We start from the raw sequence: 69,858 nt of genomic DNA, 5'->3' as shown, positions 1-69,858 counted from the left end.
GAAATGTTTCCAACGTCCTTCTCTACAATTAGACAAAGTGCTGGAGTAACTCAGTGGGTCGGACATTCCCGGGTGAGAAGATTCTAGTCCTCAAGGTAAAAACACTTAGACATGTGGACAATGCCTGGAGATGTATCTAGAACCATTGTGTCTCTGCAGTCAGGACTCCCGCAGGTTGGACCAATATTAAGGTAGTCCAATATATTTAGACTACCTTAAGAGATTAAGGTCTGAAGAGTCCCAACCCAGAATCTTACCAATCCATGTTCCCCAGCGATGTTGCTGCACCCATCGAGTTACTCCAGCACTGACACAATCTACAAGGACAGCAACACCCCAGTTACATCAAATGCCCATTATATTTCCCAAGTGTTCTCCCAACCTTGTTGCCCGGTGTCTTACTCTTCACTTGGACATTTAAACGATAGATATAAACAAACATTCAATGGTGTCCAGATGGCTAAAAATACCTGGAAAACCCCAACCCCCCCAGAGCTTCAGTCAAAAATATTAAACTCTACTTTCCCTGTAACAGGAGCCAACTACAACCGGGGAACATGGCTCTGTTCAAAGACAAAGTGCTGGAGGCATTCAGCAGTTCAGGTACAATCTGCCTGACTGCAAGTGGAATGGACAGATGACACCTCAGGTCAGCAACCTTCCTCAGACTGATGAAAGAGAGTGAAAAGAGGCAGAGGCATGCAGGACAAAGCAAGCAAGGAAATAGGTGGTACATGCGAGGCGTGATGACCATATGGATGGAGTGAGTGCCAAAGGCTCAAGGTGAAAGGGACAAAATGCCAAATAAGGAGAGAACGGAAATATGAAACTAGGAGAGATGGGTGGAAGGGATAGAGGGAATATGGAACTCCTGTTTGAAAGATGAGCATACAAGGACTAGTTAGTTATTACTTAGTTATTCCTATTTGGTGGTATTTAGTTATGGTTAGTTAGTTATGGTTAGTTAGTTATGGTTAGTTAGTTATGGTTAGTTAGTTAATGAGGGGAAGTATGCTCATCTCTCAAATCCTTGTCCATATTTCCCTTTTACCTTCCAACCCCACCTCACCCTAGTTTTACATTTTAGTTCTTGTCCTTATCCAACATGTTTTATCACTTTCACCTTCAGCCTTTGGCACTTACTCCATCCATTTGCCCATCACCCACTCACCTGTAATCCACCCATCACCTGTCAGGCAGTGCCCAACCCCCACCTCATTTCCAGCTCTCCCCCGTATTTCAGGCTGAGAGCTCCCGACTCGTTTAGTCATCTGTCCAATCCTTCAGGGGTTGTCAAACCCACCAAGTTCCTCCAGCACTGTATATATACACACTCACGATTTAAACATGGGGTGGATCGTGTAAAAAAAAGTATGCTTTGCAACACGAGGAATTTCATTTACCAGACACTCATACCCATAAAAAGCAACAGAACACAAAGTTCAAACTCTTCCCTTCTTTGGCCTCTTGCGGTCTGGGGCCTTGAGCCTTCCGTTGATGGGACGATCTTGACTCCCGTAGCCGGCGGTCGGGCCGTCCGTGTCGGGGGTCCTGCATCGGGGGGTTGAATCCCAGCTCACTCGGGGTCTAGTCGAACCTTTTGCGTTCTTTGGAGCTTCCCGACATCGGTCTCTACCAGAGACTGCGAGCTCCTCGATGTTGAAGAAACAAATTTGGAAAGGCCATCAATAATTGAACACATTTATCTCATTCAACTGAAGAGGGTTAGAAAATCGTACCTTATCTCCTATGACATCCATAAAGACCAAATCCAGGTAGACTTGATGCTGAAAAATCAATTTAACATTTTAATGTTTGAAATGTTCCAACGTCCTTCTCTACAATTAGACAAAGTGCTGGAGTAACTAAGTGGGTCGGACAGTCGCGGGTGAGAAGATTCTAGTCCTCAAGGTAAAAGCACTTGGACATGTGGACAATGCCTGGACATGCATCTCCAACCAGGACCATTGTGTCTCTGCAGTCAGGACTCCTACAGGTTGGACCAATATTAAGGTAGTCCAATATATTTAGACTACCTCAAGAGAATAAGGTCTGAAGAGTCCCAACCCAGAATTACCAATCCATGTTCTCCAGCAAAGTTGCTGCACCCATCGAGTTGCTCCAGCACTGACACAATCTACAAGCACAGCAACACCCCAGTTACATCAAATACCCATTATATTTCACAAGTGTTCTCCCAACCTTGTTGCCCGATGTCTTACTCTCCACGTGGACATTTAAACGTTAGATATAAACAAACATTCAATGGTGTCCAGATGGTTAAAAAAATACCTGGAAAACCCTCACCCTCCAGAGCTTCAGTCAAAAATATTAAACTCTACTTTCCCTGTAACAGGAGCCAACTACAACCGGGGAACATGGCTCTGTTCAAAGACAAAGTGCTGGAGGCATTCAGCAGTTCAGGCACAATCTGCCTGACTGCAAGTGAAATGGACAGACGACACCTCAGGTCAGCAACCTTCCTCAGACTGATGAAAGAGAGTGAAAAGAGGCAGAGGCATGCAGGACAAAGCAAGCAAGGAAATAGGTGGTACATGCGAGGCGTGATGACCATATGGATGGAGTGAGTGCCAAAGGCTCAAGGTGAAAGGGACAAAATGCCAAATAAGGAGAGAACGGAAATATGAAACTAGGAGAGATGGGTGGAAGGGATAGAGGGAATATGGAACTCCTGTTTGAAAGATGAGCATACAAGGACTAGTTAGTTATTATTACTTAGTTATTCCTATTTGGGTGGTATTTAGTTATGGTTAGTTAGTTATGGTTAGTTAGTTATGGTTAGTTAGTTATGGTTAGTTAGTTAATGAGGGGAAGTATGCTCATCTCTCAAATCCTTGTCCATATTTCCCTTTTACCTTCCAACCCCACCTCACCCTAGTTTTACATTTTAGTTCTTGTCCTTATCCAACATGTTTTATCACTTTCACCTTCAGCCTTTGGCACTTACTCCATCCATTTGCCCATCACCCACTCACCTGTAATCCACCCATCACCTGTCAGGCAGTGCCCAACCCCCACCTCATTTCCAGCTCTCCCCCGTATTTCAGGCTGAGAGCTCCCGACTCGTTTAGTCATCTGTCCAATCCTTCAGGGGTTGTCAAACCCACCAAGTTCCTCCAGCACTGTATATATACACACTCACGATTTAAACATGGGGTGGATCGTGTAAAAAAAAGTATGCTTTGCAACACGAGGAATTTCATTTACCAGACACTCATACCCATAAAAAGCAACAGAACACAAAGTTCAAACTCTTCCCTTCTTTGGCCTCTTGCGGTCTGGGGCCTTGAGCCTTCCGTTGATGGGACGATCTTGACTCCCGTAGCCGGCGGTCGGGCCGTCCGTGTCGGGGGTCCTGCATCGGGGGGTTGAATCCCAGCTCACTCGGGGTCTGGTCGAACCTTTTGCGTTCTTTGGAGCTTCCCGACATCGGTCTCTACCAGAGACTGCGAGCTCCTCGATGTTGAAGAAACAAATTTGGAAAAGCCATCAATAATTGAACACATTTATCTCATTCAACTGAAGAGGGTTAGAAATACGTACCTTATCTCCTATGGCATCCATAAAGACCAAATCCAGGTAGACTTGATGCTGAAAAATCAATTTGACATTTTAATGTTTGAAATGTTCCAACGTCCTTCTCTACAATTAGACAAAGTGCTGGAGTAACTCAGTGGGTCGGACAGTCCCGGGTGAGAAGATTCTAGTCCTCAAGGTAAAAGCACTTGGACATGTGGACAATGCCTGGAGATGCATCTCCAACCAGGACCATTGTGTCTCTGCAGTCAGGACTCCTACAGGTTGGACCAATATTAAGGTAGTCCAATATATTTAGACTACCTCAAGAGAATAAGGTCTGAAGAGTCCCAACCCAGAATTACCAATCCATGTTCTCCAGCAAAGTTGCTGCACCCATCGAGTTGCTCCAGCACTGACACAATCTACAAGCACAGCAACACCCCAGTTACATCAAATACCCATTATATTTCACAAGTGTTCTCCCAACCTTGTTGCCCGATGTCTTACTCTCCACGTGGACATTTAAACGTTAGATATAAACAAACATTCAATGGTGTCCAGATGGTTAAAAAATACCTGGAAAACCCTCACCCTCCAGAGCTTCAGTCAAAAATATTAAACTCTACTTTCCCTGTAACAGGAGCCAACTACAACCGGGGAACATGGCTCTGTTCAAAGACAAAGTGCTGGAGGCATTCAGCAGTTCAGGCACAATCTGCCTGACTGCAAGTGAAATGGACAGACGACACCTCAGGTCAGCAACCTTCCTCAGACTGATGAAAGAGAGTGAAAAGAGGCAGAGGCATGCAGGACAAAGCAAGCAAGGAAATAGGTGGTACATGCGAGGCGTGATGACCATATGGATGGAGTGAGTGCCAAAGGCTCAAGGTGAAAGGGACAAAATGCCAAATAAGGAGAGAACGGAAATATGAAACTAGGAGAGATGGGTGGAAGGGATAGAGGGAATATGGAACTCCTGTTTGAAAGATGAGCATACAAGGACTAGTTAGTTATTACTTAGTTATTCCTATTTGGTGGTATTTAGTTATGGTTAGTTAGTTATGGTTAGTTAGTTATGGTTAGTTAGTTAATGAGGGGAAGTATGCTCATCTCTCAAATCCTTGTCCATATTTCCCTTTTACCTTCCAACCCCACCTCACCCTAGTTTTACATTTTAGTTCTTGTCCTTATCCAACATGTTTTATCACTTTCACCTTCAGCCTTTGGCACTTACTCCATCCATTTGCCCATCACCCACTCACCTGTAATCCACCCATCACCTGTCAGGCAGTGCCCAACCCCCACCTCATTTCCAGCTCTCCCCCGTATTTCAGGCTGAGAGCTCCCGACTCGTTTAGTCATCTGTCCAATCCTTCAGGGGTTGTCAAACCCACCAAGTTCCTCCAGCACTGTATATATACACACTCACGATTTAAACATGGGGTGGATCGTGTAAAAAAAAGTATGCTTTGCAACACGAGGAATTTCATTTACCAGACACTCATACCCATAAAAAGCAACAGAACACAAAGTTCAAACTCTTCCCTTCTTTGGCCTCTTGCGGTCTGGGGCCTTGAGCCTTCCGTTGATGGGACGATCTTGACTCCCGTAGCCGGCGGTCGGGCCGTCCGTGTCGGGGGTCCTGCATCGGGGGGTTGAATCCCAGCTCACTCGGGGTCTAGTCGAACCTTTTGCGTTCTTTGGAGCTTCCCGACATCGGTCTCTACCAGAGACTGCGAGCTCCTCGATGTTGAAGAAACAAATTTGGAAAAGCCATCAATAATTGAACACATTTATCTCATTCAACTGAAGAGGGTTAGAAATACGTACCTTATCTCCTATGGCATCCATAAAGACCAAATCCAGGTAGACTTGATGCTGAAAAATCAATTTGACATTTTAATGTTTGAAATGTTCCAACGTCCTTCTCTACAATTAGACAAAGTGCTGGAGTAACTCAGTGGGTCGGACAGTCCCGGGTGAGAAGATTCTAGTCCTCAAGGTAAAAGCACTTGGACATGTGGACAATGCCTGGAGATGCATCTCCAACCAGGACCATTGTGTCTCTGCAGTCAGGACTCCTACAGGTTGGACCAATATTAAGGTAGTCCAATATATTTAGACTACCTCAAGAGAATAAGGTCTGAAGAGTCCCAACCCAGAATTACCAATCCATGTTCTCCAGCAAAGTTGCTGCACCCATCGAGTTGCTCCAGCACTGACACAATCTACAAGCACAGCAACACCCCAGTTACATCAAATACCCATTATATTTCACAAGTGTTCTCCCAACCTTGTTGCCCGATGTCTTACTCTCCACGTGGACATTTAAACGTTAGATATAAACAAACATTCAATGGTGTCCAGATGGTTAAAAAATACCTGGAAAACCCTCACCCTCCAGAGCTTCAGTCAAAAATATTAAACTCTACTTTCCCTGTAACAGGAGCCAACTACAACCGGGGAACATGGCTCTGTTCAAAGACAAAGTGCTGGAGGCATTCAGCAGTTCAGGCACAATCTGCCTGACTGCAAGTGAAATGGACAGACGACACCTCAGGTCAGCAACCTTCCTCAGACTGATGAAAGAGAGTGAAAAGAGGCAGAGGCATGCAGGACAAAGCAAGCAAGGAAATAGGTGGTACATGCGAGGCGTGATGACCATATGGATGGAGTGAGTGCCAAAGGCTCAAGGTGAAAGGGACAAAATGCCAAATAAGGAGAGAACGGAAATATGAAACTAGGAGAGATGGGTGGAAGGGATAGAGGGAATATGGAACTCCTGTTTGAAAGATGAGCATACAAGGACTAGTTAGTTATTACTTAGTTATTCCTATTTGGTGGTATTTAGGTATGGTTAGTTAGTTATGGTTAGTTAGTTATGGTTAGTTAGTTATGGTTAGTTAGTTAATGAGGGGAAGTATGCTCATCTCTCAAATCCTTGTCCATATTTCCCTTTTACCTTCCAACCCCACCTCGCCCTAGTTTTACATTTTAGTTCTTGTCCTTATCCAACATGTTTTATCACTTTCACCTTCAGCCTTTGGCACTTACTCCATCCATTTGCCCATCACCCACTCACCTGTAATCCACCCATCACCTGTCAGGCAGTGCCCAACCCCCACCTCATTTCCAGCTCTCCCCCGTATTTCAGGCTGAGAGCTCCCGACTCGTTTAGTCATCTGTCCAATCCTTCAGGGGTTGTCAAACCCACCAAGTTCCTCCAGCACTGTATATATACACACTCACGATTTAAACATGGGGTGGATCGTGTAAAAAAAAGTATGCTTTGCAACACGAGGAATTTCATTTACCAGACACTCATACCCATAAAAAGCAACAGAACACAAAGTTCAAACTCTTCCCTTCTTTGGCCTCTTGCGGTCTGGGGCCTTGAGCCTTCCGTTGATGGGACGATCTTGACTCCCGTAGCCGGCGGTCGGGCCGTCCGTGTCGGGGGTCCTGCATCGGGGGGTTGAATCCCAGCTCACTCGGGGTCTAGTCGAACCTTTTGCGTTCTTTGGAGCTTCCCGACATCGGTCTCTACCAGAGACTGCGAGCTCCTCGATGTTGAAGAAACAAATTTGGAAAAGCCATCAATAATTGAACACATTTATCTCATTCAACTGAAGAGGGTTAGAAATACGTACCTTATCTCCTATGGCATCCATAAAGACCAAATCCAGGTAGACTTGATGCTGAAAAATCAATTTGACATTTTAATGTTTGAAATGTTCCAACGTCCTTCTCTACAATTAGACAAAGTGCTGGAGTAACTCAGTGGGTCGGACAGTCCCGGGTGAGAAGATTCTAGTCCTCAAGGTAAAAGCACTTGGACATGTGGACAATGCCTGGACATGCATCTCCAACCAGGACCATTGTGTCTCTGCAGTCAGGACTCCTACAGGTTGGACCAATATTAAGGTAGTCCAATATATTTAGACTACCTCAAGAGAATAAGGTCTGAAGAGTCCCAACCCAGAATTACCAATCCATGTTCTCCAGCAAAGTTGCTGCACCCATCGAGTTGCTCCAGCACTGACACAATCTACAAGCACAGCAACACCCCAGTTACATCAAATACCCATTATATTTCACAAGTGTTCTCCCAACCTTGTTGCCCGATGTCTTACTCTCCACGTGGACATTTAAACGTTAGATATAAACAAACATTCAATGGTGTCCAGATGGTTAAAAAATACCTGGAAAACCCTCACCCTCCAGAGCTTCAGTCAAAAATATTAAACTCTACTTTCCCTGTAACAGGAGCCAACTACAACCGGGGAACATGGCTCTGTTCAAAGACAAAGTGCTGGAGGCATTCAGCAGTTCAGGCACAATCTGCCTGACTGCAAGTGAAATGGACAGACGACACCTCAGGTCAGCAACCTTCCTCAGACTGATGAAAGAGAGTGAAAAGAGGCAGAGGCATGCAGGACAAAGCAAGCAAGGAAATAGGTGGTACATGCGAGGCGTGATGACCATATGGATGGAGTGAGTGCCAAAGGCTCAAGGTGAAAGGGACAAAATGCCAAATAAGGAGAGAACGGAAATATGAAACTAGGAGAGATGGGTGGAAGGGATAGAGGGAATATGGAACTCCTGTTTGAAAGATGAGCATACAAGGACTAGTTAGTTATTACTTAGTTATTCCTATTTGGTGGTATTTAGTTATGGTTAGTTAGTTATGGTTAGTTAGTTAGTTATGGTTAGTTAGTTAATGAGGGGAAGTATGCTCATCTCTCAAATCCTTGTCCATATTTCCCTTTTACCTTCCAACCCCACCTCGCCCTAGTTTTACATTTTAGTTCTTGTCCTTATCCAACATGTTTTATCACTTTCACCTTCAGCCTTTGGCACTTACTCCATCCATTTGCCCATCACCCACTCACCTGTAATCCACCCATCACTTGTCAGGCAGTGCCCAACCCCCACCTCATTTCCAGCTCTCCCCCGTATTTCAGGCTGAGAGCTCCCGACTCGTTTAGTCATCTGTCCAATCCTTCAGGGGTTGTCAAACCCACCAAGTTCCTCCAGCACTGTATATATACACACACTCACGATTTAAACATGGGGTGGATCGTGTAAAAAAAAGTATGCTTTGCAACACGAGGAATTTCATTTACCAGACACTCATACCCATAAAAAGCAACAGAACACAAAGTTCAAACTCTTCCCTTCTTTGGCCTCTTGCGGTCTGGGGCCTTGAGCCTTCCGTTGATGGGACGATCTTGACTCCCGTAGCCGGCGGTCGGGCCGTCCGTGTCGGGGGTCCTGCATCGGGGGGTTGAATCCCAGCTCACTCGGGGTCTAGTCGAACCTTTTGCGTTCTTTGGAGCTTCCCGACATCGGTCTCTACCAGAGACTGCGAGCTCCTCGATGTTGAAGAAACAAATTTGGAAAAGCCATCAATAATTGAACACATTTATCTCATTCAACTGAAGAGGGTTAGAAATACGTACCTTATCTCCTATGGCATCCATAAAGACCAAATCCAGGTAGACTTGATGCTGAAAAATCAATTTGACATTTTAATGTTTGAAATGTTCCAACGTCCTTCTCTACAATTAGACAAAGTGCTGGAGTAACTCAGTGGGTCGGACAGTCCCGGGTGAGAAGATTCTAGTCCTCAAGGTAAAAGCACTTGGACATGTGGACAATGCCTGGACATGCATCTCCAACCAGGACCATTGTGTCTCTGCAGTCAGGACTCCTACAGGTTGGACCAATATTAAGGTAGTCCAATATATTTAGACTACCTCAAGAGAATAAGGTCTGAAGAGTCCCAACCCAGAATTACCAATCCATGTTCTCCAGCAAAGTTGCTGCACCCATCGAGTTGCTCCAGCACTGACACAATCTACAAGCACAGCAACACCCCAGTTACATCAAATACCCATTATATTTCACAAGTGTTCTCCCAACCTTGTTGCCCGATGTCTTACTCTCCACGTGGACATTTAAACGTTAGATATAAACAAACATTCAATGGTGTCCAGATGGTTAAAAAATACCTGGAAAACCCTCACCCTCCAGAGCTTCAGTCAAAAATATTAAACTCTACTTTCCCTGTAACAGGAGCCAACTACAACCGGGGAACATGGCTCTGTTCAAAGACAAAGTGCTGGAGGCATTCAGCAGTTCAGGCACAATCTGCCTGACTGCAAGTGAAATGGACAGACGACACCTCAGGTCAGCAACCTTCCTCAGACTGATGAAAGAGAGTGAAAAGAGGCAGAGGCATGCAGGACAAAGCAAGCAAGGAAATAGGTGGTACATGCGAGGCGTGATGACCATATGGATGGAGTGAGTGCCAAAGGCTCAAGGTGAAAGGGACAAAATGCCAAATAAGGAGAGAACGGAAATATGAAACTAGGAGAGATGGGTGGAAGGGATAGAGGGAATATGGAACTCCTGTTTGAAAGATGAGCATACAAGGACTAGTTAGTTATTACTTAGTTATTCCTATTTGGTGGTATTTAGTTATGGTTAGTTAGTTATGGTTAGTTAGTTATGGTTAGTTAGTTAGTTATGGTTAGTTAGTTAGTTATGGTTAGTTAGTTAGTTATGGTTAGTTAGTTAATGAGGGGAAGTATGCTCATCTCTCAAATCCTTGTCCATATTTCCCTTTTACCTTCCAACCCCACCTCACCCTAGTTTTACATTTTAGTTCTTGTCCTTATCCAACATGTTTTATCACTTTCACCTTCAGCCTTTGGCACTTACTCCATCCATTTGCCCATCACCCACTCACCTGTAATCCACCCATCACTTGTCAGGCAGTGCCCAACCCCCACCTCATTTCCAGCTCTCCCCCGTATTTCAGGCTGAGAGCTCCTGACTCGTTTAGTCATCTGTCCAATCCTTCAGGGGTTGTCAAACCCACCAAGTTCCTCCAGCACTGTATATATACACACACTCACGATTTAAACATGGGGTGGATCGTGTAAAAAAAAGTATGCTTTGCAACACGAGGAATTTCATTTACCAGACACCCATACCCATAAAAAGCAACAGAACACAAAGTTCAAACTCTTCCCTTCTTTGGCCTCTTGCGGTCTGGGGCCTTGAGCCTTCCGTTGATGGGACGATCTTGACTCCCGTAGCCGGCGGTCGGGCCGTCCGTGTCGGGGGTCCTGCATCGGGGGGTTGAATCCCAGCTCACTCGGGGTCTAGTCGAACCTTTTGCGTTCTTTGGAGCTTCCCGACATCGGCTCCTCGATGTTGAAGAAACAAATTTGGAAAAGCCATCAATAATTGAACACATTTATCTCATTCAACTGAAGAGGGTTAGAAATACGTACCTTATCTCCTATGGCATCCATAAAGACCAAATCCAGGTAGACTTGATGCTGAAAAATCAATTTGACATTTTAATGTTTGAAATGTTCCAACGTCCTTCTCTACAATTAGACAAAGTGCTGGAGTAACTCAGTGGGTCGGACAGTCCCGGGTGAGAAGATTCTAGTCCTCAAGGTAAAAGCACTTGGACATGTGGACAATGCCTGGAGATGCATCTCCAACCAGGACCATTGTGTCTCTGCAGTCAGGACTCCTACAGGTTGGACCAATATTAAGGTAGTCCAATATATTTAGACTACCTCAAGAGAATAAGGTCTGAAGAGTCCCAACCCAGAATTACCAATCCATGTTCTCCAGCAAAGTTGCTGCACCCATCGAGTTGCTCCAGCACTGACACAATCTACAAGCACAGCAACACCCCAGTTACATCAAATACCCATTATATTTCACAAGTGTTCTCCCAACCTTGTTGCCCGATGTCTTACTCTCCACGTGGACATTTAAACGTTAGATATAAACAAACATTCAATGGTGTCCAGATGGTTAAAAAATACCTGGAAAACCCTCACCCTCCAGAGCTTCAGTCAAAAATATTAAACTCTACTTTCCCTGTAACAGGAGCCAACTACAACCGGGGAACATGGCTCTGTTCAAAGACAAAGGGCTGGAGGCATTCAGCAGTTCAGGCACAATCTGCCTGACTGCAAGTGAAATGGACAGACGACACCTCAGGTCAGCAACCTTCCTCAGACTGATGAAAGAGAGTGAAAAGAGGCAGAGGCATGCAGGACAAAGCAAGCAAGGAAATAGGTGGTACATGCGAGGCATGATGAGCATATGGATGGAGTGAGTGCCAAAGGCTCAAGGTGAAAGGGACAAAATGCCAAATGAGGAGGGAACGGAAATATGAAACTAGGAGAGATGGGTGGAAGGGATAGAGGGAATATGGAACTCCTGTTTGAAAGATGAGCGTACAAGGACTAGTTAGTTGGTATTACTTAGTTATTCCTATTTGGTGATATTTATTTAGTATTTAGTTTTAGTATTTAGTTATTAGTATTTAGTTATTAGTATTTAGTTATTAGTATTTAGTTATTAGTATTTAGTTATTAGTTATTAGTATTTAGTTATTAGTATTTAGTTATTAGTATTTAGTTATTAGTATTTAGTTATTAGTATTTAGTTAATGAGGGGAAGTATGCTCATCTCTCAACTCCTTGTCCATATTGCCCTTTTACCTTCCAACCCCACCTCACCCTAGTTTTACATTTCGCAGTTCTTGTCCTTATCTAACATGTTTTTAATCACTTTCACCTTCAGCCTTTGGCACTTACTCCATCCATTTGCCCATCGCCCACTCACCTGTAATCCACCCATCATCCGTCAGGCAGTGCCCAACCCACACCTCATTTCCAGCTCTCCCCCGTATTTCAGACAGAGCTCCCGACCCGATTAGTCATCTGTCCAATCCTTCAGGGGTTGTCAAACCCACCAAGTTCCTCCAGCACTGTATATATACACTCACGATTCGAGCATGGGCTGGCTCGTGTTGCAAAAAAAGTATGTTTTCAACACGAGGCATTTCATTTACCAGACACTCATACCAATAGAAAGCAACAGAACACTAAGTTCAAACTCTTCCCTTCTTTGGTCTCCCGCAGTCTGGGGCCTCGAGCCTTCCGTTGACAGCACGATCTTGACTCCCGTAGCCGGGGGTCGGGCCATCCGTGTCGGGGGTGCTGCATCAGGGGGTTGAATCCCAGCTCACTCGGGGTCTAGTCCAACCTTTTGCGTTCTTTGGAGCTTCCTGACATTGACATAGACTGCGAGCTCCTCGATGTTGAAGAATCAAATTTGGAAAAGCCATCAATAATTGAACACATTTATCCCATTAAACTGAAGATGGTTAGAAATACGTACCTGATCTTCCTATGACATCCATAAAGATCAAATCCAGGAAGACTTGATGCTGAAAAATCAAATCAAATGAACATTTTAATGTTTGAAATGTTCCAACATCCTTCTCTACAATTAGACAAAGTGCTGGAGTAACTCAGTGGGTTGGACAGTCCTGGGTGAGAAGATTCTAGTCCTCAAGGTAAAAACACTTGGACATGTGGACAATGCCTGGAGATGCATCTCCAAACAGGACCGTTGTGTCTCTGCAGTCAGGACTCCTACAGGTTGGACCAATATTAAGGTAGTCCAATATATTTAGACTAAAACTCTTAAGGGTAGGAAGAGCCCCAATCCAGAATTACCAATCCATATTCTCCAATGATGTTGCTGCACCCATCGAGTTGCTCCAGCACTGACACAATTTACAAGCACAGCAACACCCTAGTTACATCAAATACCCATTATATTTCACAAATGTTCGCCCAATCTTGTTGCCTGGTGCAGTACTCTACACGTGGACATTGAAACGTTATATATAAACAAACATTCAGTGGTGCCCAGGTGGTTAAAAATACCTGGAAAAACTCAACCCCCCCCCCCCCCCCCCCCCCCCCAGATCTCCAGTCAAAATTTGCAGTCAGGGTGGCAAGGCCAAGAGCAGAGCCAAGGAGTGGCAAGGATGAGAGTAGAACCGAGAGTACTTAAGAAATGGATTGTAACAATGTAGATGCAGCCAAATGTATGGTGAGACAACAAGCTGGAGTAACTCAGCAGTTCAGGCAGCATGTCTGGTGAGAAGGAACAGGTGACGTTTCGGGACGAGACCATCATTCAGACCCTGTAACATTCAATGCATTTGCTAATCAAGAATCTATCTCCACCTTATAAATATCCATCGACAGCCTCCACAGCCCTCTGTAACAGTGAATTCTACAGCTCCACCACCCTCCGACTAAAGAAATTCCCCACTGTGCAGTATGCGGTGCAATGCCGTAAGTGCGTGGACAAAAAGATCTGTCTACATTCTACAGAGATGCTGCATGACCAGAGTCTAACTAAAACTTTATCCACATGGCAGATGGACCTGCAGTGCAGCGGATCACCACACGGTGGGAGTGTTGACCACAAACTGGATGGGACTGCAGTGCAGCGGATCACCACACGGTGGGAGTGTTGACCACAAATTCACTGCACATTGGGAGTGCTGTCTACAAATTAGATTTAATTGTTCTCTTTTCTGCAAAATGGTTCTTCATTGCTTTGTAACCAGTTTCCTTTCCCCATAATGCACCCATTGCCCAGATTCCAAAGTTTGTAAAATCCCTGAAACCAGGGAAGATTTGGGATGAAAATCAAGGAACTGCAGATGCTGGTTTACAAAAAAATAAAAATAAAGACAGTGCTGGAGTAACTCAGCGGGTCAGGCAGCATCTGTGGAGAACATGGATAGGTGACGTTTCACAGAGTGCTGGAGTAACTCAGCGGGTCAGGCACCAGGGAGTAAACGGGTCCTTTTCACAATGGCAGGCAGTGACTAGTGGGGTACCGCAAGGCTCAATGCTGGGCCCCCAGCTATTTACAATATATATTAATGATCTGGATGAGGGAATTGAAGGCAATCTCTCCAAGTTTGCGGATTACACCGAGCTGGGGGGCAGTGTTAGCTGTGAGGAGGATGCTAGGACACTGCAAGGTGACTTGGATAGGCTGGGTGAGTGGACAAATGTTTGGCAGATGCAGTATAATGTGGATAAATGTGAGGTTACCTATTTTGGTGGCAAAAATGGGAAAGCAGACTATTATCTAAAAGGTGGCCAATTGGGAAAGGGGGAGATGCAGCGAGACCTGGGTGTCATGGTACACCAGTCATTGAAGGTAGGCATGCAGGTGCAGCAGGCAGTAAAGAAAGCGAATGGTATGTCAGCTTTCATTGCAAAAGGATTTGAGTATAGGAGCAGGGAGGTTCTACTGCAGTTGTACAGGGTCTTGGTGAGACCACACCTGGAGTATTGCGTACAGTTTTGGTCTCCAAATCTGAGGAAGGACATTATTGCCATAGAGGGAGTGCAGAGAAGGTTCACCAGACTGATTCCTGGGATGTCAGGACTGTCTTATGAAGAAAGACTGGATAGACTCGGTTTATACTCTCTAGAATTTAGGAGATTGGGAGGGGATCTTATAGAAACTTACAAAATTCTTAAGGGGTTGGACAGGCTAGATGCAGGAAGATTGTTCCCGATGTTGGGGAAGTACAGGACAAGGGGTCACAGCTTAAGGATAAGGGGGAAATCCTTTAAAACCGAGATGAGAAGAACTTTTTTCACACAGAAAGTAGTGAATCTCTGGAACTCTCTGCCACAGAGGGTAGTCGAGGCCAGTTCATTGGCTATATTTAAGAGGGAGTTAGATGTGGCCCTTGTGGCTAAGGGGATCAGGGGGTATGGAGAGAAGGCAGGTACGGGATAATAAGTTGGATGATTAGCCATGATCATAATGAATGGTGGTGCAGGCTCGAAGGGCCGAATGGCCTACTCCTGCACCTAATTTCTATCTGTGGAGAACATGGATGGTGACGTTTCAGAACAGGACCTTTCTTCACATCATACTAAAATAAATACATTAAGACCAACTAAAGTGTGGAAACAGGCCCTCTGGTCCACTAAGTCAGTACAATCCAGCAATCACTATGTACGGGAGAACTATCCTACACACTAGGGGCAGTTTACTGAAACCAATTAACCTGCAAATCTGAATGTCTTTGGTGATGGAAGCCAGAACACCTGGAGAAAACCCACATGGTCACAGGCAGAACATACAAACTATACAGACAACACACGTTGTCAGGATTGAACCCAGGTCTGTCGCTGTCAGACAGCAACTACCACTGTGCTGCCCAATCATTCCCCCAAACACTGAAACCCAAGAGAGGTTTTGAAACAGGGGCCTTCCCTTAAAGTAATCTCCAGAAAGACTAGATCCCGAGAGCTGACAAAGATGTACAAAACAATCAAATTAATAAACCACAAATATTAAACTCTACTTTCCCTGTAACAGGCGCCAACTACAACCAGGGAACATGGCTCTGTTCAAAGACAAAGTGCTGGAGGCATTCAGCAGTTCAGGCACAATCTGCCTGACTGCAAGTGGAATGGACAGATGACACCTCAGGTCAGCAACCTTCCTCAGACTGATGAAAGAGAGTGAAAAGAGGCAGAGGCACGCAGGACAAAGCAAGCAAGGAAATAGGTGGTACATGCGAGGCGTGATGAGCATATGGATGGAGTGAGTGCTAAAGGCTCAAGGTGAAAGGGACAAAATGCCAAATAAGGAGAAAACGGAAATATGAAACTAGGAGAGATATGGGTGGAAGAGATAGAGGGAATGTGGGACTGTTTGAGAGATGAGTGTACAGTGGAACAGTGTACAGTATCCAACACGTTTTATCACTTTCACCTTCAGCCTTTGTCACTTACTCCACCCATCCCCCACTCACCTGTATCCACCCGTCTGCCCATCACCCACTCACCTGTATCCACCCATCACCCACTCACCTGTATCCACCCGTCTGCCCATCACCCACTCACCTGTACCCACCCTTCACCTGTCAGGCAGTGCCCCACCCCCACCTCACTTCCAGCTTTCTCTCGTATTTCAGTCTGAAGGCTCCCGACCTGATTAGTCATCTGTCCATTTCTTCAGATACTGCCTAACCCACCAAGTTCCTCCAGCACTGTTGTTTATGCTCAAGATTCCAGCGCCCCGAATTGAAAGAACCGTGAATAAAAAATAAGAGATAGTGTGGATACAGGCCATCTGGCCCAGCGAGTCTGCACAATCCAGCGATTACCCCGTACACTAGCACTATCCTACACACTAGAGACAGTTTACTAAAACCAATTAACCTATGAATCTCCGAGCCAGCCTACAGATACAGAGTTCCTCCAACTCTGCTTTTATTGCTAAAGATCTAGCATCCCGAATTATAAAACCCTTGACCAAAAATAAAAAGGAAACCCCATTGTTAATCTTTCAAAATCTCATCCCCACTGAAACCAAAAGAGTGGTTGAAATAGGGGCCTTACCTTCACACCATCTCCATGAAGATCAAATCCAGATAGACTGGATAAGGTTGCAGGAATGTTACAGGGCCTGCAGCAGTTCACAATATCAGAGGAAACCCGACCGCAACAGACCAGACTCTACTTTAACCGACAAAAACATTAAATGAGACTTGTGTATCAGGAGAACAGCAATAGGGAAGAAGTTTATTCCATCTTATGCCAACATTTGGCAGAACGGGAAGAGACAGTCTAATCCCAGCAGACACTTCCAGCAGCACAGGTCCAGTCCTTGGAGATCTTGGGTGGAAACAAATACAAATTATTCAGAGCAAACAGACTGCAGCAACACAGACACTCACCAAACCAAATATAGATTTAGACCAACTCTAAAGAACTACAGTAGGGTGAATGAAAGGGGCAGGATTAGTAAATTGTAATAAGACTCAAGAGCCATGACTATTAAACTCACATTCCCTCAGATAACTTTAACCAAGGAATAACTAGGTCAGAAACAGTGCTGGAGGTACTCAGTGGGTCAGGCACCATCTGCCCGACTGCAAAGGAATGGACAGATGTTTCACATCAGGACCTTTCTTCAAACTGATGGCGTTGGGAGAAAGCTGGAAAGAGATGGGAGCAGGACAAAGCCTGGTGAGTGATGCTGGATACAGTTGGGGGCTGATTAGCAGATAGAGGAGTAGTGACAGAGGTGAAGAGGAGACAAGTGTCAGACAAGAAGAGGTGTGACATGCAAAGCCAGAGAGAGGGATCTGGGAAAGAGGGGAATGTGGGACAGGGATGAGCGTACATTAGAGGGGAAAGGAGTAGGGTGACCGGAGTGTTGAGTGAGGTGCACCAGGGTGGGGAGTGTAAGGAAAGAGGGGGTGTCCCTTCATCAGTACACTCATCCCCAAATCACATTCCCTTTTATCCCTTCTGGTCCCATTACACCCGGCCCACTGCACCCTCATACCTCGCTCCAGGTTTACATTTCACACCGCTGGACTGTTTTGTCATCTTTTCACCTCCAGCCTTTGTCCTTTTCTCCACCATCTGCCCATCATCCCTTCACCTGCTCCACCCATCACTTGCCAAGCTTTGCCCCATTTCCTTTCCCCAACCTTCTCCCACTACTCCAGTCTGAAGGCTTCCAAGCTGATAAGTCATCTGTCCATTTCCTCCACAGGTGTTGCCTGACCCACTGAATTCTGCCAGCACTGTTTTTTTGTTCCATGACACGGCCAAAACCCAGAATAAATCCCTGTTAGGATGAAGGCCAAGACAATGAGGAAGTGGGGAGCCTAATGAAGGCAAGTGGATTTGGACAAGGGTAATGATCTCATGGGTCAGACCAAAGAAGCCGTTCCCCAGTCAAGACCTCAGATTGGACGAGTCTTCAGGTCACCGTATCCCCAAGCACAAGTACACACCACACAAAGCCCAGAGACAGAAGGCAGCACCGTCCAGTCAAGTGGTGTCAGGAGAAGGTGATCACTGGTATCATGCTGGCGGAGGGGAACCCACCACATTGGCTTGTGGAACCAATATCACACCCCCCCATACATCCCCCTCCCCCCCACACATCTCCCGCACTGTCCCCAACCCCCATACATTCCCTCACTGTCCCCACCCTGACCAACAGCCCCAGGTACAGGCAGAAACTCACTACTAAATAGAGACACAAGTACATACCAGTGGTCCATGTTAAACTGCTTCAAGTAGGCCCAGACCACAACTTTAGTGAATAAACCCTAATGAAGGGGAGGGGCAATATAATCTTTAAACTAAAGTGGGCCCCAAACTGAGACAGGCCAAGCCCAATTAGAGAAAACTATTGTTAATCTTTCCCAAACCTTCATCCAGACTGAAGCCCAAGAGAAGGTTCTAAACAGGGGCCTTACCTTTGTACCAACTCCATAACCATATTCACATAGAACAAGTTATATACAAAACAAACCAATGTCACGTTAGTGATTTGAAGTCTGCTGACATCCTCCTTCTCACTGGACACCTAGAGAGGAAGAGATTCCAATTGAAATTAAATGTCATGAGACACAGGATCAGCCATTGAAAGGATTGTAGTGAGCTCTACAGGGTAGCAGAAACATTGACTACTGTAATTCACTGGCACAGCAACATGCCAGCTTTGTTGAAGGGCAGCACAGTGGCAGAGTTGTTGCCTTACAGCACCAGAGACACGAGTGCTGTCTGTACAGAGTTTGCACGTTCTCCCAAGTGGGTTTTCTCAGAGATCTTCACTTTCCTCCCACTATCCAAAGACGTGCAGGTTTGTAGGTTAATTAACTTCGTATAAATGTAACATTGTCCCTAGTGTGTGTAGGATAGTGTTATTGTGCGGGGATCACTGGTCGGTGTGGACTCAGTGGGTCAAAGGGCCTGTGTCTACACTGTCTCTAAATGTGAAACTTACCATGTCACATGAAGTGTTCTCCCCGACACTGCCCCTGATACCATACCCTTTACCATGGACATTGAAACCCTGTGCACAAACAGAAACAGATAGGAGCATACAGGCAGTTCAAATATCTGGAGAAACACACCATGACAAACCAGATACTACTTTAACCGACAAAGAAATACTTTGAATTAAATGAGACATACAAGTAAAGGAACAGTAGTGAAGTTTGGCCCAGTTTATTCAATGTTTGGCAGAATGGGGAAGATAGTCTAACCCTGGCAGACTCTTCCAGCATCAGAGGACCCAGTCTTTGGAGATACTGGGTGGAAACAAACACTAATTGGTCACCTTCACAAAAGAGCAGAGAGAAGAGGAAATGGATTCTGGCAACAAACACACTCAAACCAAATGTAGATTTAGACCAATTCCAAAACTACAGTAGGGTGGATGGCAGGATTGATCATTGGTAATGAGACTTCAAGTGTCATCAATATGAAACTACTTTCCCTGCAACAGCAGCCAACTAAGATTACTTTAACCATGGGATGTAACCTGGTCCAAAACAAAGTGCTGGAAGTACTTGGCAGATCAGGCACCATCGACCCAACCACAAAGGGAATGGACAGATGCTGTCACTTCCTGTCGGGACACTTTCAGACTGATGGAGTCGGGCAGAGAAAGTGGGAAAGAGATGGGAGCAGGACAAAGCCTGTTATGTGATTCGTGGATACAGGGGAGAGGGGGTGATGGGTTGTGACATTGGCTAGAGGTGACAAGGAGACAAAAGATGCAACAGATGAGAAGAGTGAAACGTAAAGCTGGAGGGAGGGGGGGTACGGGTGGAAGGGGATAGAGTGAAATGTGAGACTGGTTTGGGAGGTGAGCATAGAGAGGGAAGGAGCAGAGTGACCAAGGTGTTGAGGGAAGTGTTCACACCAGGGTGGGGGGTGCAGGGAAAGAGGGGGTTCCCATCACCAGGGTGGGTGCAGGGAAAGAGGGGGGTTCCCATCATCAGGGTGCGGGGTGGGGGGGCAGTGAAAGAGGGGGTTCCCCATCACCAGGGTGGGGGGGGGGGGGTGCAGGGAAAGAGGGGGTGCAGGGAAAGAGGGGGGTTCCCATCAGGGTGGGGGGGGGTGCAGGGAAAGAGGGGGTCCCCATCATCAGGGTGCGGGGTTCAGTGAAAGAGGGGGTTCCCATCACCAGGGTGGGGGGTTCAGTGAAAGAGGGGGTTCCCATCACCAGTACGCTGATTCCCCACCTCCATGCCACATTTCCTTTTTATCTCCTCCCATGTCCCATTCACCCATAAACCTCCCTCGGGCTTCATCTGCCACACCTCTACCCTTATCCAACATGTTTTTTATCACTTTCACTTCTGGCCTTTGTTACTTATTCCATCCATCTGCCAATCACATGCCAGGCTTTGTCCCACCCCCACTTTACATCTTTCTCCCCCTACTCCAGTCTGAAGGTTTCTAACCCAAAATGCCATCTGTCTATTTCCCCCACAGATGCTAGCTGACCCTCAGAGTTCCTCCAGCATTTCTGCTCAACATTCCAGCACCCTGAAATACAAGGAACGTGACCACAAAGCAATTAGGAAAATACATTGTTAATCTTTCTCAAAGATTTATCCCCATTGAAACCACTAGAGGGTCTAAACAAGAGCCTTCACGTCATACCATCTCCACAAATACTAGATTAGATACTTGGTTATAACAAAAAAACAGGTTATTTTAATGATTGAAATTTCCCGACATCCTTGACCACAAGCAGTACTTGGAACAGCAAGTTGACGAAGCCCATCTATCACAAACCATAGAAAACTGGGGACATTAGAAGATCTCCAAAGACCTTGGCACATCAACTAGAAACAAGTAGAATAACTGTAGAGGGAGAAACAGCAGCAGGTGAGAAGATTCTACATTCACCTCAAAATATCCAACACTGCTTGGACAGGGCCTGGAAAAATAACGCTAGGCCCAATATTTCAAAGTCAGTTTATCGTCACATGTACCAATTAAGGTTCAGTGAAATTCAAATGTGTCTGCAGTAGTGAATCCTACAGGGCAGAAGAATACATTGACTATTTTCATAATCAAATTGACACAGCAACATGCCAGCTATATCAAAGACAACACTTCACATAAACAATGCTTTAACTCTTACCATGGGCATCAAACGTGACCCGCTGAGTTACTCCAGCACTCTGTGAAATGTCACCTATCCATGTGCTCTACAGATGCTGCCTGACCCACTGAGTTACTCCAGCATGTTGTGTCTTGTTTTGTAAACCAGCACCTGTAGTTCCTTGATTGTCATCCAAAATCTTCCCTGGTTTCAGGGCTTTTACTAAATTTGGCATCTGTGCGTTACAGGGAAAGGTAAAAGGTCACAGAGCAACAAAGAATCATTTTGCAGTAAAGAGCACAATATCTAATTTGTAGACAGCGCTCCCAATATGCAGTGAATTCACAAAACAGGTCGCTCCAATTTGTGGTCAGCAATCCCACCATGTGGTGATCCGCCGCATTGCAGGCCCGTCCAATTTGTGGTCAGCACTCCCACCATGCGGTTTAAGAAAGAACTGCAGATGCTGGAAAAATCAAAGGTAGACAAAAACGCTGGAGTAACTCAGCAGGTCAGCCAGCATCTATGGAGAGAAGGAATAGGTGACGTTTCAGGTCGAGACCCTTCTTCAGACTAATGTTGGGATGGGGGCAGGATAAAGAATGGAAGAGGCGGCGACAGTAGGCTGTGGGAGAGCGGGGAAGGAGGGAGAAACCACTGAAATTGGAGAATGGGAAGATGAGGCCAGTGGTGGGATCCCGTTGGAGGTGGTAAAAATGTCAGATAATTATCTGTTGTATGTGACAGCTCGTAAGGTGGAAGGTGAGGACATGGGGGACTCTGTCCTTGTTACAAGTAGGAGGATGGGGAGTAGGAGCAGAGCTGCAGGATATAGAGGAGACCATGATAAGAGTGCTGGAGAAACTCAGCAGGTCAAGCACCATCTCTGGAGGAAAAGGATGGGTGATATTTTGAGTGCAAATCCTTCTTCTATTCCATCCCAAAATCTCTAGTTTCTCCAGAGATGCTGCCTGGCCCACTCAGTTACTCCATCAATGTGTCAATCTTTGGTATAAACCAGCATCTACAGGTCTTTGTTTCTACATTTACATCAGCCAGATTCAATTTCAGTTGTGATAAGGTTAGGGTATCATCATAAAAATACATCCTTTTATTTCTGTCACTGTACCCACTGGTCCAAGACTCTACTCCTAGTAGAAACATTCTTTTAGTTTGGAGATACAGCACAGAAACAGCACAATTCCAGTTGCACCAGAAAAAAAAAAAAATCATTAAAATCCCTGGACACTTCAAATGACACAATTAAAAGGAAAAGTCAGCACAATTAATCAAAGAAGCAAACACAATTCAGTCGAGAGAGAGAGAGAGTTCTCACTTACCTCATGCCCTGGAGATGTAGATCCACATCAGACACAAGGGGAGACTCCTTGTCTCTACGCTGAGCACTGTTTCCAACGACAGCCCAGGATCACTGCACTCAGATGACAGCCCAGGACCACCACTCCCATCCACAGCCCACAACTCCGCCTTTTATACACAGCAGCTGACAATTTTCTAATCAGCTTCAATCAAGCCAATGACCACATTCACCCTTCGCCCACCTGTGGCCAATCAATGTTTGTTGCCCACATCATGATATCCACCTGGGGCAGTAGTTGTCTGCAGGACAATAATTGCTCTCTGTTGACTCATTGCTCTTTGCACAAAGTGGCTGCTTGCATTTCCTTAAGTCAGAGAAGACCATAACACACAGAATCAGAATTAGGCCATTCGGCCCATCGAGTCTACTCCACTATTCAATCATGGCTGATTTATCTCTCCTTCCTAACCCCATTCTCCTGCCCATAACCCCTGACACCCGTACTAATCAAGAATCTATCTATCTCTGCCTTAAATATATCCACTAACTTGGCCTCCACCGTCGTCTGTGGCAATGAATCCAACAGATTCACCACCCTCTGGCTAAACAAATTCCTCCTCATCTCCTTCCTACAGGAATGTCCTTTAATTTTGAGGCTGTGCCCTCTGATCCTAGACTCTCCCACGAGTGGAAACATTTTTTGAGTTTAGTTTAGAGATACAGCATGGAAACAGGCCCTTCGGCCCATAGAGTCTGTACCGACCAGCGATCACCCCGTACACTAGCACTATCCCACACACTAGGGACAGTTTTACAATTACCGATAATGAGACAAAGCGAGGTCCTGCTGGTGCCGGCTTATCGCAGCCAGAGTAGATCGTAGAGCACGGAAGGAGAATTGCCTTGTATGGCGGCAGATAGCCAGTTGGTATCTATAGTCCGCGTTGGGTCCAAACTGGGAGGTCGGGAACTGGAGATGGAAACCATGAGGTACGAGATGGAGGCTCAGGCAAGTCCCAAGAATGCAAACGTGACTGTGGTACCGTGTCTGGGTTGGGATGTGGTCATAGAATTGGAGGGAAGGGGGAATCACAGAGGGGGGGGGGGGGGGGTTGCAGAGAGAGAGGAGGTTCTTAAACTGTCTTCAGAGAGAGGAGAACTTCTTGAAAGTAGGCATACCTTGAGGAGATTTTGCAGTGCTGGAAAATCGAAGGTAGACAAAAATGCTAGAGTGGGTGAGGCAGCATCTAAGGAGCAAAGGAAATAGGCAACGTTTCGGCTTGAAACCCTTCTTCAGACTGATGTGAGGGGGGGGGGAAGGGGGAGGAAGAAAGGAAGAGGTGGAGCCAGTGGGCTAAGGGAGAGCTGAGAAGGGGAGGATAAAGTAAGGACTATCTGAAATTAGAGAAGTCAATGTTCATACCGCTGAGGTGCAAACTGCCCAAGCGAAATATGAGGTGCTGCTCCTCCAATTTACAGTGGTCCTCACTCTGGCCATGGAGGAGGCCCAGGACAGAAAGGTCGGGTTCAGAATGAGAGGGGGAGTTGAAGTGCTGAGCCACCGGGAGATCAGGTTGGTTATTGCGAACTGAGTGGAGATGTTGGGCGAAGCGATCGCCAAGCTTACTCTTGGTCTCACCGATGTAGAGCAGCTGACATCTAGAGCAGCGGATGCAATAGATGAGGTTGGAGGAGATGCAGGTGACCCTCTACCGCAGCTGGAAAGACTGCTTGGGTCCTTGAATGGAGTCGAGGGGGGAGGTAAAGCGACAAGTGTAGCATTTCCTGCGGTTGCAAGGGAAAGTGCCGGAGAGGGGGTGGTTTGGGTGGGAAGGGATGAATTGACCAAGGAGTTACGGAGGGAGCGGTCTCTGCAGAAAGCAGACAGGGGAGGAGATGGGAAGATGTGGCAAGTGGTGAGATCACATTGGAGGTGGCAAAAATGTTGGAGGATTATTTGTTGTATGTGCGGTTGGTAGGGTGGAAGGTGAGAACAAGGGGGATTCTGCCCTTATTACGAGTGGGGGGATCAGGAGTGAGAGCAGAATCACGGGGTATAGAAAAGGCCCTGGTGGGAGCCTTATCTATAGTAGAAGAGGGGAACCCCCGTTCCCTGAAGAATGAGGACATCTCCAATGCCCTGGTGTGAAACACCTTATACTGGGTGCAGATGCAGCGTAGACAGAGGAATTGGGAGTAGGGGATGGTCCTTACAGGAAGCAGGGTGGGAAGAAGTGCACTCCAGATAGCCATGCGAGTCAGTGGGTTTATAGCAACGATTCTATAGCGGAGCAAGATAGGCCACTCCTGCTGAGGATTGGAGGGTAGCTAATGTAACCCCACTTTTTAAAAAGGGAGGGAGAGAGAAAACGGGGAATTACAGACCAGTTAGTCTAACATCGGTAGTGGGGAAACTGCTAGAATCAGTTATTAAAGATGGGAGAGCAGCACATTTGGAAAGTGGTGAAATCTTTGGACAAAGTCAGCATGGATTTACGAAAGGTAAATCATGTCTGACAAATCTTATAGAATTTTTCAAGGATGTGACTAGTAGAGTGGATAAGGGAGAACCAGTGGATGTGTTATATCTGGACTTTCAGAAGGCTTTCAACAAGGTCCCACATAAGAGATTAGTGTACAAACTTAAAGCACATGGTATTGGGGGTTCAGTATTGATGTGGATAGAGAACTGGCTGGCAGACAGGAAGCAAAGAGTAGGAGTAAACGGGTCCTTTTCACAATGGCAGGCAATGACTAGTGGGGTACCGCAAGGCTCAGTGCTGGGACCCCAGCTATTTACAATATATATTAATGATTTGGACGAGGGAATTGAATGCAACATCTCCAAGTTTGCGGATGACACGAAGCTGGGGGGCGATGTTAGCTGTGAGGAGAATGCTAAGAGGCTGCAAGGTGACTTGGATAGGCTGGGTGAGTGGGCAAATGCATGGCAGATGCAGTATAATGTGGATAAATGTGAGGTTATCCACTTTGGTGGCAAAAACAGGAAAGAAGACTATTATCTGAATGGTGGCCGATTAGGAAAGGGGGAGATGCAACGAGACCTGGGTGTCATGGTACACCAGTCATTGAAAGTAGCCATGCAGGTGCAGCAGGCAGTGAAGAAAGCGAATGGTATGTTAGCATTCATAGCAAAATGATTTGAGTATAGGAGCAGGGAGGTTCTACTGTAGTTGTACATGTTCTTGGTGAGGCCACACCTGGAGTATTGCGTACAGGTTTGGTCTCCTAATCTGAGGAAAGACATTCTTGCCATAGAGGGAGTACAGAGAAGGTTCACCAGACTGATTCCTGGGATGTCAGGACTTTCATATGAAGAAAGACTGGATAGACTTGGTTTATACTCGCTAGAATTTGGAAGATTTTGAGGGGATCTTATAGAAACTTACAAAATTCTTAAGTGGTTGGACAGGCTAGATGCAGAAAGATTGTTCCCGATGTTGGGGAAGTCCAGAACAAGGGGTCACAGTTTAAGGATAAGGGGGAAATCTTTTAGGACCAAGGTGAGGAAAACATTTTTCACACAGAGAGTGGTGAATCTCTGAAATTCTCTGCCACAGAAGGTAGTTGAGGCCAGTTCATTGGTTATATTTAAGAGGGAGTTAGATGTGGCCCTTGTGGCTAAAGGGATCAGGTGGTATGGAGAGAAGGCAGGTACAGGATACTGAGTTGGATGATCAGCCATGATCATATTGAATGGCGGTGCAGGCTCGAATGGCCGAATGGCCAACTCCTGCACCTATTTTCTATGTTTCTATGTTTCTATGAAATGCAATGGGCTGACGTGTCGTACACAACGGAAGGGAACGTGGGCCTTTTTTTCGTCCATTTCAGTAACCAGACCCGACCCAGTGTAATCAGTGTTGTGGGGGAACAGTTTGTGTGTGTGATATAGGGTTAGATTTATAATTCTGTTAGTTCATAATTCTGTTAATTCTTGTTAAAGAATAAAATGTTTATAAATTTTGACTCGGTTAATTTTCTTTTTTAATGTTTTTTGAAATCCTTTCTTTTTAAATGGCTCATGTGCTGTTTGAGTTGATTTTGTATTACACTTGCACTCTGTAATTCATTCATCTAATCATACTGTTCACAACTGCAGTATTTGGGAAAATATTAGCAATATGAAGATTCCAGTTGCTCTACCCCTGGAATGTTCCTTAATGTTTTTGTGTCTATGGAGTTGTTTCTCAACAATAAAATGGGTCTGGTCTTCCCAATAGCCAGAGAGTGGAATGAGATCTGTCTGTAATGGTGGGGTTATCTAAATGAAGTATTTTACAAAATTAAATTTGTTTTGAGCAAGATTTACAAAATTTATAATTTAAGGATGGTTTTATTCAGCGAGCATACAACTGATTAGATTGTATTGGAAAGAACACTCATACATGAATGTGATATAAATGTATATAATCATATAACACACACATTTACATTTCTTCTGATTTTTATATCCAATGATGAACTTTATTTCAGACTAGACAAGGGACAACATTAATTAAGAAAACATTGTAAACCTCCCCGCAACTTCACTCTCGTGTCTCAGCCGAGCTGATTCGGGCCAGACTACCCGCACGCTGTGGAAGGAACATCTTTTCGCTTTTATTGTGATTTATTTCTCTTTTTAACACTGAATATCTGATAACGACACATTAGCAGCATACGGCACCAATATTGCACCAACCCACTCAATTTTAAATAATTCATAATAGAAATCCATTAACATGGTTAACACTTTATTTCTGACATGCATAGTAAGATTTACAGAATTCACATTATTCTGTGCATGAGATATACAGGGCTGCAGTGTTCAGCATATCAGCTAACCAGTGAAAGTGATGTACAATTCAACGTATGTAACACAATGGTAGCCCCATCCCTGCTTACACCAAAGAGCAAAACATCCAATGTAGATACAATGACAAATAAATCGCCATTTTACATTGTTTTGTGCAGTTAACAAATCACAATTTCACACAATGTACATAAGACGGCAGTTATTTGACAAATACTCCGCCTTCAGTGTAGGAGATCATGGCGGCGAGTATTCTGGACCCACTGTCGACATCTGAAATTACAGAAAATATCATGCAGTCAATATGCAGTCTGAAATTCTTATTCTGCATTAAATAACAGAGAGGTAGAAAGAAAATGCTCTTGAGGAGAAGATTTTTACAAGGATATTGCCATGAGGCCTCAACTGTATCTGAGACAAAGGGGAGCACCCAGCTCTAAGATCTGAACTATAGTGAGAGTTCGGGCAGACTTAATAAAATTCTCAGTATAAAACAGAGTCAATATGTTCTTATTCTGCATTAAATAACAGAGAGGTAGAAAGAAAATGCTCTTGAGGAGAAGATTTTTACAAGGATGTTGCCATGAGGACTCGACTATCTGAGCTCAATGATTCAACTACAGTGAGAGATTGAACAGGCTAAATAAAATTTTCAATATGCCACAGAAGTAATAAATGTTTTTTTACCTTTCCTCCGTAATGGGGAATCTGAAGAAAGACAAGTCGGGTTGCCTACATTGCCGATAGAATCTTTGGATACGAGCAAAGATCCTATATCGGATAGGATCTTTGGATACGAGTGTGGAGGCGGAAGCAAAGATCCTATCTTTGGGCGTAAGCAAAATGGACGGAAGCTGGTCCTATATTTACCCATGAATCTGCCCATGACCATACTACGTGTTTTTCGCAGGAGTAGTCCATCTTGCTCCACTATAGGATCTTTGGTTTACAGTGGATGTCGGCCAATAGTCTATCACCTGCGATGGAGATAGTGAGGTCTAGAAATGGTAGGGAAATGTCGGAAATGGTCCAGGTGCATTTGAGTGCCGGGTGAAAGTTAGTGGTGAAATGGATGAAGTCAGTGAGTTGTGTGTGGGTGCAGGAGGTAGCACCAATGCAGTCATTGATGTAGCAGAGCTAGAGGTCGGGGATGGGGCCACGGTACGTCTTGGACAAGGATTGTTCGACGTACCCTAGAAAGAGGCGGGCATAGCTAGAGCCCATAGCTATGCCTTGTATTTGGAGGAAATGGGAGGTGTCAAACAAAAAGTCATTAAAGGTAAGGACCAGCTCCGCTAGGCGGAGGAGAGTATCAGTAGACGGGGATTGGTTGGTTCTGCAGTTGAGGAAGAAACGGAGGGCTTTGAGACCCCTCTGGTGGGGGATGGAGGTGTAGAGTGACTGGACGTCCATGGTGAAGGTGAGGGGGATGGAGGTGTAGAGTGACTGGACGTCCATGGTGAAGATGAGGGGGGTGGAGGTGTAGAGTGACTGGACGTCCATGGTGAAGATGAGGGGGATGGAGGTGTAGAGTGACTGGACGTCCATGGTGAAGATGAGGGGGGTGGAGGTGTAGAGTGACTGGACGTCCATGGTGAAGGTGAGGGGGATGGAGGTGTAGAGTGACTGGACGTCCATGGTGAAGGTGAGGGGGATGGAGGTGTAGAGTGACTGGACGTCCATGGTGAAGATGAGGGGGATGGAGGTGTAGAGTGACTGGACGTCCATGGTGAAGGTGAGGGGGATGGAGGTGTAGAGTGACTGGACGTCCATGGTGAGGAGGAGGGGGATGGAGGTGTAGAGTGACTGGACGTCCATGGTGAAGGTGAGGGGGATGGAGGTGTAGAGTGACTGGACGTCCATGGTGAAGGTGAGGGGGATGGAGGTGTAGAGTGACTGGACGCCCATGGTGAAGGTGAGGGGGATGGAGGTGTAGAGTGACTGGACGTCCATGGTGAAGATGAGGGGGATGGAGGTGTAGAGTGACTGGACATCCATGGTGAAGGTGAGGGGGATGGAGGTGTAGAGTGACTGGACGTCCATGGTGAAGGTGAGGGGGATGGAGGTGTAGAGTGACTGGACATCCATGGTGAAGGTGAGGGGGATGGAGGTGTAGAGTGACTGGACATCCATGGTGAAGATGAGGGGGATGGAGGTGTAGAGTGACTGGACATCCATGGTGAAGGTGAGGGGGATGGGGGTGTAGAGTGACTGGACGCCCATGGTGAAGGTGAGGGGGATGGAGGGGTAGAGTGACTGGACGTCCATGGTGAAGGAGGGGATGGAAAAGTGACGTGTGAAGGTGATGGGGGATGTGTGACGAGTGACTGCACGTCCATGGTGAAGATGAGGGGGATGGAGGTGTAGAGTGACTGGACATCCATGGTGAAGGGTCTGGAAAATGGCGTGTGTGATAATGGGCGTGTGACGTAAGCACGTCGGGCGTGCGTGGAGCGCTCTGGTCGCGCATGCGTGCTGGGTTATAAGGCCCGGCCCACTTCGACGAGAAGCGCCGCCGCTCCGGCCCCGCGTCCACCCGCTCCGGCCCCGCGTCCACCCGCTCCGGCCCCGCGTCCACCCGCTCCGGCCCCGCGTCCACCCGCTCCGGCTCTACCTCTACCGGCGGCCCCGCGTTCACCGTCAGCGACGCGGGGCTCGATGCGCCGCAAGTCCGGTGAGTTGTCGCTGAAAGACGGTAGGTTTGTGCCGTGGTCGCGATAGGCGCGGGAGCGGCCGCTCTGCTCTGCTGCTTCCCCGGGCCTGTGTTTCGGGCCTGACCCAGCCTGGAGCTGGAGCTGGAGCTGGAGCCGGACCGGAGCTGCTCGGCATTGACGCCAGTGTCGCCCCGAGCCTCCCCACTACGGAGATGGTCGCCCCGATACCTCTCCCGCTGTTTCCCTGACGACGAGTTGCAGGAGCTGGTGTGTGTTGGATCGGACAAAGGAAAGTGCACGCTGTAGCGTAGTTGCCTGCATATACTATTGGTTAGTGTATACTGTTCCAATTACTGTGTCGGTATTCATCCTGAAAGATTCAGCAACCAGTAATACATTGCTTGTATTTGCCTAATGTAGATAGAGGTTTACTTGAACAATTAGTTGTAATGTCTCTACCCGAAAAGTCGCCTATTCACGTTCCTTGTGTCCTTTTGTGTATTAATCGGCGTCAACGGTTCTACAAGGTGTGTTGAAGACAGACAAAATAAACTAGAGGCTGAAATCTTGAGCAAAAATCAAAGTGCTAGAGGAATTCAGCGGATAGGTGTTTGTGGAAGGGATGGACAGACTTTGGTTACGGGTGGCACCTCAATTGCTAACACGGCCAATGTTTTTGTGTACAGTTGTTTACAATCCTCTGACTACCGTTGATTTCTGGGCTACGGAAGAGTTTCATCGGATAGAATTGCCAATTGTAATTTGTCATTTCAAATCGGTCCAGGAGAAAGTACATTTATATAGCACGGAAACAGATCCTTCATCCCAAGTTGTTTATGCTGACCAAGATGTCCCATCTAAACTATGTATAGGAAAGAACTGCAGATGCTGGTTTAAGCTAAAGGTAGACACAAAAAGCTGGAGCAACTCTGGGACAGGCAGCAACGTTTATTCTTTGATTATGGGACTAATGTTTACTGTTATGATAGTTTCCACAAGCCCTGTGATTCAATACCAAGAAATATAGATTGTGATGTAAAATACATTTTGTTCTATTCCATTACAGCAAGCCCTTGAATGCAAGATAAAACATCAAGGGTGAAAAGTAAAGTTCCATCTTTTGGCATGGCAGGTGGCAGAAGAGGGCCAAGTAGGACATCATATTGCAGAACACCACTCAATGAATCTGGAACATTAGGAGGTTCTGGTTATTCTACCAGCTCGCCCATTACAGGAGTACGGTCAAGAACCAGGTGAAGAAAATAATTCCTGGAGCCTTTTGTCTAGTATTATTGACCGGTCTATTATTTTTTCATGGGAGTGGGGTAGATTTGCATCTTGGTATTATGAAAATGCCATGCATGCGTTTGACTTCTGGTGCAATTGCAATGTGATTTCCAAAAGTGCTATTATTATTGAATATACAAAATTTAAATCAATTAACATTAAGGAATGATTTTGATTTGTGCCACAATTGTCTCTAAATCTTTGGTGCAAAGGTTTCATTTTGGTTGAAGGTCTGTATCAATGATGTTCCACAGGGATCAGTGCTTGGATGTAGAGACAGAGCACGAAAACGGGTTCTTCAGTTCATTTTGTCCATGTTGACCAAGGCACCCCATCTTAGCGATGTTTTCTGCGTTTGTATCCCTCTAAACCTTTGCTATCCATGCACCCGTACAAATATATTGTAAATGTTGTTATTGTACCTGCTTCAATCACTTCCTCTGGCAGCTCGTTCCATTTCCTTCCCACATCTCCCAATTCTTTGTGTAAACAGGTTGCCCCTTGGATTCATATTAAACCTCCCCTCCTACCTTAAACCTGTGTCCTCTAGTTCTTGAGTTCAGTGCCCTAGGAAAAAGGTACAGCAGTGCAGTTGGTGAAGCTGCTGCCTCGTAGTATCAGAGACCTGGGTTCAATCCTAACCCCGGATGTGGAGTGTGAATGTTCAACCTGTGGCCATGTGGGTTTCTTCTGGGTGCTCTAGTTTCCTCTCTCATCACAAAGGCAAGTGTGTTTGTGGGTGACTTGGGGCTCTGTAAATTGCCCCTAGTTTGTAAGGACTGGATGAGAAGATGAGATAGCATAGAACTAGTGTGAACGGATGATGAATGGTCATTGTCGACTTGGTTGGCCAAAGACTCTTTCCATGATATATCTCTAAACTAAACATTGACCTTATCTATTAACATCATGATTTTATGTATTTCTGCACATCATCCCCTTCTGAACTACAAGGAATAATGCCCTCACCTGCCTAACCTCTCCCTGCAGCTTAGGTTCTGGGCCCTGGCAACATCTTCTCTGCACTCTCCCCAAATATTGGCTTCTTTCCTATATTGGGTGGCCAGAACTGAATACCATGCTTCAAATGTCTCACCAATCTTTTGTACAACTATAACATAACTTCTTCAGACTGAGAATCAATGGACTCCCCTGAGAGAGAATTCCCTGACTCTCGGTCTAAAGAAGGGTCTTGACACGAAACGTCATCTGTTCCTTTTCTCCAGAGATGCTGTCTGACCTGAATTCCTCCAACTTTTTGTGCCTATCTTCACTTTAAACCAGCATCTGCAGTTCCTCCCTAGAACATAACCAAGTTCTGTGCTCAATTCCCTGACTGATAAAGGGCAACATGTCAAACGTTGTCTTAACTATCCACTTCAGATAACTGTGTACTAGTTTTGCAAGATCTATCTGCTCTACAACACTTTCCAGGATCCTAACATTCACTGTAGATCCTGCCCTGGTTTGACTTCCCAAAAAGCAATTTATCTGAGTTAGACTTTGTTAGCCAATCCTCTGCCTACTTGACCAGCTGGTCAAAATGAACTGAACTTAATATGGACAAATAGTTTTGGTATGATTATGTGCAACTTTTAATGTCGACATGGTCAGCTAAACAGTCTGTTTCTGTGCTGCATGGCTCGGACTCTATGATACCGGAAAGACATCACAATTGTATTGGGGAGTATTTGGATAAGATTTACAAGCTTGTTTGAGCTTGAAATTGTTGCTCTGAAAAAAGGTTGGGTGAGATAGACACAAAATGCTGGAGTAACTCAGCAGGACAAGCAGCATCTCTGGATTGAAGGAATGGGTGACGTTTCAGGTCGAGATCCTTCTTCATCACCCGGAACTGTCGACCTGTAACTTGTCAGTTCCGAAGGGTCTCGACCTGAAACATCACTCATTCCTTCTTTCCACACATGCTGCCTGTCCCGCTGAGTTACTCCAGAATTTTGTCTTTCTTTGGTTTAAACCAGCATCTGCAATTCCTTCTTACAACATTTTAGATGAGCTGTGGTTATCTTTAAATCATTGGAGGCTGGGGGATGTAGTAAGCCATTTAAAATTGAGTGTCTGAGGAGGCAAATGGTTCCTTTCATTCAATTATCAGAACATCGAGAATTACAATAGTTGGTAAAAGGATTGAGGAGGCGGTCAGGGTAAGATACACCATCTAGAGAGTAGTTGAGATGTGGAACTCACCACCTGAAAGACCTACACTGTCATCATGTTTCAAGAAATCTAGGCTGTGTACTTAAAGCTATGATTTCTGGGACTAAATAACTAATTCTGAAAGATTGAATTTTGCTGGGTTTTTTCTGCTGAACAGCAGCACAAGAATCAATTACTCCTGTGTAAGAATTATTAAATGATTTAATGCAGTAAATATCTGTGCCCCTCCCAACACGTCATTTATATATTTCTATTTTGTATTCGTATTGTTTCCTGCAGTTAGTCCTAATGTAAGATCCTTTCCCTCTACAGATGCCGTCTGATCTGCTGATTTTCTCCTGCACCTTGTTTTTTGTCCTTGTACTAGTAAAGCTGGGTGAGGAGGGAAAATATACTAATTTACTGTGAGAAGTGAAAAATAATGTTTGATTAAGTAATTGTGTGATTTCTTTCATTTCTCATAAATGGATAATATCATGCCACTGGCAACCTTATGACATCAAATGAAATATCACATCAGCTGATTTTTTTTTGTTTCTTTCTTTATTTTAGGAGTGGGTCGGGAACTGGCTTGACAAGTCCTCCCCTTGCAACTCAGACTGTGATTCCTTTGAAACACAGCAAGATTCCTGAACTACCTCTTGAGAAAAGTGTTCTATTTGAACTTCATCTTCTCTTCTGCCACCTCATAGCTGTGTTTGTTCATTATATCAACATCTATAAAACAGTATGGTGGTATCCCCCCGCTCATCCGCCGTCATTTACATCACTGGTGGGTAACGGGTTCTTGTTCTGACATTTATATATGATAATTTATTTGAGTTCTTCAGATCAAATGCTTTGATAAATTCCAAATACCTCGTGGGCCATTCATGTTTAAGCACATCCTATAAAAGAAAATGTAATTGCATGAATGTATTCTGCTTTGAAATTCATAACATTGTTCTAGCAATATCTTTAACTACTATATTGTCTGTATCTAGAACAACAAATGTTGTGATCATGTCCACTGCTCCTATTGTGCTCTGTTGGGGGCAATTCTGAGCCTGGAGCATAGTGCTTCAGGGAAAACCTTAATAACAGCTGGAGGCCTTTGAATTGAGAAAGAGGAGACGGGGTGGGTTTGTTAAGCTAATCTTTTTGGACTTAAATTGTTTGATGTGGTAACAGTAGGTTAATGAAGGCAATGTAATAAGTGTGTATTTAGAGTCGCAAAGTCATACAGTACGGAAACGGGTCTTCTGGCCAACTTGCCCATGCTGATCAAAATGCCCCATTTACACTTGTATCACCTGCCCGTACTTGGCCCATAACACGTTAAACCCATCCTATCCTTGAACCTGTCCAAATGTCTTAATTGTTATTATGGTACCTGATAGTATTTGATAAAAGTCAAGTTGATTAGTGAATTGAAGCACATAGAATTAATCTCATAGCCATATGGACAGGAAAAAGGCTTAAAGGTAGAAAGCAAAGGCTCTAAACATTATTATTTCACACTGAAGGGTGGTTGATAATTAGATTAGATTCCTTTATTTGTCATTCAGATCTTTTGGTCTGAACGAAATTTTGTTGCCTGCAGTCATACATATAATAATAGACAACAAAACACAGAATAAACACAAATTAACATCCACCACAGTGAGTTCACCAGGCACCTCCTCACTGTGATGGAGGCAAAAGTCTTAAAGTCACTGTCTCTTCCCCTCATTCTCCCTCTGCGCTGAGGCGATCCAGCCCTTCGATGTTGTTACCCCACTGGGCGATGGTAAGTCAGTCCCACGGCTCAACTGTTGTTCACCAGGGGCAAATGCTGGGACCATTTGTTTTTTAATGTTTATTGGAATTATTTAAGAAAGGATATATTGGCATTGAAAGCAATCCAAACAAGGCTCACCAAACGAATAGTTAGGATGAGGCATAGTCCTATCAGAACTAGCGGAAGAAGTTGGGTCTGAGTTATTTGTAGTTTAGAAACATGAGAGGTGATCTTATCAGAGCATACAAGATACCTCTCCATGGTTTCATGTCCTACCAACAGGGTAACATGTCGTGCCAACAGGGTAATTTACACTGAGCGGCGGACTGGCTTGCGATGCGAATAGGGCTGTTGAGCCAAAACCAAAAAGGCCTAAGGCAGGCAACACCATTGTAGTGGGAGACTCCATTGTGAGAGGTACGGACAGGGGTTTCTGCGGCAACAGACGGGATGCGAGGATGGTGTGCTGCCTTGCGGTGCCAGGATCCAGGATGTCACTGACAGAGTGCAGAAAATCCTCAAGGGAGAAGGTGAACATCCGGAAGTGGTAGTGCATGTCGGCACAAACGATGTCGGAAAGAAGGGGATGAATATTCTGCAGCGTGACTTTAGAGAGCTTGGAAAAATGCTGAAAAGCAGGACCTCCAGGGTTGTTATCTCCGGTTTGCTTCCAGTTCCTCGTGCTGGTGAGAGCAGGAACAGGGAGATACGGGACCTGAACGTGTGGCTAAGGAACTGGTGCACGGGGCAGGGATTTAGATTCTTAGATCACTGGGATCTGTTTTGGGGTAAGGGGGAACTGTACAAAAGGGATGGGTTGCATCTTAACAGGTGTGGGACCAGCATTCTGGCAGGCAGGTTTGCCACTGCTACACGGGTGGTTTTAAACTGAATAAGGGGGGGTGGGGTGTCGAATGGGATAGTGGAGGATGGAGTTAAAGGGAAAGGGTTTCTTAAATGTGTGAGCGTAGAGACAGAGAGGTGTAAAATGAGGGTAGAAGCAATAGGTAGCAAGGTGAAAAGTAAAAGTGGCAGGCAGACAAAACCAGGGCAAAAATCAAAAAGGGCCACTTTTCAACATAATTGTATAAGGGGTAAGAGTGTTGTAAAAACAAGCCTGAAGGCTTTGTGTCTCAATGCAAGGAGCATTCGTAATAAGGTGGATGAGTTGAATGTGCAGATAGCTATTAATGACGATGATATAGTTGGGATCACGGAGACATGGCTCCAGGGTGACCAAGGCTGGGAGCTGAACATCCAGGGATATTCAATATTCAGGAGGGATGGAGAGAAAGGAAAAGGAGGTGGGGTAGCGTTGCTGATTAAGGAGGAGATTAACGCAATGGAAAGGAAGGACACTAGTTTGGAGGATGTGGAATCGCTATGGGTAGAGCTGCGAAACACTAAGGGGCAGAAAACGCTGGTGGTGTTTTGTACAGGCCACCTAACAGTAGTAGTGAAGTTGGAGATGGTATCAAACAGGAAATTATGCGTGCGACAAAGGCAAAACAGTTATAATGGGTGACTTCAATCTACATATAGATTGGGTGAATCAAATTGGCAGGGGTGCTGAGGAAGAGGATTTCTTGGAATGTATGCGGGATAGTTACCTAAATCAACATGTAGAGGAACCAACGAGAGAGCAGGCTATTTTAGACTGGGTATTGAGTAATGAGTAAGGGTTAGTTAGCAGTCTTGTTGTACGTGCCCCCTTGGGCAAGAGTGACCATAATATGGTTGAGTTCTTCATTAGGATGGAGAGTGACATTGTTAATTCAGAAACAATGGTTCTGAACTTCAAGAAAAGTAACTTTGAGGGTATGAGATGTGAATTGGCCAAGATTGACTGGCAATTAATTCTAAAAGGGTTGACGGTGGATATGCAATGGAAGACATTTAAAGACTGCATGGATGAACTACAAAAATTGTTCATCCCAGTTTGGCAAAAGAATAAATCAGGGAAGGTAGTACATCCGTGGATAACAAGGGAAATCAGGGATAGTATCAAAGCGAAGGATGATGCGTACAAATTAGCCAGAAAAAGCAGCATACCTGAGGACTGGGAGAAATTCAGAGACCAGCAGAGGAGGACAAAGGGGCTTAATTAGGAAAGGAAAAATAGATTATGAAAGAAAACTGACAGGGAACATAAACTGACTGCAAAAGTTTTTATAGATATGTGAAAAGAAAGAGATTAGTTAAAACAAATGTAGGTCCCTTGCAGTCAGAAACAGGTGAGTTGATCATGGGGAACAAGGATATGGCGGACCAATTGAATAACTACTTTGGTTCCGTCTTCACTAAGGAAGACATAAATAATCTGCCGGAAATAGCAGGGGACCATGGGTCAAAGGAGTTGGAGGAATTGAGTGAAATCCAGGTTAGCCGGGAATTGGTGTTGGGTAAATTGAATGGATTAAAGGCTGATAAATCCCCAGGGCCAGATAGGCTGCATCCCAGAGTACTTAAGGAAGTAGCTCCAGAAATAGTGGATGCATTCGTAATAATCTTTCGAAACTCTTTAGATTCTGGAGTAGTTCCTGAGGATTGGCGGGTAGCAAACGTAACCCCACTTTTTAAGAAGGGAAGGGAGAGAGAAGACGGGGAATTACAGACCAGTTAGTCTAACATCGGTAGTGGGGAAACTGCTAGAGTCAGTTATTAAAGATGGGATAGCAGCACATTTGGAAAGTGGTGAAATCATTGAACAAAGTCAGCATGGATTTACAAAAGGTAAATCATGTCTGACAAATCTTATAGAATTTTTCGAGGATGTAACTAGTATCGTGGATAGGGGAGAACCAGTGGATGTGGTGTATCTGGACTTCCAGAAGGCTTTCGACAAGGTCCCACATAAGTGATTAGTATACAAACTTAAAGCACACGGCATTGGGGGTTCAGTATTGATGTGGATAGAGAACTGGCTGACAAACAGGAAGCAAAGAGTAGGAGTAAATGGGTCCTTTTCACAATGGCAGGCAGTGACTAGTGGGGTACCGCAAGGCTCAGTGCTGGGACCCCAGCTATTTACAATATGTATTAATGGATGAGGGAATTGAAGGCAATATCTCTAAGTTTGCGGATGACACCAAGCCGGGGGGCAGTGTTAGCTGTGAGGAGGATGCTAGGAGACTGCAAGGTGACTTGGATAGGCTGGGTGAGTGGGCAAATGTTTGGAAATGCAGTATAATGTGGATAAATGTGAGGTTATCCATTTTGGTGGCAAAAACAGGAAAGCAGACTATTATCTAAATGGTGGCCGACTAGGAAAAGGGGAGATGCAGCGAGACCTGGGTGTCATGGTACACCAGTCATTGAAAGTAGGCATGCAGGTGCAGCAGGCAGTGAAGAAAGCGAATGGTATGTTAGCTTTCATAGCAAAAGGATTTGAGTATAGGAGCAGGGAGGTTCTACTGCAGTTGTGCAGGGTCTTGGTGAGACCACACCTGGAGTATTGCGTACAGTTTTGGTCTCCAAATCTGAGGAAGGACATTATTGCCATAGAGAGAGTGCAGAGAAGGTTCAACAGACTGATTCCTGGGATGTCAGGACTGTCTTATGAAGAAAGACTGGATAGACTTGGTTTATACTCTCTAGAATTTAGGAGATTGAGAGGGGATCTTATAGAAACTTACAAAATTCTTTAGGGGTTGGACAGGCTAGATGCAGGAAGATTGTTCCCGATGTTGGGGAAGTCCAGGACAAGGGGTCACAGCTTAAGGATAAGGGGGGAATCCTTTAAAACCGAGATGAGAAGAACTTTTTTCACACAGTGGTGAATCTCTGGAACTCTCTGCTGCAGAGGGTAGTCGAGGCCAGTTCATTGGCTATATTTAAGAGGGAGTTAGATGTGGCCCTTGTGGCTAAGGGGGTCAGAGGGTATGGAGAGAAGGCAGGTACGGGATACTGAGTTGGATGATCAGCCATGATCATATTGAATGGCGGTGCAGGCTCGAAGGGCCAAATGGCCTACTCCTGCACCTAATTTCTATGTTTCTATGTAATAAGCTCTAGATTGCTGCCTGAGCCACGAGCAAATCGGCATAAGGTCATTCTTTAATTTCATGTTCATGTATTTTGTGTTTTATGACTGTTGGCAGATCATACTTCCCTCCTGGGATAAATAAAGTTCTATTGTATCAGATGTTTATGGAGGAACTGCAGTTGCTGGTTTAAACCAAAGATAAACACAAAATGCTGGAGTAACTCAGCGGGGACAGGCTTGTCTGGGAACTGGGAAGGGGAGAGAGAGAGGGCAAGTTCTCCCCCCCCCCCCCCCCCCCCCCCCCCCCTTCAGAGTTGCTGCCCGTCCTGCTGAGTTACTCCAGCATTTTATGTATATCTTTGGCACAGGGTCAAGCAGATTAAAGGAATATGAGAGAAGCACCAGTATTGGGGAAGGAGGGAGATGTTCCGATGGGACGGACTGCATTTGAACCGGGTTGGGATTAGGATCCTGGAAAACTGCATAACGAGGGTCATAGATAGGGATTTAAACTAAATAATGGGGGGGGGGGGGGGGTGAAGGTCAACAAATTGGAAATGTACGGATGAAGTTAAAGGGAAGGAGAGTGCAGGATAAGTTACTGAAGTCTCCAGAACAAATAGAACAAACAGTTTAAGAAAGGATAAAATTCTAAGGTCGGGCAAAATTGGGACCACTGTGTGAAGAGGGGTGGTGAACATTCCCGGAATGATTAGGTTAATGTATAATGTGCGTTTGAGGGCACTGAGCCTGTACTTGCTGGAGTTTACAAAGATGAGGGGAGACCTCATTGAAATTTAACGAATAGTGAGAGGTCTGGATAGAGTGGATGTGGGGAGGATGTTTCCACTATCTAAGACCACAGGGCATAGCCTCAGAATAAAAGGACGTACCTTTAGAAAATGATGAGCAATTTCTTTAGTCAGAATGTGATGAATATGTGGAGTTCATTGCCACAGGCGGCTGTGAATTTTTGTGGGTATTTTTAAAGCGGAGATTGACAGATTCATGGTTAGTACGGGTTACATCAAGAATAGCATGTTCCTACAAGGGTAAAAAGCCAGGGGTTACAAATTTAGTGAAACATAAGACCCATTAGAGATAAGGGGTGGAGGAGGGGGAGGAGCAATCTGTCATCAAAAGTACAGTTGAGGTCCTAAAAAGAAAGAAACTTTCTCGTTGTAGAATTCAGTCAAAGGGAGGATCAATAGATGATAGGAACAGGAGTTGGCCCTTCGCACCGCCATTCAATGTGATCATGGCTGATCATCAGTACTCCATTCCTGCCTTCTCCACATATCCCCTGACTGCTATCTTTAAGTGCCCTATCTAGCTCTGTTGAAAGTATCCAGAGAACCGGCCTCCACCGCACTCTGAGGTAGAGACTGTTTTGTGCACAAATAAAGAGGAGCTACTCGATGCTCCAAACTCCCAATTCGCTGGATGTTTTCAAGAGTGAGTTAGATATAGCTCTTGGGGCTAATGGAATCGAGGGATATGGGTAGAAAGCAGGAACGGGGTACTGATTTTGGATGGTCCGCCATGATCATATTGAATGATGGTGGTGGCTCGTATGGCCTACTCCTGCACCTATTTTTCTATGTTTCTATGACTGATTGTGAAAAGAACTATGTCAATATAATTTTTCATAATGTTTCCATAACATTTGGGTAGTAGGTTGTTGATATTGTTTGTAGTTATATGTGAAAATGTTTAAAATTAACTCCTAGTGGGGACATTTGTCACTGTAATGTGTGTGCGGTTCTTTGGTTGTTTAAAGAAAATGTGTATATTCTGTAACATTTTATCAATGATCATTTAACTAATTGGACATATAGAGTCCAATATTAGATTTGATTAAACACTGTTCAGGTTGTTTCATGATCTGAATTAACAAATCGTTGTTCCAGAATATTAGCCTTGGCTGAACTGTTTCTTTTCCATTATAGAACTTCCATCTGATTGATCACAATTTATTAATCCTCATTACTATTGTATTGGCGCGTCGTTTTATTATTGCCGTTGTGAAAGAGGTAAGTAGCATGCAGTTTTTAATCAAGGGGCAGTATTAGAAATCTAGCTGGCAGGTGGTTGAAATGTCAGTGGGTGAACATTTTGGTGATAATGGCAAGAAAATAAGGGGAAAGCCCCTTTCAACATCACAAGACGGGGTGTGGCAAAAGTAAATCGGGAACATCTTGCTGGTTTTTCTACATCAAATTAATAGGAATCATTCCAAAATGTAATAGTAGTAGTCCGAAGCCAACTTGATCCCCAGATGGAGAACGGTAACATCAGCGAGTCCAAGGAAGTAAATGTCACTGGAGATCGAAGCTTGGATATAGAATCGATAAAGAAAGTGTATGGCAGATGTAGAGAAGTGAGGTGACTAAGGAGATAGGGAAATACTTTAAGAATTCTAATGGTAAATAGGGCACTAAATTTTACTGATAGACAGGATTAGAGAAAACCCAAAGCATTTTTTTCCCCAATATCTTAAGGATAAGAGGTAACCATGGGAAGAATAGGAACCCTTGAGGGCCAAAGGGGCGTGTTAGTCGTCTTAAATGTGCAGTTTGCTTGTGTATTTACTAAAGAGAAGGAAGTTGTAATTAGATATATCAGGGATGTAGATGATGATATTGCAGAACATTTTGAGGTGTTGAAGTTTTGGGTGAATGAGAGAGGAGGGCCCATTTCATTATTAATCAATGTGGGGGATGGACCTTCACTGTTAAATATCAAGGTAGTTATGGAAATGGAAAGAAATAGTCCAGAAATTACGTTTTTGAATTGGGGATGAAGCAATTTTTTCCCCCTCAATATCATTAGAATGGATTAGGCAAATGCAGTGGGAGCAGCTACTTCAGGATTAGAGAAAGCATCAGGGGTTGTTTGAAACTTGTCGAATGTTTCTTGAAATGGTATCTTGATAGTCCAGTGAGAGGAGGGACTGTACAGGACTTTGTATTGGGGAAACAAGCCTGGCCAGATAGCTGGTATTTTAGTGGGGCAGCAGTGATCACACCTCTGTTGGTTTTAAGATAGTTATGAATAAGGATCATTCTGGACCTTGGAGAAAGGCACTAAATTGGTACAAGGCAGATTACAACATTATTAGGCAAGAGTTTGGGAAAGTTAATGTGGAAACAGCTGTTATGGGTAAGCCACATCAGATGCAGGAGTCATTGAAAGACTAGTTGATCAAAGTTCAGGATGAGCATGTTCCATTAAGGAGAAGGGATAAGGATGCAAGGGAAAGGAACCTTGGATGAAGAGAGGAGTTCCAATTTTATAAAGAAAATTGAAGCATGTACAAAGTTTAGGAAGATTAAATCAGAAGTTGTTTTGCAAATAATTAAGATGGTTGCGAAAGATTGCAGCAGGATCTGGATCGATTGGCCAGGTGGGCGGAGGAATGGCTGATGGAATTTTATAGAGAAGTGTGAGGTGTTGCATTTTTGGACATCTAACAAGGGCAGGACATACACAGTAAATTGTAGGCCTCTGGGGAGTGCCGTAGAGCAGAGGGATCTAGGAGAACGGGTGCATAGTTTCTTCAAGGTCGAGTCGCAGGTAGATAAGGTGGTCAAAAAGGCTTTTGGCACATTGGTTTTCATCAGTCAGAGTATTGAGTATAGAAGTTGGGATGTCATGTTGCAGTTGTACAAGACGTTGTTGAGACCGTATTTAGAATTTTGTGCTCAGTTCTGTGCACCATGTTATAGGAAAGATATTGTCAAGCTTGAAAAGATTCAGAAAAGATTTACGAGGATGTTGCAAGGACCAGAGGGTGTGAGCTATAGGGAGAGCTATTCCCCAGGCAAGAGTGTGCAACTACCTGATCTAATCCGCTCATGATTTTGTACACTCCATAAGATCACCCCACATCCTCCAGCACTCCAAGGAATAGAGACCCAGCCTAAACGCCTGGGGAATTGAGAACCAGAGAACCTTTCAAGGTGAAGAGGAAAAGATTTAATAGGAATCTGAGGGGTAACTTTTTCACACAAAGGATGGTGGGTATATTGGAAAAGCTGCCAGAGGGGGTAGTTGAGGCTGGGAATATCCCATCGTTTAAGAAACAGTTGGACAAGTACATGGATAGGACAGGTTTGGAGGGCTATGGAGGCAGGTGGGACTAGTGTAGCTCGGACATAGTTGGTTGGTGTGGGCAAGTTGGGCCGAAGGGCCTGTTTCCGCACTGTATCACTCTAACTCTAAAAGTACAGCACAAGAACAGCCCCTTCATCTCACAATGTTTGTTTATCATAATGCAAAGATGTACTAATCTCATAAGTGGTTCAAATCTCATCTGCCTGTACATGATCCGTATTCTTCCATTCCCTGCATATCTATGATAAACCCCAACAAGCGCGAGGTGTTGCACTTAGCGATGTCAAATGTAAGGGGAAGGTACGCAGTTAATGGCAGGGCAGCTTTGATGTAAAAAGGGATCTTGGTCCAGGTCATTTGCTTCCTGAAAGTGACAACACAAGTTGCGTGATAATGAAGGTGTGTGGTATGCTTGTCTTCATCTGTCGAGGCATTGAATTTAAGTCAAAGTCATGTTTCAACTTTGGTTTGGCCTCAATTGAAGTATCGTGCAAGTCTGATTGCCCCTTGGCAGAAAGGATATGTATGCTTTAGAAAGGGTGCAGAAGATGTTTACTTGAATGTTGTTGCATTAGAGGGTATTAGCAATCAAGAGAGGTCCAACAGTCTTGGTTTATTTTGTGAGAAACATCAGAGATGGAGGGGAGGCCTGATTGAAGTGTATGAAATTATGAGAGGCATAGATTGGGTAGACAGTGAGAACCTTTTTCCTGGGGGCGAAATGTCAAAGATTAGAAGCAACAGTGTCTGGTTCAACTCATTCATGCTGACCAAAATGTCCCTATAAAGTCCTAGGCTGCCCAATATCTACTGAGAGCTCAGAGTTCTGACACCATCCTCGTAACTCTTCTCTGAACTTTTTCTAGCTTAATGGCATCTTCCCATAGTGGGGACAACAAGTGAACATAGTACTCCAAGTGAAGCCTCACTGACTTTTTGCACAACTGTAACTTAATGTCCCAACTTCTATTACCAATTCCTTGACTGATGAAGGCCAGCATGCCAAGATCCTGAAATTACAAATTGAATGTTGGGAGAGTGGGCAGAGAAGTGGCAGATGGAATACAGTGTAGCAAACTGTGGAGTCGTGCATTTTGGTAGTAGGAATAAAGGTGTGGACTATTTTCTAAACGGGGAGAGAATCCAGAAATTGGAGGTGCAAAGGGACTGGGAGTGCAGATGCATGAATCCCAAAAAGTTAATTTGCCAGTCGAATCGGTAGTTAGGAAAGCAAACTCAATGCTAGCATTTATTTCAAGAGAACTAGAATACAAAAACAGGTGTGTAATACTGAGGCTCTATAAGGTGCTGGTCAGTCTGCATTGGGAGTATTGTCAGCAATTTAGGGCCACATATCTGAGGAACGATGTGCTGTCTCTGGAGAGGTTTACAAGAATGATCCCAGGAATTATTGGCTTAACATATGATGAGCGTTTGCAGGCACTGGGCCTGTACTCGCTGGTGTTTAGAAGGATGAGGGGATCCTCGTTGAAACTTGCTGATTAGTGAAAGATGTGGAGAGGTTGCTTCCACTAGTGGGATTGTCTAGGATCAAAGGTCATAGCCTCAGAATTAAAGGACGTTCCTTTAGAAACGTAGAAAATAGGTGCAGGAGTAGGCCATTCGGCCCTTCGAGCCTGCACCGCCATTCAATAAGATCATGGCTGATCATCCAACTCGGTATCCTGTACCTGCCTTCTCTCCATACCCCCTGATCCCTTTAGCCACAAGGGCCACATCTAACTCCCTCTTAAATATAGCCAATGAACTGGCCTCAACTAACTTCTGTGGCAGAGAATTCCAGAGATTCACCACTCTGTGTGAAAAATGTTTTCCTCATCTCGGTCCTAAAAGATTCCCCCTTATCCTTAAACTGTGACCTCTTGTTCTGGACTTCCCCAACATCGGGAACAATCTTCCTGCGTCTAGCCTGTCCAACCCCTTAAGAATTTTGTAAGTTTCAATAAGGAAGGAGATGAAGAGGAAATTCTTTAGTCAGTGTGTGGTGAATCTTTGGGATTCTTTGCCACAGAAGGGTGTGAAAGCCAGGTCAATTGATAGATAGATTCTTGATTAGTATAGGTGTCGGGGGTTATGGGGAGAAGGCAGGAGAATGGAGTTAAGAGGGAGAAATAGACCGACCATGATTAATGGCAGAGTAGACTTGATGGGCCAAAAGGCCTAATTTTGCTCCTATCACATGACCTTATGTCCTATGTTTTACTATTTAACAAACATATCAAACTTTGCAGGACTGTATTTTCTGTTGATACCAATGTCGTTGGTACCAATCGATTGATGTTTGAAATGCATTTTAGGGGTAATGATGTAGGCAGATTCCATTGTAGCATTGAAAAGGTTGAAGAATGAGTAGTTGATCGGAAAGCATTTGTTGTGACATGGGAATTGGCAGGAGAACTCGCTGGATTCCACTTACATAGAGGCAGTATTGACTTAATTGACTGAATAATTCAGATTCAGATTCAGATTCAATTGTCATTGTCAGTGTACAGTACAGAGACAACGAAATGCATTTAGCATCTCCCTTGAAGAGCGACATAGCAAGCGATTTGAATAAATAATAATAATAATAAATTTTATTTAATGGGCGCCTTTCAGACATCTCAAGGACACCTTACATAGTAATCGGAATACAAACATATAATCGGAATAAAATAAGTAATAAAGACATCACAGAAACACAAATTAAAAACAGTATTCAATCCAAAAACAGAAAATCAAAAACACAGTGTGAAGAGAGAGCAGCGGCAGACAAAGCGCGCCAGCGTCCACTCTCTCTTCACGGCAGCCATCTTGGACACAGACTTACAGGATTACAATTGGACAAAAAAAATCATCCCCCCACAGTGGATACCACTGTGGGGGAAGGCACAATGTCCAGTCCCCACCCCATGTTCACCCCAAAGTCAGGCCTATTGAGGCCACCGCAAGTGCCTCTACGGAGGCCCGATGTCCCTGGCCGTTCTCACCGGGTGGTCTTGCGTCGGGAGAGTCCTTTTGGAGGCTGGGCCACCCGGAACGGCCGCTTCCTGGTTGGAGCCCGCGGCTGCCGAAGCCGACATGGCCGCGCCGGTTTGGAGCTCCCAGGCTCCCGATGAAAAAGTCGGCGCCGCCTCTCCTGCACGCCGCCTCTCCGCAGACCCGCAGCCCGGAGATGTTGCTATCAGCGGTCCAGCGCGGCGACCCAGGCAAGGCATCGCCTGCTCCGCTCCAGCGCTGTGCCGCCACTGAGGCCGAGGTTCTGGGCGGTCCCCGCCAGGAAATGGTGCTCCAAGCCCGCTGGGAGGCCACGAGGGCGGGTCGACGGGCAGTCCGGAGAAAAGGCTGCCACACCGACCAGGTAGGGACCTAGAAATAAAGTTACACCTACCCCCCACATTAAAAAGACTATATCCCCTACAAACAAAAAACAGGACTCACTAAAAACTTTTTTTTAAAAACGAATTTAAAACGGACGGCTGCTGGCTAGCAGCCATTCACCAAGAATGACCACCTTGCATACCGTCACCTTTCTTTGAATTACCAAGGTCAAGCAATATGATTCAATAATTCAAATTCAAAGGAAGTTTGTTTAGATCTGCCTAATCAAATAAGGCTTGTTTCTTGTAAATATCACTAACTCTGTATTTAGAATAATCTATTCTAAACTAGAATCTTCAATTACCTGAAGATGTAAAACTGAGATAATCTAAAAATAGAAATGCAGATTAAGATTGGTAGCGTTTTACGTCAATGAAGAAGAACCAAAAATAGCAATTTTATATCGAACCAGTTTTCAATGTGTTACTCCTGAATTTTGTATTGCTTCCAAGCATCTTCTTTTATCTTTTTATTTTTCAGGCCTCTCATGGAGGTAAAATATCAGTACCCCAGTCAGTTATTTTTGTAACCACTCGATTCGCTGTTTTGACTGGAACAGGATGGAGCCTTTGCCGATCACTCATTTACCTCTTTCGAACATATTCTTTTTTGAATTTATTGTTCCTTTGTTATCCGTAAGTTGCCAACTTCCAAAGACTTTCAATTGTTTATGAAAAATGACTTTATTTAGTATAATCGAACATTTAAATGGGAATTCAAAGAGCAATTATTATGCTTGAAGATGTTCTTGGTTAAAAACAATTTAGTGGGACAAGGAAAATGAGGTAACTAGAAATTTGATTTTTGGAATTGAATATCTAAAACGGGGGTTGAGAAGAATAGAGACAAAAGAAACTGCAGATGCTGCAATCTTGAGCAAAACACCAAGTGCTTGAGGAACTTGGGTCAGGCAGCATCTAGGGAGGGAATGGATAGACAAAGTTTCCGGTCAGGGCCCTTCTTCAGACCCAAAATGTTGTCTGTCAGTTATCTCCACAGATGCTGCGGGACCCACTGAGTCCCTCGAGCACTTTGTGTTTCGTTAAGAAAAATAGTTTGTTCCAAGATTCATTTTGAGTGAGGCCCATCATTAAAATGGCTTGAACAGGAACAAAATAAATCAGAAAGACTTATGGAATGTTATCTTTTGTCTTGAAAACTTTAGTGCAAGGATATATGAATGATGCAGCTCTACCATACCATGGTTCACCCTTTACTGATGTGTTAAATAGTTCCGATCTGCTATGTCAAACATTTGGTGTTGCTGGTGCATTTGTGAAGTGGCAATCACTCTGTTATACAGACAATCAATGGACGATAACGGACACCATCTCCCCCCTCTCCCATGGTCCATTATAACAAGGGTTTACAGTAATTGCTGACGTTGAAAAGGTTTTGAATTCTTAATTTGCTTCCTAATTTTGATTCTTCAATTTTTAATAGATTTTTTTTAGTAGGCTTATTTTAGTGCAGCCCATCAAATATTTGGAATGGTTCAAATGTTAATTACGATGTTTAAAATAAATTTAGACGTGGATAGAAAAGGTGCATGGATAAGGAAGGTTTAGAGTGATATGGGCTAAATGTAGGCAACGAGACTAGCTGAGCTAGACATCTTTGTAGGCATGGATGAGTTCAGTCGAAGGGCTTGCTTCTGTGCAGCATAACTCTGATACTATTTGATATTCTGTGTTGCTACCAATCCATGAGATAATAATAGCTTTGATCACATCCTGGACCTTTGCAATTCTGTATCCCTGCTAATTCGCCTTCAGTCATGCTACTACCCAGTTGACTATCATCACTAGTCCTAGATATATTAGAAGGTAGACAAAAATGCTGGAGAAACTCAGCGGGTGAGGCAGCATCTATGGAGCGCAGGAAATGGGCAACGTTTCAGGTCGAGACCCTTCTTCAGACCCATCCTGGATATATTACTTTTGTCTCCTCATCCAAATCATTGAGATATTTTATGAACACTGGAGTCTCAGCACGGATCCCTATGTCACCCTACTCATCACAGCCTCTCAACGCTAAAGTGAATCTTTGCGTCTCTCCCAGATCACTCTCTCTTTTCCCCTCTCCCGTCGGGCGAGAGGTACAGAAGGGTGAATGGTCGTACCATCTAGATTCAGGGAAGTTTCTTCCCAGCTGTTATCAGGCAACTGGACCATCCTTTCATAGAAACATAGAAAATAGGTGCAAGAGTAGGCCAATCGTCTCTTCAAGCCAGCACCGCCATTCTATATGATTATGGCTGATCATCCAAAATCCAAGTCACCCTACAGCCTCATAGCATCCTCTTCACAGTTCACACTGCCGCCCAGCTTTGTGTTATCTGCAAACCTGGAGATGTTCAACAACTAGAGAGCACTACTGAGCTACTATCAACCTCAATGGAACCTGGGACTATCTTTAATCGGACTTTACTGGACTTTATCTTGCACCAGTGTTATTTCCTTTGTTGTGTATCTACACTCGACGGCTTGATTGTAATCACGTATAATCTATCCGCTGACTGTTTAACACGCAACAAAAAGCTTTATACTGTACCTCGGTACGTAACAATAAATTAAACTAGAAACAGGACTTTGGCCCACCATGTCCATTCTAACCATTGGACCCTTTTCTACTCATCCATTTTGCCCACATTAGGACCATAGCCTTCTCTACCTTTGTGAATCAATGGTATGTCTCGATCCCTTTAAATATTGTGCGAGTCTCTGTGTCACCCACCTCCTCAGTCAATGCACCCCAGATTATGACCATTCTGTGTGGGGGAAAATCCTCCCTCGGATCCCCTCCATACCCCGTGCCTCTCGCATTACATTTTAGCGCCCTATTCGCTTGGATGATTTAATTCTGACTGACCAGTCCACGTGAGAATGTATTCCAAATCCCAGATGTTCCAAAGGAGACGCTAGAGACTGCAGATGCTGCAATCCTGAGACAAATACAAACTGGTGGAGAAACTCGGAATCGGGCAGCATCTGTGGAGAGAAATGAATTCTTCCAGTATTTGTTTTTGCCCATGTCATAATGCCATATGCCATGGAAATAGATCCTTTGACCATACTTGTCTGTGCCAGCGAAGTGCGTCTAATTTACACACATTTGACCCATATCACTGTAAACCATTCCTATCCATGTGTGTGTTCAAATATACCCACCACTATGCATTAAAGTTGTCCCTCAGCTTCCCATTAAACCTTTCCTCTCCCATCTTAAAACTCAAAAGTTCTTGATTCCCCTACCTTGGGGAAAAAAATTCTTCATTAATTCTATTGGTTAACCTCATGTTTTTATGCATCTCTATAAGAGCCTCTGGTATTCCAAGGAATTAAGTCCAAACTAATCAACCTCTCCCTATGGCTTAGTCCTTCGATTCTGGGCCATACCCATGAGAATCTTCCCTGTACCCTTTCCAATTTAGTGGCATCCTTTCTACGTATAACTAACATAACATCACAGGGAATTAATGGGTCCTTTTTGGAACGGCAGGCTGTGACTAGTGGGGTGCCAAAACTTTTATTTCCAGAGAGTTGTGAATCTGTGTACAGAGGCAGTGGAGGCCAATTCACTGGATGTTTTCAAGGGAGAGTTAGATTTAGCTCTGGGCCTAATGGAATCGAGGGATATGGGGAAAAGGCAGGAACGGGGTACTGATTTTGGATTGTGCTGGCTGAGGGGCCGAATTGCCTACTTCTGGACCTATTTTCCCTGTTTCTACATCTCAAATTCTACATTCAATACTGGTTTGATGTCCCAAACTAGGCATACCACCATTTTTGGTTTAATCTGCAAATTTATTAACAATTTTAACTATTATTATCATCCAATTCATTAATGTAGGTAACAAACTGCAATGGATCTGGCACTGACCCCAGTGACATTCCACTGGTCACAAGCCTCCAATCAGAGAAACAACCCTCCACAGCTCTCCTTTGAATCCTTCCTCCAAGCCAGTTTTGATCCAATTGGCTAGCTTACCTAAGATTCCATGAGCTCTTATTGTTCCAGACTAGCCTGCCATCTGGGACATTGTCAAAGGACTTGCTCATGTCCACATAGATAACATCCACTGCCCTGCCTTTATCAGTCATCTTGGTGACCTCTTAAAATATACCTATCAGATTTGTGGACACTATTTCCCATGCACAACGCCATACTGACTATTTCTAATCTGTCCGTTCCTATCCAAATGTTGGGAAATTCCGACCCTAAGAATCCACTCTGATGTCAAGGCCGATGTCTGTAGCTCCCTGTTTTGTCCTTGCTGGCTTTCTTTAATAGCATTACATTCGGCTTAAGGGGCTTCACCTGTGGCTAAAGATGATGCAAATATTGCTGCAAGGGCCTCCTCAATTTCCTCCCCAGCTTCCCACAATGTCTGGTTCAACTCATCCATGCCGACTAAGATGCCCCACCCAAGCCAATCTCAAATGTCAGTTGAATAAAATAAGATTAGTGTGAATGAGGATAGAAAAAAATGCTGGAGAAACTCAGCGGGTGAGGCAGCATCTATGGAGCGAAGGAAATAGACAACGTTTTGGGCCAAAATCCGTCAGTCTGTAGAAGTGTTTCGGCCCGAAACATTGCCTATTTCCTTCGCTCCATAGATGCTGCTTCACCCGCTGAGTTTCTCCAGCATTTTTGTCCACCTTCGATTTTCCAGCATCTGCAGTTCCTTCTTAAACATTAGTGTGAATGATGGTTGGTGGGGACTGTTTCATTCCATATTTCACTGACTATGATGATAGTGGTAAGATGGAATTTAATTCTCATGAGTGATATTATTCACATTGGGAAGAGCTAATTTGGCTTTGGAATAGATAATGAATGGTAATTCTCGAGGGAATATTGAGGACCAGAAACCAGAGGATCCTTGATGCACAAGGTGGCAGAACAGGTGAGTAAGATATTTAACATGGTGCACAAGATATACAGGGCACAATGGAGGCTATAGTCCAACATTATAAAATATGGATTGGGCCACAGAAAGAATACTGCCACACTACAGGAAGAATGTGATTGCACTGGGGATGATGCAGAGAAATTTCACCAGGGTGTTGCCAGGGATGGATGAGCTGGGCTTGTTTTCCATGGACCAGAGTGTCTGATAAAGAATCTGACAAAGGTGTAAAAAATAAGACATTTTCTTTCCCCATAGCAGAGGTGTATAAAAGCCAAAGAATATGTTGAAGGTGAGGGATAGTAGTTTAGAAGTAATCTGATGAATTGTTTTCACCCAGAGGTTCTTATGGAATGGAAAACACTGCCTCCGTGGAGATTTCCTGCAATATATAAGTATCCAGTCACCAAAGCACAGTCGACTGATCCAAATACTGAAAAATGGGATTGGTAGGTCTGTCACTGCCAGGCTTTTCACTCCTGCCCTCTTGAAAAGACAGATGACATTTCTCGTCTTCCTGTTGTCTGGTACATTTGTGGTCAGCAAAGATTTAAAAATCTTAGCTAGAGCTAAAGCAAACTCTTCACTTTCCGATGGTCACAGCCTGTGATCAATTTCTTCAGGCCCTGGGAGATTATTCACTATCAAGCTTTCTAAAATATAGAACTCCTCCTCTTTATTTACAGAGATGCAGTAGAATTTCCCCTTTCCCTTCGTGTTCTCCCAACTCAAATCCTCTGACCTTTCCTGACGGGGTTTCTCTTACCTTTTTCTTATCCTGAAGAAGTGCTGAGTGATCTTCTGACTCATTAAAAAAGAATGCATATTTGTCAGTAAGAAATGCAGCAATGAATAATGATACATGGACAAAATGCTGGAGTAATTCAGCGGGACAGACAGCATCTCTGGAGAGAAGGAATGGGTGACGTTTCGTGTCGACACCCTTCTTCGGACCCGTCTTCGTAATGAATTATCATAGTTGCTCTTTATTTATTGTCTTTGCAGGTTTGGAATGTACATCCCTTTCTTCCGTTTGAAATACAATGCAAAAAAGTCTAATCTCTCATCTGTGGCTAACATAGGCCCCAATGAAACAATAACAGCAGTTGAAAGAAGTAAAGATTATTTAACAGTTTTGAAGGAAACCTTAAAAAATCATACAAACCAGCTGCACAGCCTAAATTCTATGCCAACACATGCATGCTGCTTGTCTCCAGACTTGATAAGAAATGAAGTGGAACACCTGAAAATGGACTTCAACTGGCGCATGAAGGAGGTTCTGGTTAATGCAATGCTCAGTGCTTATTATATAGCATTTGTGCCCGTTTGGTTTATAAAAGTAAGTAATGCAGTATCAAATGCTTTGTGTATAGTGTTTCATAAAAACTGACTGCAAAAGTTTTTATAGATATGTGAAAAGAAAGAGATTAGTTAAAACAAATGTTGGTCCCTTGCAGTCAGAAACAGGTGAGTTGATCATGGGGAACAAGGATATGGCGGACCAATTGAATAACTACTTTGGTTCCGTCTTCACTAAGGAAGACATAAATAATTTGCCGGAAATAGCAGGGGACCGCGGGTCAAAGGAGTTGGAGGAATTGAGTGAAATCCAGGTTAGCCGGGAAGTGGTGTTGGGTAAATTGAATGGATTAAAGGCCGATAAATCCCCAGGGCCAGATAGGCTGCATCCCAGAGTACTTAAGGAAGTAGCTCCAGAAATAGTCGATGCATTAGTAATAATCTTTCAAAACTCTTTAGATTCTGGAGTAGTTCCTGAAGATTGGCGGGTAGCAAACGTAACCCCACTTTTTAAAGAAGGGAGGGAGAGAGAAAATGGGGAATTACAGACCAGTTAGTCTAACATCGGTAGTGGGGAAACTGCTAGAGTCAGTTATTAAAGATGGGATAGCAGCACATTTGGAAAGTGGTGAAATCATTGGACAAAGTCAGCATGGATTTACGAAAGGTAAATCATGTCTGACGAATCTTATAGAATTTTTCGAGGATGTAACTAGTAGCGTGGATAGGGGAGAACCAGTGGATGTGGTGTATCTGGACTTCCACAAGGCGTTCGACAAGGTCCCACATAAGAGATTAGTATACAAACTTAAAGCACAAGGCATTGGGGGTTCAGTATTGATGTGGATAGAGAACTGGCTGGCAAACAGGAAGCAAAGAGTAGGAGTAAACGGGTCCTTTTCACAATGGCAGGCAGTGACTAGTGGGGTACCCCAAGGCTCAGTACTGGGACCCCAGCTATTTACAATATATATTAATGATCTGGATGAGGGAATTGATGGCAATATTTCCAGGTTTGCGGATGACACTAAGCTGGGGGGCAGTGTTAGCTGTGAGGAGGATGCTGGGAGACTGCAAGGTGACTTGGATAGGCTGGGTGAGTGGGCAAATGTTTGGCAGATGCAGTATAATGTGGATAAATGTGAGGTTATCCATTTTGGTGGCAAAAACGGGAAAGCAGACTATTATCTAAATGGTGGCCGATTGGGAAAGGGGGAGATGCAGCGAGACCTGGGTGTCATGGTACACCAGTCATTGAAGGTAGGCATGCAGGTGCAGCAGGCAGTAAAGAAAGCGAATGGTATGTTAGCTTTCATTGCAAAAGGATTTGAGTATAGGAGCAGGGAGGTTCTACTGCAGTTGTACAGGGTCTTGGTGAGACCACACCTGGAGTATTGCGTACAGTTTTGGTCTCCAAATCTGAGGAAGGACATTATTGCCATAGAGGGAGTGCAGAGACGGTTCACCAGACTGATTCCTGGGATGTCAGGACTGTCTTATGAAGAAAGACTGGATAGACTTGGTTTATACTCTCTAGAATTTAGAAGATTGAGAGGGGATCTTATAGAAACTTACAAAATTCTTAAGGGGTTGGACAGGCTAGATGCAGGAAGATTGTTCCCGGTGTTAGGGAAGTCCAGGACAAGGGATCACAGCTTAAGGATAAGGGGGAAATCCTTTAAAACCGAGATGAGAAGAACTTTTTTTACACAGTGGTGAATCTCTGGAACTCTCTGCCACAGAGGGTAGTTGAGGCCAGTTAATTGGCTATATTTAAGAGGGAGTTAGATGTGGCCCTTGTGGCTAAGGGGATCGGGGGGGGTATGGAGAGAAGGCAGGTACGGGATACTGAGTTGGATGATCAGCCATGATCATATTGAATGGCGGTGCAGGCTCGAAGGGCCGAATGGCCTACTCCTGCACCTAATTTCTATGTTTCTATAACCAACACTTCAAGACTCGTTGTACTTGAGGATAATGATTCACAAGTTTTCTTAAATACCAAAAGGAAATTGAATGTATAACTTTAGGATCTTGACTTGCACATAGCTTGTTTTATTTTGCAAATCAATCTATAATGTTATATACAAGTCAGGATGCTTTGCGAAGAAAGCTGCAAGATAATATAGTTGTGTTTTTTCTTGCTTTGATGCTTACTGGTAGTCAGCTGGGAGTGGTACTGATGGCAATTACAATTTTTAAAAACACTTGGACAGGTTCATGTATAAGAAAGCTTTAGCGGGTTATGGACCAGACACAGGTAAAGGGGGTGAGCTTAAGCATCTTGATTGGCATGGACGAAAGGGTCTGTTTCTGTGCTGTATAACCGTATAAATATTTATGTCATAGAAACAATAGAAAATAGGTGCAGGAGGAGGCCATTCGGCCCTTCGAGCCATCACCGCCATTCATTGTGATCATGGCTGATCATCCCCTATCAATAACCCGTGCCTGCCTTCTCCCCATATCCCTTGACTCCACTAGCCCCTAGAGCTCTATCTAACTCTCTTAAATCCAACCGGTGACTTGGCCTCCACTGCCCTCTGTGGCAGGGAATTCCATAAATTCACAACTCTCTGGGTGAAAAAGTTTTTTCTCACCTCAGTCTTAAATGACCTCCCCTTTATTCTAAGACTGTGGACCCTGGTTCTGGACACCCAACATTGGGAACATTTTTCCTGCATCTAGCTTGTCCAGTCCTTTTATAATTTTATATGTTTCTATAAGATCCCCCCCTCATCCTTCTAAACTCCAGTGAATACTAGCCTAGTCTTTTCAATCTTTCCTCATATGGCAGTCCCGCCATCCCAGGGATCAATCTCGTGAACCTACGCTGTACTGCTTCAATCACAAGGATGTCCTTCCTCAAATTAGGACAAATGTCGGGTGCAGCTTAATCTTTGCTTGTCTATTCCATTTGATTTCTGATTGAATAAAACTGATTGTATTGTATTGTGTAAACAGTCAAGTCTGTGTCTGAGAGCCGGGAATGGAAGTTCCTTTTCTTTTGCTTCCTTGATCGACATTGAGATTATTAAATTTGGAGATAAGCATCCATATATGGATTCATTATCTGATGAGTTGCAAATTTTGAAATTATTCACGTCTCCATTTCTCACCTTATTTGGGTGGCAAGATGTAAATGAAGCAATCAAATGTGATTATTTACGACAGTGGTGTTGAAAAGTACATGGCATTGTTCAGGACTCGTTCTTCAGTAAGCCCATGATGACATCTAACAGCATTGTTGCGAGTGATAATTTTCTTATGACAATTGTAGCCATCCGTTGTGTTGGGTATGTTGTCATTGTGGTTTTGCACATTGTAGTGGCTTGCTTGGCTAGTTCAGTTATTTATGCTGTTTTGGTCTGGAATTACACATAAGCCAGACCAGATAAGGGCAGCAGGTTTGCTTTGCAGAAAGGAGTTGTAAACTGAATTTTAAATTTCACTGGTTTCATATTTACTATATTTGAAGGAACTGCAGATGCTGGTTTAGACCAAAGATAGACACATAAAGCTGGAGTAACTCAGCGGGACAGGCAGCATCTCGGGAGAGAAGGAATGGGTGACTTTTTGGGTCGAGACCCTTCAGACTAGTCGGGGGAAAGGGAAAGGAGATATAGACGATGATGAGCGATATATGAATAATGAATTAAAGATTTGCAAAAAAAGCAACGATGAGAAAGGAAACTGGCCATTTTAAGCTGTTTATTAGATGAAAACCAGAAGCTGGTGCGACTTGGGTGGTGGAGAGAGAGGGAGTGCTGGGGTTACTTGATGTTAGAGAAATCAATGCCACTGGCCTGTAAGCTGCCCAAGCCAAATATGAGATGCTGTTCCTCCAATTTGTGTTTAGCCTCCCTCTGACAATGGAGGAGACCAAGAACAGTAAGGTTAATGTGGGAATGGAAAGGAGATTGAAAGTGTTTAGCAACCGGTTGATCAGATGGGTCCTGGCGGACTGCTTTTACAGATAGTCCATCTTTAATTATTTTATGTTACCCACTTGTAATGGTGATATTCAGACTTTTGGTTCTGGTTCATTAATCTTTGCCTCAAGATAATGATGAATAGTTTAAGACACAGGAGTGCTTGTGGCCTGTTGTCTCTGAAAAATAGATTATCTCTTAATTCCACCTTCCAGCAAGAGGCCTTTAATAGGCATTAAACATAGTACAGATTCCAGGCTTTTTATAAATTTCTACCTCAATCGCCCTATCAGGCTGTGAAATCCAGAACTTTGTCAGTGTCAGCCTTTTTTCCACGACTTCCCATCTAATCTTTGACTTAACTGCTTGAAATCCGTAACAGAAACAGAAAATGCTAGATAAACCTAGCAGGTATTTCCAGTATTTTTTTAACATTTTCATTTACTTGAAATCTGTCCCCTGGTTTTCAACCCCACAGAGGAAATGTCCTTACTTTGTTTCTCATTGTAATCCTTCATAATTTTGTGCACAGTTCAGTCGTAGCCTCTTTTTATTTCTCCCTCTATCTGAAAGATTCTCACTATAATAATTATATTCTTCTCGGATCTGTGCACAGTATTCTAATTGGTGTCTCACTGGGCCTGCACATAATTTGTAGTATATCATCTCAGATCTTGAAAAAAAACATTTCTTTGCAACACAAATGCATAAATTCATTTTGCTGTCCTCTGCAACAACAATTTTGTTATTATACTTTTTATATATGAATATCTCATGATTTAGAGCTGCATTGGAGGGCTAACAATTATATTTCTTATTCCGAGTGATGAGGGGCTTGGAAGAATCCTGCATACGGTGTTCCCACGTACATGTTGCTGTTGACGTTTTTGCTTTATGGGAAATGCTGTTTGGGTAATTAGGAGAAATAACTAGTGTACTTTGTAGATAGTGTACACTATGATGACCTGACACTTGGAAAACATTTGTTTTAATTTATAGTTTCCACAGACAAATTGCATGTCAGTACTTTAGCTCAGCATCCCGTTTGAATTTTATTGGTTTCTGTGAGATCTCTTCTCAATCCTCTATTCTTGGTGAATATAAGTCTCCTTACGATACGATCGAACTTTATTCATCCCCGGAGGGAAATTGGTCTGCCAACAGCCATAGCACACAAGGTACACAAACTTGAAATTAAATTAAGTGGGGAAAAAAGAAAAAGACACGCAACTGTTGTCTGGCTGCCGTGTGCACAGCCTTAACCAGAACAAACAAACAAATACAGGCTTATATATCCCCCCCCCCCCCCCCCCCCCCAGATATCTAAGGACCCCTGGACTTCCTGTCCTTGCAGGACCATGTTTGCCCTGAACTATAACTATTTCATTTTAAAAAGTCTCCTACTTCCCTAACCTGCAGGTCACTGCTCCCAGTCTGTTCTCCAGTTTTCTTTAATGTTGAAATTGTCCTTGAAAGCTTTTGCAAGCTGTTCATCATCCATCAAGGCCTTGAGTAGGGACATTGAGACGTTTTATGTTGCAGTTGTACAAGATGTTGGTGAGGTTGCACCAAGGGAATTCTGTTCAGTTTTGGTAACCCTGCTACACAAAGACTTGCTATTATGCTGAAAAAAATGCGAAATAAAATGTAATGATGTTGTAAGGAATCAAGCGCCTGAGCTATTGGGAGAGTTTGAGCAGGCTAGGACTTTATATATACAATACAATACAATACAATATTCCTTGCAGCGTCACTGATTGAGGGGTGATCTTACAGAAGTGTATAACATCATGAGGGACACAGATTGATACACACAGCTTTATCCACATTTCGGGAATCAAGAATTGGAGGGCATAGGTTTCAGGTGAGAGAGGTAAGATTTCATAAAAACATGAGGAGGAACATTTTCACAGTGTTTTGTATATGGAACGAGTTGCCAGAGGAAGTGATTGACGCAGATACAGCAACAACATTTATTTGGACGGATAAATGAATAGGAAAGGTTTAGAGTGATATGGATCAAATATTGGCAAATGGGGCTAGCTTAGAAGGGGCATCTTAGGCAGCGTGGATAGGTTGGGCTGAAGGGCCTGTATCTGTGCTGTGAGTCCATGATCTGTTCAAATGTCTTTTAAACCTTGTAACTATAATAGCTGTAATATTTTAAATGGACCTGAAGGACATGTTTTGGCACACAGATGGTAGTGCATATATGGAATGAGCTGCCAGAGAAAGTGGTTAAAGTGGGTACTATAATAACGTTTATGAGATTTAGGCAGGTACATGGCTAGGAAAGGATTAGAGGGACATGAGCCTAAAGCAGGCAGTTTGGACTAGCTTTGATGAGCATCTTGGTCGACAAAAGCAAGTGGGGATCAAAGTGTGTTTCCAGGTTATTTTAATCTATGGCTCAGGATTTCGATAGCGTCCACTTGGTGATGTTAATGCGGAGAGTGGATGGGTATGCTCTCTCTTGTTGGAAGTGATCATTCCTAGACACTTTTCTGGCATATATGTTTCTTGCCACATCAGCTCGTGCCTGAATATTTAGGTCATTTTGCACATTCACGTGAACTGTTTAATCATTAAAGAGTTAAAATGGAAATTAACTTTTTGGATTTGAATGTTGAGCCAACATCCTCAGTCCCAACCTTATAATAAAGGAAGGTTATTTGTGAAGTAGGCGAAGATTGTTGGGCCAAGGAAACTACCTTGAGGAGCTTCTGCATGATAACCTGGAGTTGGGATGTTTGATCATCAGCAACCACAGTGAGGTACGATTGCAAGGATTTGAATATTTTCACTTTTTAATGCTCCTTCTCTTCTAGTTTGACAAGTCACTTTGATACATACTTGGCCAATGGTCCCTTAACTTCAAGGTAATTCGCTGTGCTTGTCTCTGGAATTTATTGCTCTTACTTGAATTTTACTTACACGCCTGGACAATTTTCCACATAGTCACTGTTGTAATTGTTATTGAGTCACACAGCACGGAAACAGGTCTTCGGCCTAACTTGCTCATACCGATCAAGATGCCCCATCTACACTTGTGCCGCCTATCTACATTTGGCCCATATCCCTCTAAACCTTTCCTATCTATGTAGCTGTCCAAATGTCTTTTAAATGTTCTGAATATTTTGCCTGGGGTTGTAAGCTGTCCTGAAGCACAGATATTATTACCATACCTGGGATGTTGACTAATCCCTCTGGGTTTATTTTATGAATCCAGTGCTCATCCATTTGTTGTACCTTGCACTGTGAAATGACATCCAGCTTCTTTAATGATGATCTCGGGAAGAAGTCAAGATTCAGCGTGTACTTCTTACTTATGGCCGAGTGCTAAATGTTTCAGAACCAGAGAAATTTGAGAAGTGCGTTGACCATGATGCCTATGTGCACACATGAGCATTAGGCCCGTATCCCTCCATGCCCGTCCCATCCGTCCAAATACGTTGTAATTGGATCTACCTCCCCTGCCAGCTCATTCCACATATTCACCATGCCCTGTGGAAAAACTTACCAGATCACCTTTACATTTCTTTCCTCTCACCTTAAACCTGTGCGGTTTAGTTTATAGATTCTGTTGCTGTGGCAAAAGATTCTTAGTACCTATCTCATCTATGGCTCTCATTATTTTATAAACTTCGAAGATCATCCCTCGGCTCTGTACGTTCTAGCTGGAATAAATTGAGCCTGTCCAATTTGTCCTTATAACTAATATCATCCTCATGAATCTCTTCTGTACACTATCTATTGTTACCACATCTTATAGTGTCGTGGTTTGTACAACTGCAACATGACATTTCAACTCTTGCATTCTGTGCCCTGGCCTATGAAGACGAGCATACCAAATTCCCCTTTCACTATCATATCCAACTGTGTCACCACTTTCAGAGAGCTTTGGATTTGCATCCAAAGGTCTCTGTCCCAACATATTTGACCTTCCAAAATATATTACATCACACTTGCCCAACTTTCCAGATGATCTTTTTCTGTTTGGGACAATTGACTTTGCTATCTGCAGCTCCACCAACTTCCTTGTCTGTGGATTTACAAATCCTATCCCCTTCATTATCATCCAAGTCAGTAAACAACAAAATACCAGCACCAATTAACTGCAGTGCACCACTTGTTATAGACTTTGAGTTGGGAGGGAAAACCCAGCCTATTTTGGATCTTGTTTGCCCACATGTGTCAGATGCATGTGCATTAACTTTTTAAGCCATGTGGGCCTTGTCAAAAGCGGTACTATAGACAATAGGTGCAAGAGTAGGCCATTTGGCCCTTCGAGCCAGGTGCTGTCAGGTGTGAGTTTGTGCCATCTTGTTGGTTGCTTGAATACACCTCATAAGAATTTGTGGGATTTGCTTGAAACCAGTATTTAATTATTTCCATTTCTAAATAGTTAGTGCAAATAAATCATGTTCCTCTGAGGGTTTATCCACCAATGGATAATATGTGTAAACTGAAAAAGGAAAGCCTGTAATTAAAGGCAGAGAATATGGACTTTGGCTTGTAAATCGTCCACTAGCTTATTCATCTTTGATTTCAGCATTAAAAAAAATCAATTTCTGGGTAATTGGTATGTGCATACAAATTCTCAATCTTTATTTTTCATCCCAAGAAAATGATATATAATCAGTAATATGTTAATATATTTGTGTTTTTACAGAGTACACAATATTATGACAAGAGGTGGTCGTGTGAGCTTTTTATCTTGGTTTGGGTCAGCACCTGTGTAATACTCACAAGGCACCTCTTACCACCACGCTATTGTGACCTGCTACACAAAGCAGCATCACATCTGGGTTGTTGGCAGAAAGTAGATCCTACACTCTGTTCCAATGTACTTCAGCACCCGTAAGTAACTTAAAATCTCGAGCACTGTATTCTTTAGTTTTACTAAGTTTCTGTTTAAAGTATTGATGAGGTTCATACCTTTTTGCCTTTTATCCAGATTTGTATTGTTAATCTGAGTATGTAGTGCCATGCTAAAACCATTAACACAATACCATGCAGTCTACTTTAAATAGTTGAAGATTTTGTCCCAAAAAAATGACTGTCTTCTAGTAATGTAGGATAAAAAGGATTTTTTTTACTTTATTAATGTACCCTATTAAATTTCAGCAAAGCATAAGTTCTAGGAGCAGAATAAGGACATTCAGCCCATCAGGTCTACTCTGCCCTTCAATTATGGCTGATCTATCTTTCCCCCTCGACCCCAAAGTTGTATTGCATGAAATTTGGAGGAAGGCATTGTGGAATTAACACCACCCTGCAGTTCAGGAATCAAATATTTTTGTGCATTTCTAGATTACTGGTGTACATCAGTAATGAGGCTTTAAGTTTGGAATAGCGACTGTAATAGAAGCTGGTTATTTTTGTACTTAAAATCTTAATTTTACTTTGGATATATATTTTAAGAACCACCCAGTGATTGCTTTTATTTGTTCCATGCTTCTAGCTGGTCAGAAGAGTATATGTGGCCACAGGGAGTATTAGTAAAACATAATAAAAATGTATACAAAGCCATGGGAAATTACAACGTGGCAATTCCTTCAGACGTTTCACACTTCAGATTTTATGTAAGTATGGATTAGCATCCTAAGATAATTTTTTATTATAACAACTATTTGTAATCATTTGATTTTAAGAATTCCCTACTTTGTATTAATTTTAAATGTGAAATGTTCTTTGTCACAAAGCACTGAATCAGAACCTGCCGGCTGACCTAGTTGCCTAACCAAACTAGTCCCTTTTACCTGCACCTGGCCCACATTCCTCCAAGCCTTTCCTATCCATGTACCAGTCCAACTATCTTTAAAATGGTTATTTATCCGATTTAAATTATGTTACAAGAAGTCATAATCATACAGTACAGAAACTTGCCCAGGGTGACCAAACTGCTAACGCTACACTAGTCAACCTGCCTACATTTGGCCCACAATACTCCTTGTCATGTCCTGTCCATGTACTTGACCAAATGTCTGTTAAATGTTCTTGTAGTATATGCCTCAACTACATCCTGGCAGCTCATTCTGTATATCCACCGCATTCTGTGGAAAAAGAAATCTCTCGGATTCCTATTAAATCTTCCTCTTCTCACCTGAAACCTATGTCCTCAGGTTCTTGATTCCCCTACTGGATAAAAGACTCTGTGCATCTACTCTGTCCATCCCCTCATCTTATACACCTCTCTAAGATCACCCCTGATCCTCCTGTACTCCAAGGAATAACTAGACTGACCAGCCTCTCCCCATGGCTCAATCTCATGGGTCCTGGTAACATCCTTGTACATCTTCTCTGCACTCTTTCCAGCTTAACAGCAAATTCCTACATCAGGGTGATCAGAACTGAACACAATACTCCAAATGTGGCCTCACCAATACCTTATCCAACTGCCATCGTCCATCTACACCTCCCATTTTGCAGCACATTGGCCCAATGATTAAAATCCGGTTGCAATCTTAGACACACCTTTTCACTGTCACCAATTTTATTGTCATCTGCAAAGTTACTGACCATGCTATCTACATTCTTGTTCAAATAGTTCACATAAATACTGAACCATAGTGGACCCAGCGTCGATCCCTGAACAACGCCACGTTGCTGGCTTCCAGTCTAGAAATCTGTCTCCACGACAATGGATCTGGTATGCCTAACAGCTTGGAAACATATCAGATCCATGCTGATCAGTGGATCCTTTTTCACACCATTCATTAGAGTTAGGGTCTGAAGGAGGGCCTTGACTTGAAATGTCACCCATTCATTTTCTCTGGAGATGCTGCTTGTCCTGCTAAGTTACTGCAGCATTTTGTGTCTCTCCTTGGTGTAAGCCAGCACCGGCAGTTCCTTCCTACACTATCCATATAGCTGTCTAAATGTTTCTTAAATGTTGAAATAGCACTTGTCTCAACTACCTCCTCAGGCAGCTCATTCCATACTTCCACCACCCATTGTGTACAAAGGTTACCCCTCGGATTCATATTAAATCTTTCCCTCCTCGCCTTAATCCTATGTGCTCTGGTTCTCGACTTCCCTACTCTGGGCAAAAAGCTGTGCGTTTACCCAATCTATTACACTCATAATTTTGTACACCTCTAAGATCACCCCTCATCTTACTGTGCCTCAAGGGAAAAAAAATACTATCCTGTTCAACCTCTCCATAACTCAGGCCCTTGAGACCTGGCATCATCCTTGTAAATCTCTGCACCCTCTCCTGTTTGACAACATGCTTTCAATAACATGGTGACCAAAACTGAACACAATACTCCAATTTGTGTCTCACCAACGTCCTGTGTAACTATAACATGATCTCCTAACTTCAATACTAAACACTGACCGATGAAAGCAAATGTGCCGAAAACCTTTTTGACCACCTTTTAGATTAGTGACACTAATCTACACCTATCTACCTGTGACATCACTTTCAAGGAAATATCTCCCTTCAACCTTCGAAGTTCCAGAGAAAACAATCCAAGTTTACCCAAGAAAAACACACAATGCCAGAGTAGCACTGAGTCAGGCAGCATCCCTAGAGAAGCTGCATAGGTGATGTTTCGGATCAGGACCCTTCTTCAAATGCTGCCTGACCCACTGAGTTACTCCAGCATTTTGTGTTTATCTTCGTTATAAGGATCGGATAGGTTGAGAAGGATATCGGCCAAACTCAGACAGGTGGGACTAGTGTAGATTGGCAGGTTAGCCAGCATGAGTATGTTGGTGCCAAAGGGCCTGTTTGTACACTGTATAAGTATATAAAATTAAAAGAAGCATAGCCAGGATAGATTGTTGGAACGATTTTCCCAGGGTGGAAATGTTCAACATGAGAAGGCATAGCTATAAGGTAAGGGGAAACGTTGAATGGAGATGTGCAGGACAATTTTTTTACACGGATGGGAGGGGGTCTTGGAACGTATTGCCAAGGGTGGTGATGAAGACACATATAGTGGCTTCTAAGAGGCTTTTAGATAGGCGCATGAAAGTGCAAGGAATAGAGGGATCTGGGTCGTGTATAGGCAGATGAGATCAGTTTAATTTTGCAATATATTCAGTACAAACATTGTGGGCCAAAGGACCTCTTCCTGTGCTGTACTGTTCTGTCACCTATCCATGTTCTGGGGGGTGCTACCTGACTTGCTGAGTTACTCCAGTACTTTTGGGGGGGGTTTGTAATCCAGCATCTGCAGTTCCTTGTTTCTACATTTTGTCTCCTTTCTAAGCTTCTGAGGCATAGTTGAAGTCCAGACCAAAGCAATGGATTATGAATGGAGATGACTGAGGTAAAACCTCCAAATCCAACTGACTGATAGAGCATGGAAATTGGCCATTAAGTCCATCATACCCACACCAACCAGTAGTCACCCGCAACATCCAGAGTTGGCCCATGGCCTTCAATACTGAGGCACTTGTCTTGTCTAGAAAATTGTCTTCCTGGAAGGAAACACAGGGTGATGATGGAAGCTAGGATTAGGCATGTTACTAATAACTGACTGGTGATGTGCCTCAGGTTTGTGCTCAGACAATTTCTGTTTGTCATCTGTATCAATGATTTGGATGAGATTTGGATCAAGGCATGACTAGTAATTTTGCAGATGACACTAAAGTGGGTGGCATTGTAGATAGCGAAGATGGTTGTGAAAAATGCAGCAGATCATGATCTGTTGGATAGGTGCACTGAGAAATGGATGATGAAATTGAATACAGAGAAGCACGAGGTGTTGCATTTTGTTATGTGCAACCAGGGCAGGACCTACACAGTGAGTGGCGCAACCTTTCGGGAGTGTTATCGAGCAGAAGGATCTTGGAGTGCAGGTACGTAGTTCTTTGAAAGTAGCGTCACAAGTGGTCAAAAAGATTTTTGGCGCATTGAACTTCATCTGTCAGAGTACTGAGTATAGAAGTTCGGAGGTCATGCTGCAGGACACTGGTGAGGCCACATTTAGAGTTGTGTTTAGTTCGCGTCACCATGTTAAAGGGAAGATGCTAAGCTGGAAAGAGGAGAAGAGTTACGAGGGTGTTGCCAGGACTCGGGGCCTGAACGATAGGGAGAGGTTGAACAGGCTAGGACTTGGAGCGCTGTAGGTTGAGGATCTATGAGGGGATTAGATAAGGTAAATCCACAGTCTTTTACTTAATAAAGGGGATCAAGAACCAGAGGACATGGGTTTGAGGGGAGGAAAGATTTAATGGGAACATGAATAGGGAAGATACAAACAAGAGGACATGACTTCAGAATTAAGGGACAGAAGTTTAGGGGTAACATGAGGGGGAACTTCTTTACTCAGAGAGTGGTAGCGGTGTGGAATGAGCTTCCAGTGGAAGTGGTGGAGGCAGGTTCATGGTATCATTTAAAAATAAATTGGATAGGCATATGGATGAGAAGGGAATGGAGGGTTATGGTATGAGTGCAGGCAGGTGAGACTAAGGGAAAAAGGTTGTTCGGCACGGACTTGTAGGGCCGAGATGGCCTGTTTCCGTGCTGTAATTGTTATATGGTTATATGAGAGGCAACTTTTTTCGCACAAAGATGATTGTTGAATGGAATGAGCTTCCAGAGGTGGTGGTTAAGGCAAGTACTATCAGAATGTTTAAGAAACTTTTGGACAGGGACAGTGCCCTCCATAATGTTTGGGATAAAGACCCATCATTTATTTATTTGGCTCTGTACTCCACAATTTGAGATTTGTAATAGAAAAAAATCGCATGTGGTTAAACTGCACATTGTCAGATTTTAATAAAGGCCATTTTTATACATTTTGGTTTCACCATGTAGAAATTACAGCAGTATTAATACATAGTCCCTCCATTTCAGGGCACCATAATGTTTGGGACACATGGCTTCACAAGCATTTGTAATTGCTCAGGTGTGTTTAATTGCCTCCTTAATGCAGGTATAAGAGAGCTCTCAGCACCTAGTGTTTCCTCCAGTCTTTCTATCACGTTTGGAAACTTTTATTGCTGTTTATAAACACGAGGGCTAAAGTTGAGCCAATGAAAGTCAAAGAAGCCATTATGAGACTGAGAAACAAGAATAAAACTCTTACAGACATCAGCCAAACCTTAGGCTTACCAAAATCAAGTGTTTGGAACATCATTAAGAAGAAAGAGAGCACTGGTGAGCTTACTAATAGCAAAGGGACTGGCAGGCTAAGGAAGACCTCCAAAGCTGATGACAGAAGAATTCCCTCTATAATAAAGAAAAATCCCCAAACACTTATCCGACAGATCAGAAACGCTCTTCAGGAATCAGGTGCAACTGGTTAGCCGCAAAAATAGGATGGCCAAGTTACAGTTTGCCAAGAAGTACTTAAAAGAGCAACCACAGTTCTGGAAAAAGGTCTTGTGGACAGATGAGACAAAGATTAACATATCAGAGTGATGGCAAGAGCAAAGTATGGAGGAGAGAAGGAACTGCACAAGATCCAAAGCATACCACCTCATCTGTGAAATACGGTGGTGGGGTGTTATGGCCTGGGCATGTATGGCTGCTGAAGGTACTGGCTCGCCTATCTTCATTGATGATATAACTGCTGATGGTAGTAGCATAATGAATTCTGAAGTGTATAGACACATCCTATCTGCTCAAGTTCAAACAAATGCGTCAAAACTCATTGGCTGGCGGTTCATTCTACAGCAAGACAATGATCCCAAACGTACTGATAAAGCAACAAAGGAGATTTCAAAGCTTTAAAAAATGGTCAGTAATTGAGTGGCCAAGTCAATCACCCGATCTGAACCCAATTGAGCATGCCTTTTATATGCTGGAGAGAAAACTGAAGGGGACTAGCCCCCAAATCAAGCATAATCTAAAGATGGCTACAATACAGGCCTGGCAGAGCATCACCAGAGAAGACACCCAGCAACTGGTGATGTCCATGAATCGCAGACTTCAAGCAGTCATTGCATGCAAAGGTTATGCAACAAAATATTAAACATGACTACTTTCATTTATATGACTTTGCTGTGTCCCAAACATTATGGGTGCCTTGGGGGGGGGGGGGAGGTCTATGTATAAACATCGCTGTAATTTCTACATGGTGAAACCAAAATGTATAAAAATGGCCTATATTAAAATCTGACAATGTGCACTTTAACCACATGTGTTTTTTTCTATTACAAATCTCAAAGTCTGTACAGAGGCATATAAATGATGGGTCTTTGTCCCAAACATTATGGAGGGAACTACATGGATAGGAAAGGTTTGGAGGGATATAGTAGGTGGGACCAGTTGCAGGTGGGGCAAGTTGGTCAGTGTGGGTAAGTTGGGCCGAAGGGTCTGCTTCCACGTTATATGACTCTGTGACTATTAAATACTGTCAGCAACTCTGCATCCATCAGTTTTTCAATGTATTTCTGGTGCTCGCCACTCTGGGTGAAGAAGATCCCCCTCAGATTCACTACAAATCTCTTGCCTCTTATGCTAAACCTATGTCCTGTGATTTTATGTATCCCTGATATAGGGAAAATGTCTTGCATTCCACCTGAGCTATACTCCTGATGATTTTGTGTAACAATCATGTCCCCTCTGAATCTCCTCAAGGGAAAACTGACCCAGTCTCTCCATTCCCTCCTCCATCCCAGACACCATCCTGGTGAATCTTCTCAGCACCCTTTCCTGCACGATCACATCTTTCCTAAAAGTGTGATGAATAGAACTGCATAAGGATCGCCAGCTGGAGGCATGTGTGATCAGCAGGTGTTATTGTGGGATCTCAGCTGGACAAGAATGGTTCTGTTCCTATTCAAATTAGGCCAAAATTTGTCATAACTTTTTTTGGGCTTCTTTACGACCCGGTGTGGGGGGGACCGCTGGGAGGGAGGGGAGAGAACAATGGGGATCCAGAGTGGGGGGGGCAGCCGGGAGAGGGGAACAAAGGAGGACCTGGTGCGGGATACTTTAACTTTGTCAGCACCCTTTATGTGGTGACTATTGCAAACCTTTGCAAGCAAACAATTTCGCTGTGATTTGTCACGTGACAATAAAATATTCAATCAATCAATCATAACGTAATATTTCTGCTCATTTTCGTCTGTTATGTTCGTTATGCATGCTGCAAATTTACTGCTTGCACCAATGCTACTAAATGATGCGTTCATTCAAAAAATGAAAAATATGTAGCAGGACTGAAGTTTGCTGTACATGTGTCTGTTGAGTAAAAGTTCTGTTGTATTTTATCTGCAGTTTTTCTTCAATAAACCACTGAGGATCCTGAATATTCTTATAATTATAGAGGGACTCGTCATCCTCTATCAGTTGTACTCCTTAATATGTTCTGAAAAGTGGCATCAAACAATATCTCTTGCATTGATTCTTTTCAGCAATTATTATGCCTTCTTTAAACTACTTCGAGACAGAATCGTTCTGGGCAAAGCATATTCATATTCTGCAAGTGGAAATTCAGAGAGTAAAGTAAACTAGATATGTTGCCCCTTATCCCACAATGTCTATTAAAATGATCAAGCTTTGTATTTTTTGTTACAGTTTTTGTGTAACTTGCATTAAAATATTTTTGTATGTCAAACAGCCCTTATTCGATGATCTTGTGTGTTTAATGACTTTCTGAAAAAGATAATTAAGCTTGCTCTGCTTGTCAATAAACTCTGCTGATCCGCTCATTCGAGCATTGACCATGAAAAAAAAAAAAAACTGCTTATGTTGGAAACCTGAAGTAAAAACAAAGTATGAAAAACATTTGGCAGGTTAGGGAACATAGTGAAAAGAGACAATTCTAAGTTTCTATTTACATTGCTGCATGACCTCCTGCATGTTTTCATCTCTTGTTTTCTACCTCCCCATAGTTATTCTGATACATATGACTGCAAATGTGGACAGTTATGTGGATAGGAAAGGTTTAGGGCAAATGG

The 69,858-nt window shown here is 43.7% G+C and overlaps 2 protein-coding genes across 6 annotated transcripts; one reads left to right on the top strand and one right to left on the bottom strand.

The window, feature by feature from the left end:
* Positions 1–24,667: 24,667 nt before the first annotated feature.
* LOC129709972 (uncharacterized) lies at positions 24,668–30,480 on the bottom strand. Of its 3 annotated transcripts, none has more exons than XR_008725607.1 (2): positions 30,371–30,480; positions 24,668–27,761 (listed from the first exon to the last, which is right to left on the bottom strand). XR_008725607.1 is itself a non-coding variant. In XM_055656693.1 (2 exons), exon 1 carries the CDS (start codon positions 29,709–29,711, stop codon positions 28,626–28,628), a length of 1,086 nt encoding a protein of 361 aa, XP_055512668.1. In that variant the 5' UTR covers positions 29,712–29,717; the 3' UTR covers positions 24,668–27,761; positions 28,359–28,625. The 3 variants fall into 3 exon arrangements, 1 of the variants encoding a protein (XP_055512668.1); XR_008725606.1 differs by lacking the exon at positions 30,371–30,480 and adding an exon at positions 28,176–28,352; XM_055656693.1 differs by lacking the exon at positions 30,371–30,480 and adding an exon at positions 28,359–29,717.
* tmem39b (transmembrane protein 39B) lies at positions 30,026–69,519 on the top strand. 3 transcript variants are annotated; one of them, XM_055656691.1, is made up of 10 exons: positions 30,457–30,472; positions 31,209–31,395; positions 34,160–34,379; positions 41,301–41,384; positions 47,329–47,483; positions 52,766–53,099; positions 61,664–61,851; positions 62,456–62,576; positions 65,214–65,273; positions 69,176–69,313. In XM_055656691.1, the coding sequence occupies exons 2-9, from the start codon at positions 31,220–31,222 to the stop codon at positions 65,229–65,231; spliced, it is 1,296 nt and encodes a 431-aa protein (XP_055512666.1). In that variant the 5' UTR covers positions 30,457–30,472; positions 31,209–31,219; the 3' UTR covers positions 65,232–65,273; positions 69,176–69,313. The 3 variants fall into 3 exon arrangements, with proteins under 3 accessions (XP_055512664.1, XP_055512666.1, XP_055512667.1); XM_055656689.1 differs by lacking the exons at positions 30,457–30,472; positions 65,214–65,273 and adding an exon at positions 30,026–30,162 and having other exon boundaries at positions 69,176–69,519; XM_055656692.1 differs by lacking the exons at positions 65,214–65,273; positions 69,176–69,313 and adding an exon at positions 68,575–68,766.
* Positions 69,520–69,858: the final 339 nt, after the last annotated feature.

This window comes from Leucoraja erinacea, chromosome 26 (genome assembly GCF_028641065.1).
Source record: "Leucoraja erinacea ecotype New England chromosome 26, Leri_hhj_1, whole genome shotgun sequence".
Classification (NCBI taxonomy): Eukaryota; Metazoa; Chordata; class Chondrichthyes; order Rajiformes; family Rajidae; genus Leucoraja; species Leucoraja erinaceus.
This window is presented reverse-complemented; position numbering and strand designations above follow the sequence as displayed.

Excerpts from the sequence above, each read along its gene's own strand:
- LOC129709972 (XM_055656693.1), bottom strand. The coding sequence starts at position 29,711 with ATGGGCGTCCAGTCACTCTACACCCCCATCCCCCTCACCTTCACCATG.
- tmem39b (XM_055656689.1), top strand. The coding sequence starts at position 31,220 with ATGCAAGATAAAACATCAAGGGTGAAAAGTAAAGTTCCATCTTTTGGC. Across the intron at positions 31,396-34,159 it reads GGAGTACGGTCAAGAACCAG|GAGTGGGTCGGGAACTGGCT; the intron begins GTGAAGAAAATA and ends TCTTTATTTTAG. Across the intron at positions 53,100-61,663 it reads TGCCCGTTTGGTTTATAAAA|AGTACACAATATTATGACAA; the intron begins GTAAGTAATGCA and ends GTGTTTTTACAG.